We start from the raw sequence: 72089 nt of genomic DNA, 5'->3' as shown, positions 1-72089 counted from the left end.
AAATGCTGAAGAAAATAGCATGCTGAAAACCAGCTTAGGTCAAATGGATAAAACAGTTCAAAAAGTTATTGAGGAGAAGAATGCTTTAAAAAGCAAAATTGGCCAGATGGAAAAAGAGATAAGAAAACTCTCTGAGGAGAATAAATCCTTCAGACAAAGAATAGAATTCAGGGAGATTGATGAATTTAGCAGAAATCAGAAATCAATTCAAAACCAAAAAAATGAAAAATTAGAAGAAAATGTGAAATATCTCATTGAAAAAACAACTGATATGGAAAACAGACTTAGGAAAGATAATTTGAAAATTATTGGAATACCTGAAAGTCATGATCAGGAAAAGAGCCTTGACATCATTTTCAAAGAATTACTACAGGAAAATTGCCCTGATGTTCTAGAAGCAGAGGGCAAAATAGAAATGGAGAGAATCCACCGATCCCCCCGAGAAAGAGATCCCAAAAAACCAACCCCCAGGAATATTATAGCCAAGTTCCAGAACTCCCAAGTCAAAGAGAAAATATTACAAGCAGCCAGAAGGACACAGTTCAAATATCGTGGAGCTGCAGTCAGGATCACACAGGACTTAGCAGCTACATTGGAAGCTCGAAGGGCTTGGAATACAATATACCGGAAGGCAAAAGAGCTTAGAATGCAGCCAAGAATGAACTACCCAGCAAGGCTGAATGTCCTCTTCCAGGGAAAAAGATGGACTTTCAATGAACCAGGGGAATTTCAAATGTTCCTTTTGGAATGGCCAGAGCTGAACAGAAGGTTTGATCTTCAGATACAGGACTCAGGTGAAGCATGGAGATTGGAGGAGAGGGGGGAAATATGAGGGACTTAATGAGGATGAACTGCATGCATAGAAAAATGATACTGATAATATTCATATGAACCATCTCAGTTAATAGAGCAGGTAGAGGGAGCTTCTATAGTTGAAGCACAGGAGAAAGCTGAATTCGAAGATAAAATATGGTGTAAAAATGGAGTCAATAAGAAAAAAAGGGAAATGGAATGGGAGAAAGAAAAAGGAGAAGGGGAATAGTCCAAGCTATTTCACATAATAAGATTTTTTTTTATTACATTGAGCTATTGCAATGATATGGAAAGGGGGAGGCAAGGGGGAATGAGGGAACTTTTGCTCTCATCAGAGATGGCTAGGAGAGGAAACAGCAAATATACTCAATGGGGTATAGACAACTGGAGTAAGAAGGAGGGGGGAGCAGGGGGAAGGGGTGGGTATGTAAATAAAGGAGGAGAGGATGGACCATGGGGGGACAGTGGTCAGATATAACACATTTTCTATTTTTACTTCTTGCAAGGGGCTGGGATTGGATGGCCTGCCCAGGACCATAGGGCCAGGTGGATTCTGGGGTGGTATGGGGGCTCAGGGCTTCTTGGCCCCAGGAGCAGGGATCTGTCTGCTGCACCACTCAGCGACCCTACAGCAGAGTCAGAGTGAAAGGAGAGAGAAAATATAGTACATGGTAGTGGAGAAATAAGAAAGGAGGGAGTTGCGATCAGCAATGGCAACATTGGAAAAATATGGAAGTAACTTTTGTGATGGACTTATCATAAAGAATGTGATCCACTCACGACAGAGTTGATGGTGTTGGAACAAAGACTGAAACACATTTTTTGTTATTATTTGGGGGAGGGTGCAGGGCAAGTGGGGCTGGGTGGCCTGCCTGGGGCCACATAGCAGGGTGATCATTGGGTGTCTGAGGCCAGATTTGGACCCAGGTGCTCCTGGCTCAAGGGCCAATGCTCTGTCTGCCACCCAGCCACCCCTACTATTATTACTATTTTATTTTATTTGGGGTCTTTTTTTTCATCTTTTTGGTTTTTGCACCACCTGGCCATACCTACAATTATTACTATTATTTTTTTTATTTTAATTTTTTTCTCCCCCCTTTACTTTTTTGCCCAAGCAAGTCTATCTATATTCAATGGGGGGAGAGGTATTTTGTTTACTTGTAAACAAGTATATCTTATTAATGTAAAGAAAAACATTTGTACAAAATGAGAATAAAAAATAAAGTAAAAAAAAAAATTTAAAAAAGTAAGAGGGAATGGAAAAAAAAAGAATGTGTTTCTTGCCAAAAAAGAATAAAGTCATTGGAAATTTCAAAAAAAAAAAAAGAAGTGAATTGAATGCTTATCGCCTGGATTTCACTATACACTTGGAAGGAACCCAACATGAACTTGACCATCCATTTGTCTATCCTGGGCAGTTAATGCAGATGGATAAGTGGTGGAGTCTAGAGTTGATGAAGAGGGGAGTGGGCTGGACTGCCTTTGAGAATGGCAAAGTTCCTCTACTTTCTGTCAGCTTCTTGTGAAACAAATATTCTTCTATTTCCTGGGAATATCCTACCGATGTTTCTGTATGGTGAGGAGCCAAGGAGTGCAACCACACCAAATAATTCCCCAGATCAACGGAAAGACAAGTGATGAGTGTGAGCTGGGTAAACTGTTAAGGAACTTTGGAGAGTGAGAGTTTGAGATTCCATCAATGACATTATAATAGAAAATGGGTTCTTCATGTGACACTGATGAATAGTGACAGATTGACAACCACAATTCATGAGTGGTCCCCACTAGGCATCAGGAGAAAGGAAGAAAGACCTTGAGTACTTTGACTGAACTCCCAGGGGTGAACTCATGCTCTAGGGGAAGCATAGAAAAGAGTCTCACAAGATATGCAGGATTGGATGGATTTCACTGAGCATAACTTTACCTCTGTAGTAATGAGACTGTAAATCCATTAAAATCTTTGGATATATAGCAACATTAACAATTCTGTGGATTCATTTTTTTTACTAATGGTCTTAATTTCTTTGCTGATATTCTGCAGTTTCTTCAATAAATCTTAATGTCAAAAGCAAATAGTAATAATTGTTTCTTCTCTTGGACAGTGCATATGCCTGTGATTTCTTTTTCTTCAATTATTGCTTTTACTTGCATTTCTTTTTTTTAATTAAAGATTTTATTTATTTTGAGTTTTACAATTTTTCCCCTAATCTTACTTCCCTCTCCCCACCCCCCCACAGAAGGCAATTTGCCAGTCTTTACATTGTTTCCATGGTCTACATTGGTCCAAATTGAATGTGATGAGAGAAAAATCATATCCTTAAGGAAGAAACATAAAGTATAAAAGATAGCAAGATCAGACAATAAGATAGCAGGTTTTTCCCCTAAATTTATCACTTGCATTTCTAAAACTATGTCAGGTAATAGTGGGATCATCTTTGCTTTGCTTCTTTATTGCTTGGGAAAAGCTTCTAACATTTTCCATTGGAAATAATGTTACCTTTTGGTTTTAGATATTTTAAAACACATATTGTTATTAACAACATTAGTTATTCATTATGCTGCCACTGGTAGATTACATAACCAGAAGGAGAAGACTGCTGCTAGCCTTTCAAGATTCTAGGGTTATTCTTATTAGATGGTTATTCTTCTCATAGCTCTCAAGCTCCAATCAGCCCCCAGTGCACTTCCTCCTAGTAATCAGCTAGTAAATGTAACAAATTCTCTAGGAAAGACATTCATCTTGCAAACCCTAGTTACAAAGAATTTCTTCTAAAAACAGGGAAATCCTCTTCCATGAAAACAATCAAAGTCCAGGAGGAAGTAAGAGAGGAGAATAAATTAAAGAGGAAGGAGGTGAAGAGAAGATATATGGTCAATGAAAGCCAGAGATATAGAACACAGCATCTTGATGTCTTAGTTCTTTGTGAACAGTCCTCATGATTTTCACTTGAGAATGTGATAACCTAATGACTATTCAGTTGGGTTGTTTTGTTTTGTATATATATATATTTAGCATTTTGCAAGGCAAATGGGGTTAAGTGGCCTGCCCAAAGCCACACAGCTAGGTAATTATGAAGTGTCTGAGGCCATATTTGAACTCAGGTACTCCTGATTTCAGGGCTGGTGCTCTATCCACTGAGCCACCTAGCCGCCCCTTGTTTTGTATTTTTTAAGAAAGATTTTGAGTCTTACAATTTTCCCCCCATTCTTGCTTTCCTCCCCCCCACCCCCCACAGAAGGCATTCTGTTAGTCTTTACATTGTTTCTATGTTATACATTGATCTCAGCTGAATGTGATGACAGAGAAATCATATCCTTAAGGAAGAAAAATAAAGTATGAGATAATAAAATTACAAAATAATAGAACGGGCTTTTTAATTTTGTATTTTTTTAGGGTTTTTTTTTTTGCAAGGCAAATGGGGTTAAGTGGCTTGCCCAAGGCCACACAGCTAGGTAATTATTAAGTGTCTGAGACCAAATTTGAACCCAGGTACTCCTGACTCCAAGGCCAGTGCTTTATCCACTATGCCACCTAGCCGCCCTTATTTTGTATTTTTTTTTGCAATAAATTGCATCTCTACCAGATTCTTTGCTTAGTTGGGTTGTCTTGTTCTAGGAGTTATACCTTAGCTGACCAAGTCCAAGTGCTAATGACCCCTTCATGGCTGTCTATGATGGTTCATCCGGGGTTGTCCGGCCAGACTGGGCCAGGCAGTTTCTGGGTCAGATGTGTTGCTCAGGCCCAGTTAACCTACCCTGTTTCTAGGCAGCAGCTGTTGGCGGGTCAATAGTATGACTGCTGTACCAGCCCTGCCTGATGGGACTAGGGGCCACTCTTATTGTGGAGATCTTTTGCCAGTCAAGGCAGGGTGTATTGCTCAATGGCTGGACTCTTTTCAGAGCAGTGTCACTGACTCATGAGTTGACTTCATTATCCTATATGAAACTGCTGCCATTGATATGCCTGGCTGGTCCTGCACTCTCTTCAGCTGGGGTAACACAGTGCCCCCTTTCACTGTAATGCTACAGAGCTCTTTGAGTTGGGTTCTACCTTTAGCTTAGGATCAGATCTGAGACTATTTGTCACCTCATTTCAGAAGATGGAATAGGGCTTACTTTCCATTTTTCCAAATCTTTTCTGGCCCCTCAAACCATTGGTTTTTTTTCCCAATAACCAGCCCTTTCTTAATTTGAATTGAAATAGAAGCAGCTACAAATTCAGAGCAATGGACTTGGATAAGGAGACCTGAGATCAAATCTAGTTTCAGACACTTTCTAGCTGTGTGACCCTAAACAAGTGACCTCATTTGCCTTTTTTTTTCATTTGTAAAATGCAGAAAATAATAGTACCCTGACATATACTAAATGCTATATAATTGTTAGATATTGTTACTATTATTATTGTGATGATGATGATAATGATGATGATGATACAATGGGACAGTAATGATGATGATGATTAGATTTATAATGATGGCGATCGTGGTGGTGGTGATGGTCACGATGATGATGATGATGATGATGATGTTAATAATAATGATGGTGGCTGCATCGATAATGACATTGGTATTGGTATGTTGGTGGTTTTAATGATCCCTACATGCCTCTTTCTACAGGGGCCCTATAGAGGCTAGAGATAAGTCCATTTGTCTTCTTCCTGACTTATTCTATACAGTTGAGGCCTTCAAGTCTCTATTACCCCTTTCAAATTTTGTATCTTTAGGTCTCTGTTTTAAATTTCAGAATGTATTATATCCCTGCACCTTCATCTTTGGCTGAAATCTATTGGGTCACCTACTCGAAACCACTGCAAAACTGTCCTCTGATTACATGTTGTAGTTTTTAAAAGGTTTTTTTTTACATGCAAAAGTGTTATGCCTTTTCAAGGGCTTTTTTCATCCATTGATATAATCACACAGTGTTTTTTTTTGTTTGTTTGTATTTTGATTTGGTATTGAATGTGATTAATTCTGTTAATTTTTTTTCCAGTGTTGCTGGATTTTGTTTGAATATAATTGATTACATTAATTGTTTTTCCAATGTTGAATTATTCTCTTATCCTTGGTTTAAATGCCACTTGATCTTAATGAATAATGTTTGGGCTATACTGTTGCTGCCTTTTGAAAAGAGTTTTATTTAATATGTTTGGATTAATGTCCATTAGTGAGATTGTTCCTTTTCCTTGCTTTAGCCTTCACTAATTTATGTATTCGGGTTATATCTGTCTTATTAGTAAATTCAGAGAGGGCATTTTCTTTTTCATTATTTTCTAGAATAATGTCCATTCATGATAAAAAATTAATACAATTCCCTTTTAAATTTGGAACCAATGTTTCTTGTCTCTATTTCCACTATTTCCATTGTATGTAGTGAAATTTCATTTTTTGAGAGTGAGTTGTTTAAGATCTCTATTTCATGTTCCAGGGATTTAGGTATTTTATCTGAACTACTAATTGTCAAGTCTTATGGCCCATCCTCAGTCCTCATCCTTCTGTAATAACTGAAATTGTAGTCCAACCTCTGCTCTTAGGCCTTCAATGCTTTCTTCTCCAGGTTTTCATGGCAATGTCATCTCTTGTTCTTTTCTTACTTTCACGTGTCCTCCTTTTTGGTTGCTTTATCAGTCACTCATGCCAGAACTGAAGACTATAGGTTCAGACCAAGGAGCAGTCCGAGGGCTTCTTCAGAGGCTTCTTTGTCTCCGTTGTTACTTTGAGTGACTCCATCATCTCCACATTATCCTTGACTCCTCAGACCCCCATCAAAAACATTCATTTGCCAACCCTTGCCATTTCCCCCATAACATCTCTTGTATTTGCCTCTTCTTTACTCACACAGCTACCAACCTAGTTCATTGCCTTTTATTTAATCTCTTGCAATGGCTTCCCAGTTTCCCATCTGCATCAAGTGTCTCCACACTCCAGTTCAATTTTCAACACTGCTACTACTAAAAGAATATTCCTTAAGCACTGGTTTAGATCATTTTACTCTCCTACTCAACATATATATATATGTATATATATATATATATATATATATATATATATATATATATATATATATTCTTTTTTTTTTTAGGTTTTTGTAAGGCAAACGGGGTTAAGTGGCTTGCCCAAGGCCACACAGCTAGGTAATTATTAAGTGTCTGAGACCGGATTTGAACCCAGGTACTCCTGACTCCAGGGCCAGTACTTTATCCACTATGCCACCTAGCCACCCCTACTCAATATATTTCAATGGTTCCTTATTTTCTCTTGGACAAAATGTAAACTCCTTGGTTTGGATTGTAGGAATTCTCATCCCATCCTACAACTCAGGCCTTGTTCTGCATCATTTCCCTTTTCCATTCCCCTTCAATTTTCTTGCTGATCTTCATCCATGATACTCAATGTCCTATCAATGTACCTAAACCATGCTCCAACCTAGAATTCATTCTTCCCTTCTCTCCCTCTCTTAGAATATTTACTTTCCTTCAAGGTTTATTTTCTATATGAAATCATTTCTGGTTTCTCCTCTAGTTGCTAGGATCTCTCCCCCAACCAAATTTTTCCTTGTCAAGTTTAATTAAAATATGTATGTAACTAGCTAACTAGCTAACTAACTAATAGTTAAATAACTAAATTTGTGTTTATATATGTGTGTGTGTGTGTGTGTGTGTGTGTGTGTGTGTGTGTGTGTGTGCGTTCTGCTGACCATAATTGGCTTATGAACAGGGACTTTTTCACTTTTCTCTCTGTGTCCTGGGGATTTTCCCAAAGTTTCCAACAATAAATGTTTTTTGACTGATGAATTGATTGGGTTTTTAAAAAATAAATATTTATTTCTTTCATATTTAAAGAATTTTTTTGAAACAATATGTCAAGAATATCAAGGGAAACAATGAAAGAAAAATGAAGACTTGGAACCTATCAGTATCAGATCTCAAAGTATACCACATAGCAGGAATTATTGAAATATTTAAGTACTGAATAAGAAACAGAGTGATTGATTAATGGAATAGATTAGGTACACAAAACACAGAAGCTAATGAGCATAGTAATAATGTGTTTGATAAATCCAAAAATTCCAGATAATAGGACAAGAACTCAAAAATCTGATAAAAACTACAGGGAAAACAAGAAAATATTCTGACACAAACTCAGCCTATACCAACATATCTTTTCATTATTATGAAGTTGACCAATATCCAAAATTTTCCCTATCCAAAGAACATGAATAAGACTCTGTGAACTTTCAATATGTACCATTCTCTTTCAATTTCCATTTGAACATATCAGTGAGAAAATTTCCCTGCTTAAGCTGTTTTCATTTTAAAACTTCCATTCTCCTTGAATTTTTTTAGAGTCACTGCAGTTTTTTCTTTCTTCTTCCTTTATCTTAGTATCATTATTACTATCTTCTTCAATAACCCCCTAAACTCCCAAACTCTCAAACCACCAAAAAATCCCTTCCTTGTAACAAATAATGACAGTCAGACAAAATGAATCCACACATTGACTCCATCCAAAAATGCATGTCTAATACTATACACTAGGAGTCTCTGTGAAGAGGTTAGGAAGATATTTTGTTATCAGGCTTCTGATGCATTTATATTGATCACCTTTCTTGAGTTTTTCACAATATTTTAGTTCACAGTGTTGTAGTCATCATAGAATTTATCCTCAAGTTTTTTTATTACTTCATCCCACATTATTTTGAAAAAATCTATTGGATTTCTCTGAATCTTTTTCCTTTCATAATTTTTATAGCATAAAATGTTATATTACAATAATACATAATTTTTTCAAGCATTTTCCAACTATCAGTCATCTACTTTGTTTATAAATGTTTGCTTCAACAGAATGTGCTAGTGTAAATATTTTCTTTGGATTTTTGATTCTTTCCCCCTCTTTCCTAGTATGATGATAGTTTTGATATCTATTCAAATGAATCAACATTTATTCAGGTTATTATGATTTGACAGGTATCAATGATTGTATTAGTGACATAAGGAGAATAGGCTCAAGTTTAATTATGTATTGCTAACATGGTTAGGATCAAATAATCTCTCATGTATTATTGTTATAATGTTTATTATATAGCAGTGGAATTATTAGGGGTCATAGGATACATTTCTAGATTATAAGATAAAAGCACATTATATAAAGAGAACTATCAAATCTTTTTTCCAAGTCTTAATATTTTATTGACTTTTTTGCCCCTTTTTAAATAGGTTAAAATCTGGGATTATACAATTGGAAAATGCACAGTCTGAGGGTAAATTGCAACAGGTGGGCATGTAAGGGTAGAAAATAGTATGGTTTAAGTTAGCAGCTTTATATCCTCCAATAATCAATGAATTGTTTCTTGGAACATTCAAATTATGCAGCAAAACAAGTAAATAGAATTTTTATCGAATGGCAAAGATAGAATTTTCAGGGGCATCTGGTCCAAACCTCATAAACAAGAATGAATGAGATTAGAAGTGACTTTTGAGTTTTGCATCATTTTAGTCTTGTATCTAATAGTTTAATCATTTGAGTGTAAACACCTTTTTCAAGTAATTCAAGTACTCACATCAGTAATGAGAATTTTCCTCTCTGATAAAACATAATCATTACAATTTTTTAATGTTATTAAAAAAAAAGAAATGACTTTTGCCAGGATCAACTAGCTACTTAGTGGTAGAAATGGGACTTGAGATAGGGTCCTTTGGCTCCTAGTCCAGGGCATTTTCAACTTTATTTTTTGGCAGTGAGTTTGAGAAGTGGTGCATGTCTGCGCTTTCAGTCCGGATGGGAACTTGTTGGTTTCAAGGTCAGTGGATCACCAAATATTTGGAGAAGAAATTACAAATAACCAAGAGTTATCAGATAGGTCATTCAACCCCTCAGAAGTCAATTCTAAGCAACAGCCACATCAAGGCCACTGAAATACACAATCCAAATCTACAATACTTGGAACTGGGAGCCACAACAAAAACAAAACTAACAGCAGCACCATTTCCACCTCAGGAGGAGAAAAGTGAAAATTCTAAGACCCAAACCAAATGATGAGGAGTTTAAAATTAACAGCACTGAGTCATCAATCAACTATCAAGAGAAATTTAAATCTTATGAACCAAGTACCTTACATAGTAATCAATAATCAACAAATTCCAAACTCAGTTTCTTAAAAGTGACCAAGAGTCAGTACTACATAGGTTATAACAATTTATCTTTTTATTTATTAGCACCTTAACAAGTCATTCTTTAACAACAAATTTCTGAAGAGATTATAGCATTCCTTCCCCTTCTGTTTTTTGGTCTTTGAGCTTTCTCATGTTTTTTTGAGCCTGTGACACATAAGCACGGGTCTTCTTAAGCTGAAGGTGCAGGGACTTGTATTTCTTGCCCTTTTAGAATTTCCTGAAGTTCTCTTTTTATGTTCAGTTGATGACAGTTAGGATTCAGGCAATAGATTTTCAGATTACTGGGATCTTTGATGCATTGACCTTGACCACTGTCAATTGAGAAAGTTCCATCTTTAAATCATCTAATTGCTTAAGTAGCTCTTCCTTCCTCCTATGAAGATACCTGACCTTGATTTTTGCCATGATCACAGATATAACATACTACCACCTGCTCTGTGGAGGAGGAGGAAAAATGTTCAGTCAAATGCTTAAGAATGCAGGTCAATTTGATTAAGTTTGGGTTGAAGTATTCACCAAACAATGATTCCCAGGATTTAAAAAAAAGGCATGGTTATTTCCTTTAAAGGAATGGGCTGAATTTTCCATTGGAACTCTTGCTCTAGGGAGGAAGTGGGAAGTGACTTATTTAGGCAGGAGCCTTTCCAGAAGCAGCTCATTATGGCCAGGCTTAATTGAGAAATAGGGCACAAACAAAGATGATTAAGCTTTTTGAACATTTGGACTTCATCGATTTTTCTGATGGTAAATGATCAAAGGATATGAGCAGTTTTCAGATGAAGAAATCAAAGCTATCTATAGTCAAATGGGAAAATACTCTATAACTGCTGATTTAAAGGCATACACATTTAAACAGCTTTGAGTTAGTACCTCACACTTATCACATTGTTTAATATGAAAAAAAGGAAAATAAATATTGGAGGGGATATGGGAAAATTGCGATGCTAATGCACTATTGGTGGAGACATAAATTTGTCCATTCTGGAGAGCAATTTGGATCTATGACCAAAAGGCTCTAAAACGACATAGTCTTTGACTATGAATAGTTCATATTCCCCAAAAAATTTTTTAAAAAGAAAAAAGATCTGTTTGTATTAGGGTTTTTATAGTGGTTCTTTTTGCGGGTGACCAAAATTGGAAATAGAAGGGAACTCATTAGTTGGAGGTATGGCTGAACAAGTTGTGGTGAATGATTATAATGGAATACTATTGAGTATAAGGAATGATGACCTGAATGTCAGAAAAGCTTAGGCTTCTCTGCTAAAGGAAGTGAGCAGAATCAGGAGAATGCTGCATGTAAGAACAGCAATATTGTACAATGATCAACAGTGAATGACTTAGCTATTCTTAGCATAACAAAATACAAGACTTAAGGACTTAAGATGAAATCCAAAGGATTTAAGATGAAAATTTCTAATGACATCTAGAGAAAGAGCTGATGGATTTGGAATGCAGGTCAAAGCATACTATGTTTCACATTTTTGTGGATTTTCTGTTGACATTTCCTCTTGGCTAACACTTCCTTAAACTTCTAGATTCAACAAATACCAGATCTTTGGTTTCTCAAAACAATCACTGCTGAGATGGCAAATGGAATGACTTTTACCCAGAAACAATCTGAGAGTATTAGTGACTTAAAATTCTGCTGATACAGTGATTATTATTACTAATCCCTCAACCAATCATCAAGTTTTTTCCTCTTCTGACATGAACTGCCTCTTTCTCATTCTATAAATACTGGCCACCCTCAGGGAGTAAGGTTCCATGATTGTGATGCAGGTTTTGGACCTTAATTATTTAGAGAGCACCCATTACCCCAAACAAATCAAATATTCCCTTTGTTGCTGATTGGAACAGTTTTGGCCCACACTTGCCTAGTAGTGGTGTCACTAGATCACTAGATCAAAAGGTATGCTAAATTTCATTATTTTTGTAGATGGTACCAAATTACTCTCCATAAATATTGGACCAATTCTCAATTCTGTGAACTGTGCATTAGTGTCTCTGTCCTCTATGGCCTTTTCAACAATTCTCTCTCTCTCGCTCTCTCTGTCTCTCTCTCTGTCTCTCTCTCTCTCTCTCTCTCTCTCTCTCTCTCTGCTATGGAGGTAAGGTAGAATCTGAGTTGGTCATAGTTGCATATCTTATCATTAGTGATTTAAAGTATTTTTTCAAGCTATTATTGAAAGACAGAATTTTTCCTTTGAGAACTTCCTCTTCATTCCCTATATCTATAGGAGAATAGCATTGGTTTCTATACATTTACATCATTTTGATATATATGTATATATATATATTATATATATAATATATGTATGTCACACCTTTATCAGAGAAATTTCTTTTTTCTCAGATAATAGTTTTCCTTCTACTTCTGTGTGAATGTTTTTGTTTAAATTTGTGTAATAAAATTGTTAATTTCATTTTCTGTGAATCTCTTTATCCCTTCTTTGATCATGAATTCTTTCCATTCATAATTGTGAATTATATGAAAACTATGAATCCATTTGGAGTTTGTTCTGTTATATAGTATGAAATCTTGATCTAAAACTAATTTCTGCCTGACTACTAGCAAACTTTCCCAGTATTTTTTTAAGGATGAAATAATGAGTCATTACTCCAGTCGTTGGAACCCTTAACTTTAATGAACAATTGGGCATTGTTTTAGTTGTTTCTGAAATTTACTTACATTATAAGTCCCAGCAATTTACTATTTTTAAACTAGCGACAAAGAGTTTTGATGGTTCCTACTTTTTTATTTGGTTTATTTTTAAGCGTTTTTTTGCAAGGCAGTGGGGTTAAGTGGCTTGCCTGAGGCCACACAGCTAGGTAATTATTAAGTGTCTGAGACTGGATTTGAACCCAGGTACTCGTGACTCCAGGGCCAGTGCTCTATCCACTGTGCCACCTAGCTGCTCCAAATGGTTCCTACTTTTAAATATATTGCTGAGCTCCGTTTCCTTCTAACTTTTAAAAAAGTTTCTCTTGAGATCCTTTAGCTTTTTTTCTCTTCACATTAATTTTATGGTTTCCCCCTACTAGTTCTTTAAAATTAGCCTTTAGTCATTGGATTATAATGACACTGAATCCACAAATTCATTTAGATAACATTACCAGCTTGTAATTTAAGTAATTTGTACTTAAATAATAATCTTTCTCCTTTCTCCCTCCAAAATGGGAATGTTCGCCTAGAGCCACTCTAGTTTTTAGAGTCCAGGCTTGGTCTTATCTTGCTAAGGACTCTACTGAGCTACCTGAATACTTCCAGCAATGCTGCCCACTCCTATTGTTCCCCCCCCCCCCCCCCAGTAATCCCCTCAGCTCTCCTTTATCTATTCTCTTCCCCCATTGGAATTTAAGTCCCTTAAGTGCAGGGAGTAGTTTTGTTTGATTTTATTTGTATCATCAGTACTTATGGCAGGTAGGTGGTACAATGGACAGAGTACCAGTCCTGGAGTTAGAAGGACTAGAGTTCATATCTGACCTCAGACACATGACACTAACTTTGTGACTGGACAAATCACCTTACCCCAATTGCCTCACATCTAGGGTCATCTCCTCCTCCTGATCCATAGATGGCCACTGGACCCAGATTGTTTTGGAGAAAGTAAGCTTGGCACAGTATCCTCTCACTCAAATTCAATTCATGAGCATGGCATAGCATCACCTTCCTGATGTCTTGATGTTCTTTGAGAATAAAGGACAATTATCTTCACTTAGGACAGTGCTCAGCACTAAGTAAACACTTAAGATATATTTCATTTATCTGGTTGGTTGGACTTTCTAATATATTTATACATTTTTTAGTTATTTTGACTGGATGTTCCCTCCCCCCTTTCCTATTCTTATTTTGGATAAGGGAAAGGATATACAGAAAAATTTATAATGTATTTTATCAAAGTTATCAAAAGTTTTAATTAATTTTATTTATCTCTCTAAAGTCTTATAAGGAAACTATCATGTTATCTGTAAAAGGTAACATTTTGTTTCCTCTTTCTCTAATTCTTTAATTTCTTTTTCTTGTCTTATTGCAATAGCTAAAGTGTCTAGAACAAAAATCAGAGAATAGTGGTAACAATGGACAGTTTTGTTTTATCTTCAAAAGGGTTATCAGAAAATGTTCTAGCTTTTCTACATTACAAATAATCTTGGTTTTCAAGCAAAACTAATCATTTTATTAAGGAGCAGCCATTTGTTCCTTTTTTGCTTTAAACAGTTTTTTTTTTTTTTTGATTTTTTCAAAAGCTTTTTTCTTGGGTGTAAGCAGCAGGACTTCACTGGTACTGACTCTCCAGACAGATCCATTGGCATTTCCAGCCCTGGTAGCCAATCCCAGTGACTGGGTTGTGTGAGGACAGCCCAGATCCAGCTCCAGGCCTAGGGGGTATGTGGCTGACACCCCCAAAACAGACAATCCAGAGAAAACTTCTGTTGTTCTTTATTGCTTGGTTTGCTGAGTAATTCCCCTGGAGTTCCAAATCCCAGTAAGCAAAACCTCTAGAGTTCTCAATACTGATGGTCTGTGAACAAGCCCCTCCTCCAACACACACACACACACACACACACACACACACACACACACACACAGATACACAAAAGACTCTAGGAAAAACTGCCAACCCAAAATGAAAAACGGCCAGCATAAACAGTATCTATTGAACATCACCTTGGAGATATTGTTACTTTGCTCAGAAAAGGATGACAGAAAGAGCACTATATGTGAAACTTCAGCAGAGGCTATGAATTGGTCTCCAGTCCAGAAGGACTCCTTAGAAGAGATCAAAAGGGGCGGCTATGTGGTGCAGTGGATAGACCACTGGCCCTGGAGTCAGGAGTACCTGAGTTCAAATCTGGCCTCAGACACTTAATAATTACCTTGCTGTGTGGTCTTGGGCAAGACACTTAACCCCATTGCCTTGCAAAAAAAAACTAAAAAAAAAAGCTAGATTTGACCAAATGGAAAAGGAGATGCAAAATAAAATTCCTCCCTCAAAAATGGATTGGGATCTGTGGAAGCTAATGACTTCATGAGACACCAAGAATCTGTTAAACAAAAATTTAAAAAAAATGGAAAAATAGAAGAAAATGTAAAATACCTTATTGATAAAACAAATGACTTAGAAAATAGATTCAGGAGAGAAAAAGTAAGAATCATAGTATTACTTGAAAACCTTGATCAAAAAAAAGAACCTGGACTACATTCTTCAAGAAATAGTTAAGAAGAACTGCCCTGATATCCTAGAATCAGAGAACAAAATAGCCATTGAAAGAATCCATTGATCTCCTCCTGAAAGGAATCCTAAAATGAAAAGACCAAGGAATATTGAGACCAAACTCTAGAATTATTGTATCATGGAGAAAATCCTATAAGTCACTAGAAAGAAGCAATACAAATACAAAGGAACCACAGTCAGTATTACATAGGACTTGACTGCGTCAACATTTAGGGATCAAAGGTCCTGGAATATGATATTCAGGGTAGCAAGAGAGCTTGGATTACAACCAAGAATCAACTATCCAGGAAAGCTGAGCCTTCTCTTTCAGGGGAAAAGATGGACATTTAATGAAATAATTGACTTTCAAACTTTCCTGATGAAAAGACCAGAGGTGAACAGAAAATTTGATCCTCAAATTGGAGACCCAAGAGATACCTGAGAAAGTAAACAGGAGAAAAGGAAAAACTACTATTCAATAAGATTAAATTATTTACATCTCTATCTGGAAGATTTTCATTAAAAAAGTTATTTCCTTCTTATCTGTTGACATGAAAGTGATTTCTATTATTTTCTTATAAATATGTTCTATAATCTTGAAAGTTTTCCTAATATTGAGTCCACCCTTCATTCCTGCATTTAAATCAATATATTTGCATAAATATTCATTATAGATCTTCATCTCTAGCCTCTTTCTTTGATTTAACATTTCCATGGTTTAGATACCAGGATCATAGTTTTCTTAATGAATGAATTTAGGAGAAATCCTTTTTTCCTTTATGTAGAAAAAAGCAATTGTTTATGTGATATTGTTATTAATATGTTTGACAGAATTCACTGATTAAGTCCATTTGTAACCAGATCCTCTTCTTTTTTAAAAAATATTTTATTCATTTATTTTTCCAACCACATGCAAGAATAGTTTCCAATAATCTTTTTTGGTAAGGTTTTCGAATTTTACATTTTTCTCCCTCCTTCCTGTCCCTCCTCACTCCCAACAGAAAACAATCTAATATAGGTTATACATGTATAACCAAGCAAAGCATAAATCCATATTAATCATGTTGTGAAAGAAGAATCAAATTGAAATGGAAAAAAAATTAGAGAGAAAAAGAAAACATAATACCTAAGACAACTTTTAAAATTTGGAAATTGTAAACTTTGATCTGCATTTAACCTCCACAGTTCCTTCTCTGGATATGGATGATATTTTCCATCAAAAAGTCTTTTTGAATTGTCTTTGATTCATGTGCTGTTGAAATGAATAAATTCCTCTTGATCGATGATCGCCCAACACTATAGTTAGTATGTGTAATATTCTGTTTCTGCTCACTTCATTTGGCATTCATTCATACAAGTCTTTCCAGGTACTCCTGAAGTCCTATTCCTCACGATTTCTTATAGAACAATAGTGTTCCATATACCACAATTTCTTCAGTCATTACTGAATTAATGGGCATCTCCTTAATTTCCAATTCTTTGCCACTATGAAAAGAGTAGACCCCCCTTTTTTTTTTTTACTTTGGAGGAACCCTTTTTAGTTCTTCCATGGTTTATTTTATTTTTCTTTAAAGATTTTATGAGATTTTGAACTCACTCTGTTTATCTGAGTATTTTTATATTATTATAAATAAAATATTATAAATATTATAAATATTCACTCATTCCTTTTATGTTTATCAGTTTTATTGGCATATAATCGAACAAGACAATTTCTTCTTTATTTATGTGAAACATCTTTTTATTTTTATTTCTGATTTTTGACAATTTAGTTTTTCCCTCTTTTTCTTTTATCAGTTGAACTAATGATTTATATACTCTTTTAAAATCTACCTCTTAGTTTCAGTTTTCAATTCAATTCATTTATGTTGGGTGTCTGAATTTCCATTTTTATGTCTTCTCTAATGAATAGAATTTCTAATTTTGCTTTTACATTGGTCATTTATGTTTGTAGAGCTTTTTTCAGTCACATACCCCATTCATTGATCTATTCTTTCTTTTGTTGATCCTTTAAAAGGTGTTTAGATATATAACTATTCCCTAAAAAAACAACTTCTTTGACTGTCTCCCAAAATCTTTATTTGTGTTGTCTTGTAGTTATTTTCTTGGATGAATTTTCTGTTGTTCTGTTGATTTGTTGTTCTCTGACCTACAGGATTAAAGTATCTATATCTCACTTCAGTTGCAGTATATACCTGGGGGCTGCTATTTGTCTTTAGCTGCTTTCATTGCAGGATATATGGGGTCCTGTGTTTCTGTCCAGAGAAAACCCTGGGGCAGAAAACTGACTGGAAATGACTTTCCAGTCCCATTTCCTTCAGTCATGGACCTTTGGTTCTCATCCTCTCCCTTCTCTCCCACTTGGTTTCCATCTTCCCTAATTCAGACAGAGTCTCTGGTGGAATTGCCAGAACTGTCTCTGTAATGACACTCAGAGTTACTGTCCTGAGGATCTGGTTGAGCTACCTGTACCTCATGTGTGAAGGCAGATGCAAAGCTGGGTTAGTGAGAGGGAGTTTGGAGAAGTTAATTCCTTGACTGTCATCATATGATTTTTTCTGTTTGTTTCTCTATTTTGTGGCTTGAGCTGTGATTCATTCCTCTTTTTGAATATTTGAGGTATTTGCATCATTGTGGACATGTTGTCTGCTCCAGCAGAAAAGGAGTTCTATCTTTCTTAGATTTCTCAATGCTTAGAACTTACTAACATGGACATTTCCAGACAGATTCTAGTATTTTGTAACTGTTGTGACACAGTCTTGTTCATTGTGTCATATCCTCCATTTCCCATCTCTTGTCCTTTGGGCTGGCCTTTCTCTATCCTTGGAATGTACTCTTCCTCACTTCTACCAATAGAATAGCTCATTTCCTTCAAGAATTGATTCAGGATTCAATCTGAGTGAGATCCAGAGACCAAGAACTTGATGGACAAATTTCAAGGAGCCCATGAAATTGAATGGGAAAAAATGCTACCTTCCTTTTCATTGACTTGAAACTAAAATTTAATATTTACTGTAATTATTTTTAAAAAACCTTTTGAGAAGGGGCCATGGACTTCATCAGAATAATGCAATCAGTGTTAAAAGCCTTACTCTACTTGAAGGTTTTGATATGCCTCTGAATGCCTGAGATCTCTCTCCCTCACTCCCTGCTTAATGAGTTATTATTTTTACTTTATATTTCTTCATTCATGTGCACTTTTGTGACCACTCTTGTCCCCAGAAAGTCAAGACACTTGAGAGCAGAGTTTGCAGTTTGGTGTTGGAAATCTTAGGACTTAGCACAGTGATTAAGAACCATCGATAGATGTCTGATGGAGAGTGCATCAGAGTTCCATCCTGAAGGAAGGGGATGGGGATGTGGGAATGGAAAGGAAAGCAATGTGGCTGACTCAGAGTATGTGAAGTGTGATTGATATAAGACTGACAGGAAGGCTGCAGGTAGAATGTGGAGGGTCTTACAAAAAGAAGCACTCAACAAGTTTTTATTAAATGCCTACTCTAGTCTAAATGCTAATACTGCAAAAAACAAAATAAGGGGACAAAACATGGAGTTTACACTTCATCTGTGGCAGCACCACCTCCCCCCCCCCCCCCCCCCACACACACACACAGAGTCTATAAAAAGCAAGAACATTTTCTGGATGAGACAAAGCTGTAAGTCAGGAAAGGCCTTGCACAGAAGTCAGTGCTTAAAGCTGAATTTTAAAGGAAGCTAGGGATTCCAGCAATAGGGCATGGATTGGAAAGACCATTAGATTTGGTAATTAAGAGCTTACTGGCAACTTTGAAGAGCATAGTTTCAAAGGAGTGAGGAGATCAGAATCCAGATCGTAAAAGTTTAAGGAGTGAAAGAAGTTCTAGTACTTTGTTTATCAAGCAGAGGCAAGATATAAGATAATATTGCCAGGATATGATTTTGCTGTTCAGTCATTTCAATTTTTGTGACCCCACTTAGGGTTTCTTGGCAGAGATGCTGGAGTGGTTTGCCATTTCCTTCTCTAGCTCTTTTTATACATGAGGAAACTGAGGCAAATAGGAATAAGTGACTTGCCCAGCATCACACAACTAGTGTCTGAAACTGGATTTTAATTCAGGTCTTTCTGACACCAGATCTAGCTCTCTATCCACTGTACTACCTAGGTGCCCTTGGGTAATATTAATTGAAGGTTCAGGGCCCTCATGAGCATTGTGGTACAGTATTGAGTTAACCTGGGAAAAAGACTGAGACAGAATGATTACATCTAACTAGGCTGATCCTCAAAGCACAGATACAGAGGCTGAGCCAGATTTAGTTTCCTTGTATGTAAAAATGAGAAGATTTATAGCCTAGGTGTAAGCCTGCCCTGCTCTTTATCTTTCACCCCTATATCCAAGTAAATGCTAAGCTTTGTTGAATTCACCTCTGTACCATTTCCCCAAAATACAACCTTTTCTCCTTTGACATCCTGAACTCTAATACAGGTCCTTATCACTTCACACTTGAACTATTGCAATGGCCCTTGAGCTATCTGCCTGCCCCAAGTCTCTGCCCACTCCAGTCTATCCTCTATTCAGCCACAAAAAATGATTTTCCTAAAGCACAAGTTTGATCATGTTACCCCCTGCCCCCCATCAACTTTCCAGTGGCTCCCTATTACCTCCACGTGTAAAGGTATTCCCTCCCCCCTTACATTTCCATTCTTCCTACTTTCATTCCTGGACATGTTCTCTTCCATTCAGTGATGGCCTCCTGGCTCTTCCTCAAGCAGGACATTAATTTCTTAGTTCTCATCATTTTCTCTACCCATCCTCTACCCTTGGGACTTTCCATCTTCTCTGACTATTGACCTTTTTGGCTTTCTCTAAGTTCCAACTAAAATCTCATCCTTTACTGGGAGCCCTTCCCAATGCTTCTTAACTCTAATGCCTTCCTCTCAACATTACTTCCTATGTATCCAATTTAAATCCTGTTTGTACAGATTATTTCCATTAGATTCCATTAGATAGTCAGCCCCTTAAAAGGAGGGATTGTCTTTTGCTTTCATTTATATTCTCAGGGCTTGCCATAGTACCTGACCCATAAGGGGGTGCTTGATAAGTATTTACTTCTAGTTTAACTAGCTAACACTTGAGGTCCCTTCAAGCTCTTATCCTATGATGCTAGGAGTTGGACTGACTATTCTCTTCCTTGTTAAGCCTGGCTCATGTTCTATCCTCTGACATCTGTTCTCCCCTCTATTCAAGTACAAGAAAGCTCCCTATATGCCACATGAGTAAACAGATATTAAAGTGGTTGAGAAATCTCTGGGGAACATTCTTTATCTGGACAGAGGCTGGCCCACTCTTCTGCCCTCCTTGGTGTTCTGCCCTAGAGCATCAGAAGATACTGAGATCACCACATGGTGATGATAGACCTAGAGGACAGGTAGAAAAAAAACCCACTGAAATCCATGAGATTGTGTCCATTAGAAGCTCAGGTAAGGATCTTGAGACTCAGGCATCAAGAGTGGAGTCTCTTCCTCAAGTCTATTGACAATGAATACCAGTAAATTAAGCTTCTGGAGTCATCATCTAAGTTGGCAGAGAATTCAATGATCATCAAATCTTGCCCCCTCACTTTACAAACTGAAGCCAAGGATAAAGGGCCTGTCTAAGATGTTACATCAACTCCTAGAATGTTATCTCTAAAAGGAACCTAATTGACCATCTAGTTCAACTTTTGGGGCTAGATTTTGTACATGAGGATCATGATGTTCAGAGATATAAAGTCACTAGGTGAAGATCACACATAGAGTTAAGTGGCAGAGGCAGACTTCTAATCCAGATCCTGGGATCTGAGTCTAGAGTTCAAGGGAACAGAGTGGTCACCAAGGTCAACCTTCTTGGTTCTAAGAGGAAACAGGCCTGAACAATCAAGTCACATGCCTAAGGTCAAACAGATAGTCAGAATTAGTACTTGGGGCCTATGACTTCACACCTTTTTTTTTCCTAAGAGAACCCTATCAGATGGCTCCAGAGTGGAGTACCTAGAGAGCTTGAAGGTTAGGTACAAAGAAAGATTTCAAGTTCTACAGAAAGGGATGCTGATTTGTTGGGGCAGGGGTTTGGGGCAGAACAGAGCATTTGATTTGTAGTCCAAGTAATTGGTTGTAGATCCTGACTGTGCTGTCTACTGCTCTGGAGTCTTCAGTATTTCCCCCTGAGATAGGAAGACTTGATGATCCCAGAATATTTTTCTCCCTTCAGCTCCTGAGAACCTGTTAGAAAACCATTGCAGGCAAGATCATCTAGAAATTCCATTCAGTTGGATGCATTCAGGGTTCTTTGTGGATGCTGAGGGGATGCAATGAGCTAGTCCTTGCTGTTGGACAGCTTACAGTCACCAGAGAGTAAAATGTGTACAGATAATGGCACCCTAGAACATTTCTTCATTAAAGAACATATTGCTCCAGGAGGTCTGAAAATGAAGGGATTACTGATGGAAGTGGTGGTGGTGGTGGTGGGGCTTCTTGGATAAGATGGCTCTCCAGAAAAAAGGCAGAATATGAACAGTTGAAGAGGAAGATAAAGAATACTACTGATCTAGGAAACAACCCAGCCAAGTGTAATGAAATGAAGACTACATTTGATATTAATGGATCTGAGTCTAAATTCTACTCTGCTATTGTGATCTTGGTGAATCATTTAGCTTTCTTGGGCTTAAAGAATGATTTGTTGGATTCCCATCTTTAAGGTTCATTTTCAAGTGAATAGAGCTCCAAAGGGATAAGCAGATGTATACTGTATCCCTAATTCCCAATATTTAGCACAGTGTCTAGCCCAGAGTAAGCACTGAACAAATTCTTAATGACTCACTGACTAGTTCAGGGACACCATAACCCAGTTTGGCTGAAACAAAAAAGACATAAAAATATTACTGGATGAATGTGCACCTATATGGGCTACAATAGCCATTAAAAGAAGGAGTTTCCATATTGAGGAAATAATGGATACATTTAATTATTTAAGGAACCAATTTGAGGTATCATGCCATTAATTAGTAGTGCTAGAATCTATTTGATTTTAATATTTTTCCAAGGATCCTTGGCAGTTCAGGAGTAGAAATGGATTGTGGGGATTGTCTGGGTATACTTCAGGTCTCTGATACACTTGTGGTCTCATCAAGGTTTCTTTCTATTCTATTAACATTGCACAGATACCAACAGAGTGTGTGGGCTATCCAATTTTTGTCCCTTGCTCTTGAGAGGATATTCTTTCCTGGATACAAGCTCTTCAAGGTCAGGGACTCTTTTTTTTTAAAAAAATATTTATTTAAGGCAATGGGGTCAAGTGACTTGCCCAAAGCCACACAGGTAGGCACTTATTAAATGTCTGAGATCAAATTTGAACTCAGTCCTCCTGACTCCAGGGCCAGTATTCCAACTACTGCACCACCTAGCTGCCCCAGGGACTCTTTATTTTGATGAGCCAATTTCCCCAGAAACTTGCCAACTATCTAGAAATATATTTGCCAAATGACACCTAGAGAATTTCCATGGCCTTGAGTGCTGCCTTTGGAGGTGAGGTCAGATGTCAGAGTTGCAGAAATTAAGTAAGACTAAAATGGGAGAGAAAAGTCAGCCTAAGTCATGGCATCATAGACTTAGATTTGAAGGGGTCTCTGCCACTAGCTAGTTAAATTCTCAGTAAATATTATCAAGCACCTACTTAGGCACCAGTGTGATATATTTAATAATAAATACTTTTTCATTCACTCATTCACATGAGATTGGGCCATCTTTTCCTCTCATCTATCCTCCTGCTAAGGGATTGGGACTGACTAAAAAGACATAGAGGAAGGTCCTGTTGAGAGTTCCTTGAGGATAGAGTCTGTTGTTGCTTTTCTTTGTTATTTCAGTACTTACCAGAGTGCTTGATCCATTGCAAGTGTTCAATAAATGCTCCTGGTCTTACTGACATTGACTGACAAAGGTGGAAAATGAGATTCTCCATAGCTGGATTAGATATGAGTGTGGGAGTGCAGGAAATCAATGCTGGAGAGATGCACTGGAAAACTATGGATTGGTTAAGAGGCAGTGGTCAACACAGACTCCAAGCCAAGGAGCTCCAAAAGTCTTTGAGCAGCTTTGACAACTTGGGGCTCTCTGTGGTCTCCTTAATAGGAGAAGGACAGAAAAAGAGATGGAAGGGGAAATTGCCCATGATCTAGGAAACAACCTAGATTATGGTTTAGAGAAAAAGAATTAAGTGAGACAGTATGATATACTGGGTGGTGTAAAGCCAGGAAGGACTGTGATTTGAATGCTGCCTTAGACACCTTTAAGCTGTGTGACTATTTTTCTGTCCTATTCCATGAAGTGAAAGCATTGGACTTGATGTATTCCAAGATCCCTTCAAACCCTAAATCTATGAATTGTTGAATGAGAAACTTCAGATTATTGGGAATGAAGTCTTTAGAAAAGTTGTTGACCTCTTAGGAAACCACTTGTTTAGGTGGTCTATGTGGGATAAATAGTGAGAATATTGGTATTTAAGGTTTCTGGTATAGATCAGTCAAAAACGTTGTTAGTGAAGTCCCCAGGAATGATGGGAAAGGATGGACTGGAATGTAAACATTGAGCCATAAGCAAACCTATTGGACACATAAACTTGCTTTGGATATTTCTCCCTCCTAGCTTTAACCTTGCTTTAGGAATACCTAATAATATTATATTAAGTTACATTAACTAAGTGCAAGTTCAATGTGATTAGATGCATGGCAAAAGGTTACCTTATTTAGACTATAACTCCCCTTTCCAGTCTCCATGTTGGTAAAGAAACAATATTTACTTCACAAAGATGACACTGTGATTGTTTCCCCCTTAAATGGTATCAAAATCATCTTTCTCCATAAGTAGCCCAGGAGATTAAGGCTGAAACAATATTGAAGCTACTTGGTTTCCTAAGTACAAACATCAGCATAGGAGTCATTAGCTCCTAAAGCTTGTTACATGCTACCAACAGGCATGTTGCCATAGCAAAGGAACTATGAATCAATGCTGCATCCTTGCAGAGTATCCTTTCCACATTAAGTTAACTTTTGTTAACTCTGGATGGTCTATGAGTGTCTCATTTCATTTCAATCCCAAACCTCACCAGATGTGATCTCACATAAATTTCTACCTCTCCAGGCACAGCCAAATTTGTTAAGAGGTCAGTAAAACTTGTCAGGAAGTAGAGAAACAGTGAAGCATGTCAGTCATATGGAGAAAGTTTGGATGTCAGCATATTGCTAATGGATGTCTTGATATTTGGTGGAGCCCATAGCCTAAGGCAATAGCTAGGAGTAGAAAAACATTCTAGATTTGGAGCTTTGAAAGTATGGGCTTGGGTCCTTACTCTAACTCTGACAACTTGTATAGGTCTATACAAACCTCTCCTTCAGACTGGACCTTGGTTTCTAGGTCTTAGTAAGGACAGTTTTGAAATTGTCCTTGCAGGTTCTCAGTCCTATGAGTTCAGACATCTGTGCTAACAGTCATCGAAATTACTCCCTTTCAGACAAAAGTTTTGGGGTTTAAAAACTGGTGAATGAAATGTCGTCTAGAAAGTGAACCAGCTTGACCAGAAGATTTATATTGACTATTCCTGCCCCTCCATATCACCAGAGATCTTGTGAACCCCCTGTTTCTCATTGCCAGAAAAGGGATCTGAATGCAATTTTCTTTGAGAAATAGCAAGGCTTCTTTTTAATTCATCAACAAATGATTAGGGGAAGTGAAAGTAATGCACACAAAAACTGAACAACCAGGAACTTCATGACCACATATGAAAATAAGGCCTGACAGGAAACTGGCCAGAGTCAAGCTGACTGTTGATTTTTTGCCAAATCAAAGCTGATAGGGCTGGTGTACGGCATATGAAGGGATAACATTTTGACTTGGGACTTGTCTCCAAATTTCAGTTCCCAGAACTGACACTCCACACTGTCAAAGTTTTTTAAAAGTGCTCATTTCCTTAAGTGAGAGACATAAGAAATGGTCAAAAGACCTCGGGGGGGGGGGTTCTCTTCAGTTTCAATGTCTGAGGATATGGAATAAAAAAATTGGTTTTTAGTTCCCTCAAGGGCAATGGAGTAATATGATATGTGTAAAAAAAAAGATAACAACATATTTCCAACAATGACTTGGGGACAAAAAGGACAGGAATCGCTGGAGAAGGAGATAGGTGAGTAAGAATGGAGACAGATAAATAGGGACCCCAAGGGTTGTCCTGGAATCTGCCAACTGTTAGAAGATGTCAAGAATATCTCTGGAGTTCAAATTATGAGGGAAATGTTTCACAGGAGACAAAATAAGCCATTTGCCTTAAGTGGTTCTGGTAAAGGTCTCCCTTTTAAGATATACAGGGATTTGAATCAAATAGATAAAAGTAGGGGTCATTTGCCAATTGACAAAGGGTGAAAGTTTTTGAATGGGGGTTTTCAGAAAAAGAAGTGAAAGCTATTAATAGACATTAATAGACAAATAAATATTAAACAAGAGAAATTAGATCAACTCTGAAGTTCCACCTCACACCCATCAGCTTTGCAAAGATGACAACAAAAAATGGCGAATGTGGGAGATATGGTGGAGAAATAGATACCTCGATGTGCTCCCTGTTGGTGGAACTTGGAATGGGTCTGATCATTCTAGGAAGAAACATGGAACTGTGGCCAAATGTCTCTAAACTGTTCTTACTCTTTGACTGAGCAGTGACACTCCTAGGTCTAGATGTTTAGAGAGTTCAAGGAAAAAAGAACAGAACCCCTAAGCACACAATATTTATAACAAGTTTTTGTCTTGTTGTTACCTAGTAGCAAAGAATTAGGAACCAAGAAGATCGCCATAAAATGGGTAATGATTGAATAAATTAAGGTATAGGGATAGAGTGCAATGGTCATATGCAATCATAAAAGGGACAATTTCAGAGAAAGCTGGGAAGACTTTTATAGATGGCTGCAAAATAAAGAGAGCAGAACCAGGAGAACAATTTATAGAACAACAATATCATAAGATAAACAACAATGAAAGACATAGATACTGGTTTATAGTTAGTGTGAATTATTTATGAAGATTCTCATTAAATTTAATTATCTTGCTCTTCCTCAGGAAAGGGATGTAGCCATTTCTCTTTTTCAAATTTTTAGGGACTTCCTAACCTAAAAAATATATATTGCTGATCCTGATATTCAGGATCTGATATAAAATTCAAATGATCCTTCATATTCTAAGTCCAAGAGACTTTTCTTCATACAAGGTGGGGGGACCCAATCAGATAAGCATTTTGTTTTAAAATATCTGAGCTTTTATCAGGCTGGGATATTCCAGCTGTTAAGCAATTAGGACTTTTAGTTATATTAAGAAGGACATAGCTTCTAGAGATTGGTAGGTGAGAATGTCTATGTATTCCACTCTTCTCCCAGGTGCCTCTGAGATCTCTGTCCATCCAAACTGAAAGAGTGATCATTCATTCACCCACTGGACCCATAGGTGAAGGTATTTCCTCCTTCAAATATCTGGTAGCATTTTCTTTGAACTCTTCTTTTGTCTTTATAACAGACTTGCATCTCTCAGTGATTTTTCTTCTCACTCCCTATCAACCAATTATAAATTTCATAAAAACATCATTGTTCTTCCTTCCTTCCATGCAACTCAGCCTAGGACCTCCCATACATTAGGGACTTAATGAATGCTTGCTAAATGAATAAATGAATGAAAGAGTGAATGTATTGGGTCTTAATCCAAAGGATTGTTTTCCATTGTTGTTTTAAATCAATGGTTTAAAACTCAAATACAAACTGGGGCCACTAAGTCATACATAAGAATCCCTGAAAGCCACATATTAATTTAAAAAGTCATAAATTAATATTATCTATGTTTTATTTTAATTTTTTTGCTAAGAATTTCCCAGTTACATTTTCATCTGGTTCAGGCCACATTGGACTGAGTTGTTAGCTCTGTGTGTGTGTGTGTATGTGATTAATGTAACAAATATTAAAAATCTCTTCCTTGTAGCAAATAAGTCATTAAATAACAAATAGGAACCCCAAAGATATCTATTTGCCCAACCACCAAGAAATGGGTCAATATTCTGTATTACATTTTGGGACAATTATACTTCTTCCCACCCCCACTAAGGGATTGATGTGCCCATAAGAACATTATTTTACTACATTTTCTTTAATGTAGAAAAGAAAACTGCCCCATAAATAGAACTGTTGGCTTGGAGAATGAATATGCTTAATTCTAGCACATTAATTTTTAGATTTTACAACCCATTAAAGCTGAATCATAATTATAAATCATAATTTAGCATTTTATGCCAAAATAACTCCAAGGTGGCTTGCTCTGCAAACATTTTGCTCATGCTGCATATGGAAATACACTTTTCACTTTTTTTTCTTTTTTGGCAGTCATGGAAAAGTGGGATCGACTTCCCAATCATCAAGAGGAGAACTGTACTCTGGATCACTGTTCTGATTCAGTGAAGTTTGATGCTAGAACTATGACAGCAAAGCTTCCAGAAAGTGAGTCATCTTGATGACATTCACACCTCAAGCACTTCCACCTTCTATGACTGCTATAACAGGAGCCTCAGTTTCATCATCCTTGTCCCTCCCATTAGAAGCTCCCAATCCCCGCTTTGTGTTAAAGACCCAACCCTGGGTAGAATGGCAGAAACTCTCAGGCCTGTCAGAAGGGACTTGGAACTGACTTGCTTTGATTCTAGAATTGCCTTTGATTTAAGTTCTGTATTTGGAGAAAATGCAATTTGAAATTATTTTAAATAATTAATGTTAAAAATGTAAGTGTGATCTTTCTGGCCCATGTAACACATTTTTCTGTATTGTGCTTCTTTTTAAATAGATTCTCTCAGTATCTTTGGTTTGCAAGAAAAGCTGAAGTCATACAAACTTGCCTTAGTTTTGCTTTATCTCCTAGTGTTTGGGCTTCTGATTCCACTCACTGGCCTTGTTACAGGTAAAGTATTTATGAAAGCAATGATTAGCAAGACCTATTTCAGGAGGCCCAGCCCAATTGGCTTCTTCAGTTTTCTTGCCACTGTCTTTCTGGACTTAGGCATGTGTATGGTTAGATGCCACAGAGTAGGTGGCAATGCTATAGCCATATATGTGCTATAAAGGACATTAGGACCACTTCCATCCTTTTGAACGGATTGCTAACCTTCTCTCCTATAAAGCCTTGTCCTTGAAGTCAGAAGGACTGGAGTTCAAATCTGGCCTCAGGCACTTGACACTTACTAGCTGTGTGACCTTGGGCAAGTCACTTAACCCTGATTGCTTGACATCCAGGGCCATCTCTAGTCATCCTGATTCCTATCTGGCTACTGGACCCAGATGGCTCTGGCGGAGAAAGTGAGACTGGTGACTTAGCTCAGCACTCCTCTCTCAAATCCAATTCATATGCATGTTGTGTCATCATCTTCCATTATGTCATGGTCTTCTATGAGAATGAAGGACACACATCATTTCATGTATATGTACATGTGTATGAATGTATATGTGTGTATGTGTGTGTGAACCCCTCGGTCCATAGGAATCATGGGAGCTGGGTCACTTCAATTGCCTTTTGGCCACAACTAGCCAAGATGTCTTTAGTACCTAGTTATTTTCAAACTTCTCCTTCTCCTCTCTCTCTCAGAAATATAAATAGGAAGGAAGAGAGGGAGAATGGAGAACATGCCTTCATACTAACATACTAATTCTGCCTCTTTGGTGGGGGAGAAAACCAGACTCCATTGGATCCCCAATGAATGAAAGACCTTGACAAATTTCTCTCTCTCTCTCTCTTTCTCTCTGTCTTCCTTTGTCTCTGTCTGTCTCTATGTCTGTCTCTATCTGCCTGTTTGTCTGTCTCTCTTTGTTTCTATGTCCCCTCTCTCTGTTTTTGTCTCTTTCTCCCTCTTCTCAATCTCTCCTCGCTCCTCTATCTCTCTGTCTCTATTTCTTTGTCTTTGTCTCTATGTCTATCTCCTCTCTTCTCTTCCTTTTGACTCTGTTTCTATTTCTCCTGCCTCTCTCTTTTCTATCTGTGTCTGTCTCTGGTTCTATCTCCTTTCTGCCTCTCTATCTCTTTCCCTCCCTCCTTCTTCTCTCAGAATATCACTCTAGTATCTGGGCCTTACAGTTGCTCACTACCTGCTAAACCAAACCAAAACAAACAGTCACCAAGTGACTGCCTGTTGTTTATAGGAAATCAAATTAAAGGCACTCTGTTTGGTATTTCAAGGTCTTCCTATTCTAGCCCCAAGACACTTATCTAGGTTTGTTGTTGGTCCCTATCTAGATAAGGAGAGAAACTGAAGATAGAAAACCCATTTAGGAAGTTATTGTAAGGAGAGATTAGGTGAGAGGTGATGAGGACTAGAAATAGGTGGTGACCCCCAGAGAGGAGAGAAGTCTAGATAGTTAAGAGATTTTATGCAGATTGAATCAGTCAGATTTGTAAGAGTTTGGATGAGGGAAACAAGGAGAAATGAAAAAAAGTGAAGAGTATAGAATTACCCCCCACCATGGCAAAAATGAATTACTTGATGGTGATAGTAAGCAAGGGAAGATGAGTGCTTAATATTCAGACAATTCAAAGGACTTGTCTGAATATACCCAGGGAAGTGAATCTTCCATCCATCCATCCATCCATCCATCCATCCACCCACCCTCCCATACATTATTCTACCCATCCATCCTTCCATCTTTCCATCTAGTCTTCCACCCATTCAACCATCCTTTTATCTATCCACCCATAAACATTTTACAAATGCTTTCCATGATCCAGGTTTTATGTGGGTGAAACTTAGTCTCCTTCCCTTCTATCCATCAGGGTTCCTTCTTCTTTTCTCAAACTTGTGGCTTTGCTCCTGATACTTTTTTTATATACTTTTTTTTTTTTGCACGGCAAATGGGGTTAAATGGCTTGCCCAAGGCCACACAGCTAGGTAATTATTAAGTGTCTGAAACTGGATTTGAACCCAGGTACTCCTGATTCCAGGGCCAGCGCTTTATCCACTGCACCACCTAACCACTCCTCCTGATACTTTTTTGATTTGAAATGTCTTTATTATGAATATCTGTGTCACAGATTCCTATATCCAGTTTTCAAGGGACAATATCATCATTCTATATTTCCCTCGTGGTTCCAGATCTTATGTCCAGGCCTTTTCATCTGAACCAAATATTTCAGTTTAAAATAGGGAATGCTTTTTTCTCCTTTTCACAAGCAGTGCATCAAATATGGCAAATGGATTGTTTTCATTGGCCAATATTTGTGTCATTTGTTAAAACCTTCCAAACAAAAATCTGCATTTAGAGCAAAGGCTGGCAGCACCTGAGTCAGGAAGGAACAATGAGTATAAACTGAAACATTCAATTTCCTCTAGAGAAATGTGAGAGGAAGGAAGTGAAAAAAAGAGAGAAAAAAAGAGAAGGAGAGAGAAGAAGGAGGGATAAAAATAGAGGAAGGGAGGGAAAGAGAGAGGTGGGGGAGAGGAGACACTAAGAGAGGGAGGAGAAGGAGAGAGAGATGTGAGAGATTAGAGATGAGGGAGGAGATAGAGAGAGGAGAGAAGCAGACATCAAGGGGGAGAGAGGGCAGCAGATGGGGCAAGAGAAACAAAAAGAAAGAGACAGACAGGCAAAGAGTGAAAGAGAAGATATAGATATAGAGATAGATACAAGACAGAGACAAAGAGAGACAAATATATATTTGCATATGTACATGTGTGTGTGGGAGACAGAAAGATACATAGAGACAGACAGAAACAGAGAGACAGAAGACAAAGACAGAGAGACCAAGAAAGACAAGGACACAGAGAGGGAGGAAGCGATAGAGAGAAAAGATGTGAAGAGAGAGAGGGAAAGAGAGATAGAAACAAAGTGAGACAGAGGAGGGAGACATAAAAGAATGAACACAGTCAGAGAAAGAGAGGGAGGGAGGAAGAGACAGAGACTGGGAGGAAGGGAAGGAAGAGGGATAGAGAAACTAAAATGGAGTCATAGGGGCAGAGGGAGAGACAGACAGAGAAAGTGGTGTGTGAGTGTGTGTGCTTGTGTGTGTGAAAAAAATCTGTGCCTACTCTAAATTCATTTTTGGTGTATACAAAGGCTTTTTCCTTTTGTCTGCTTGTCTGGTTTCCTGGTCTTCTGCCTACAAAGACTTTAGGACAAGTGAGGAGGGACCCACAGCTGCTGAGTGTGGGTGCTGGTCATCTAGTGACTTAGTCTCTCTGCTTCCTTCAGGGCTGGTCAAAGGCAGTTTATGTCCTTCTTTATTAGCATGTTGTTTCTTCCCTCTTACCAAGTGACCTCTTTCAGGTCTAGAACCATTCTAGTTTGGTATTTGCCATCCTGGTACATCCTGATCTAAAGGAAATGTCCACTGATTCTGAACATCTGCAGTTCAGGACCTGTAACTGACTTCTTCTACCCATACACTTAATGGTATGAAAAGTAATAGTTGTCACTTTCCTGGACTCCACAGCTCAAACCCTGAGATTGAAATTCCTGAGAAAAGAAAATGACCAAGAAGATTTGGCAGGATTCAAGAAAATGATGTTTAATTCCAATGGCACTTTAGAAAAGGAGATTCAGCGGATCTCTGATTTAAAAGGAAATCTGTATTCACATATTTTCAAGAACCTCAGCCTGAGGACTGAGCAGGAAATTGAGGACCTCCTTCTGCAGGTCAGCTCCATCAGTTCTACTGTCCATACTCAAAGAGGAGTCATTGTTGCCATCACCAACTCTTTAGCAAACCTGAATACCACATTACTTGAAATTCAACTTGACATAGAGAAGTGGAAAGGCACCTGTCAAGGGGACATCCAGAAACAGCTGGAAGTAAGTGTTTATCAATTAAAGGTCCCCTAGAGGAATCCCAGGTTAGGTTAGCCACAAAAAGTTCAACCAATCGATGGTTTGAAAGCTATTTTCCTCCATTTCAATTCTGCTCACTAAGCCACCTCCTTTGATGCTTGAAGGGTTTGCTCACACTGCCCAAAGAAGGCAAGTGAGAAAAGAGAATGACACAAACACAACCAAACTGGTTCAAATCTCATAGCCTTTCAGAATTAGATCATCCAGGTCTGTCTCTTTCTTCATCTTTAAAGACTAGTATTGCAGATGTTTCCTTCACAAGCAATGCCTCATCATGACCTAGAAATGACTCGTGATGTACATACCTTTGAGTAAGGAGTTCCTCCCCAGTTTTGTCATAAGGATAGTTGTTTCACCTTTCCATCTTGCTCTACAACCGTTAGCTAAGTTAGAGAAGTTTTGGGCTGATTCAACCATGGAGGGATTGCCCAATGTTGAGAAATCACAGCTTGCTGAAGGATAGGAACATGCTCTTTGTTGAAAGGACAGGTTGTGTGGCAGTATATTACATTATACTAGGGGCAGTTGATATGGAGGGAATAAAGGGCCAGTCCTGGAATCAGAAAGACTCATCATCCTGGCCTCAAATCTGGCCTCAGATTGTGTGACCCTGGGCAAGTTACTTAGCTCTGTTTGCTTCTGTTTCTTCATCTGTAAAATGAGCTAGAGAAGGAAATAGCAAACTACCCCATTATCGTTGTCAAGAAAACTTCAAAGGAATATTTTTGATTGTTTCTATAATTTATTCTTGACTCACTCATTCTTGAGGATTAGATTATTTAAATTCCAATTATTTTTAATTTATGCTTCCACTCTTTATTGAATGTAATTTTTATTGCATTATGGTCTAGAAAGGATACATTTAATATTTCTGCTTTTCTGCATTTGTTTATGAGGATCATGCCCTAATATATGATCAGTTTTTGTGAAAATGCCATAGACAGCTGAGCAAAAGGTATAGTATTCTTTTCTGTTCCAGTTCAATTTTTTCTAGTCATGTGAGGGGAGAAACAGAGGTGCTCAACTCAATTTAGTTGAGTTTTCCTGTTTCCTCATGTAACTCATTTAACTTTTACTTTAAGAATCTGGATATTCACCATTTGGTGCACGTCTGGTATTGATATTACTTCATTATCTATGATACCTTTCAGCAAAATGTAGTTTCCCTGATTATTCCCTTTAATTAGATATATTTTGGGTTTTTGCTTTTTCTGAGATGTTTGCTATCTCTGCCTTTTTCACTTCAGATGAAACATAATAGATTCTGCTACATCTCCTTGTTATAACTGTAGTTTTCTTTGTATTTCAAATGTGTTTTTTGTAAACAACATGATTTTTAATTCATTCCGCTATTCACTTCTGGTTTATATATGAGTTCATCCCATTCCATTCAAAGTTGATTACTAATTGTATTTTCTTGTATTTATCCTTCACTCTTTTTTTGCTTTTGTTCACTGATGGCATTAACCTGCCCTCTCTTTTAGGACTTCCACCCCCTTTTTTAGATTCCCTTCCCTCTCCTATTTCCAGGTAAGGTAAGAAAGATTTCTATATTCATTTGAGTGTGTGTGTGTGTGTGTGTGTGTGTGTGTGTGTGTATTTTTCCCTCTTTGAACCAATTTCTATATGTGAGGTTCATACATTGCCCAAGTTCCCATTCCCCCCTCTATTTTAAAAGCTCTTCCTTGAACCCCTCTCTTTTATGTGAGCTAATGTTCTCCTTTCTTGCACTTTCCCTCCTTCTTCCACTGTATCTCTGTTTATCATCTTTTCATTTTTTTGAGATAATCCTAACATAATCAGCTCAAAGTTTAATCTCTATCTATCTATCTATCTATCTATCTATCGATCTATCTATCTATCTATCCTGTTTCTACTTAACCTAATAATGATAAAGTTCCTAGAATTATGGGTATCATCTGCTCATGGAGGAATGTAAACAGTTTAACCTTATTGAATCCTTTATGATTTTTCCTGTTTACCTGTTAATGATTTCTTGAATCTTGAATTAGAAAGTCAAATTTTCTGTTTAGTTCTTTTCATTAGAAATCCTTGAAATTTCTCTATTTAAATATAGACTTTTCCCCCTGAAGGATTATAATCAGTTTTGCTGGGTTATTCTTGGTTGCTATCCTGTAATCTTTTTCTTCTGAAATATATTTCAAACCCTCTACTACTTTAAAGTGGAAGCTCCTAAATCTGCTGCCACACTGACTGTGGCTTCATGATAACTGAATTGCTTTATTCTGGCTGCTTGCAATATTTTCTCCTGGACTTAGGAGCTCCACAATTTGATAACATTCTTGGGAATTTAAATTTTGGCATCTCTTTTGAGAGGTGATCAGTAGAATATTTTAAATCCTGTTTTTATCTTGAAATGTGATATATAGGCTCTTTTATTCTTTTAGTTCAATAATTCTTAAATTATCTCTCAATATAATTTCTATATCAGTTTCTTTATTTTTACAATGAACTATTTCACATTTCCTTCTATTTTTCATTCTTTTGATTTTTTTTCTAGTTTATTGATGTCTAATGGAGACATTACCATCAACAGAGTGAATTCTAATTTTTAAGCAATAGCTTTCCTTAGTGAGTTCTTTTTTCCCATTTGACTAGTTTTGATTTCTTGAAAGGGATTAGAAGGAATTTAAAAAGAGTTCTTTAATTAATTTTTATGTTCCTTCACTCTTTGACCAATTTTAAAAAATGTGTTGTTTTCTGTAGTAATATTGCTGTACCTCTTTTGCCAAGATGTTAATTATTTTTTTCATATTTTTCTTACATCACTCTCTTGGCTTTTCCTAATATTTCCTCTACCATTCTTATAGCTTTCTTTAACTTTTTCAAGAATTCTTGGGCTTGTATTAAACTTTTATTTTTATTTGAGGCTTTGCTTGTAACTTTTTTTATAGTTTTCTTCCTAGTTTGTGTCTTGATCTTTCCCGTCATTATAAGGAGTTTTATGTTCAGGTTCTTTTTCTTTAATTGGATTTTTTTCCCCAGCCTACATCTCAATTTTGTACTTCATGTCAAAGTTGGGCTCTGATCATCTGAAAGTAAGGATGTACTATTCCAAACTTCAGATTTTTCCACCACTGTCTTCAGAACTAGTTCTAGGGCATGTATAATTTTCATGTTTCCAAGGTGATATGATCTAGGAAAAGATTATGGTTACTTTTGTTCTAGTTTGCATACTAGTTGTTCCTGGAGTAACAAGTACTGGTTGTTCCTCCCTGTCCTAGAATTTGGATTATAACATAGCTGGCAAGTGGTTATCCAGCCCTTGTCTCTTGAAATAATTTATTGCATTTTGGAATAAGTCTACTTGTTATGAAGTTTTTCCTAAAGTGCCTTCTTTACAATTTTAGCCATTGCTTTTAATTCCTGAATCAGTCAGTCAATCAATAAACATTTATTGAGTGGAAAATAGGAGCCAGACACTGTGCCAAGGTAATAACAAAAAACAGTGAAAGGTGAGTCCCTCCCCTAAAAAAGTTCATAATATAATGACTATGAGGCATTTTAGTAAAAGATTTAATGAAATTAAAACTAAATATACAGCATTCCATTCATTATCTATGTCCTTAAATTGTCAAAAAAAAAGGCAAAGAGGTGAATGGAATGATCTGTTATTGGTAGAATCATGCTGACTCTATGTAACAACTTCTTATCCTTCTTGATATTCATCGACTATCTCTTTAATCACCTATTTGAGAATTATCCAAAGAATTCTACCAAATTCTCTGTTCTATAGTTTTTGTTTACTCTTCTCTTTTTTTGAAAATTGATGGAACACAGAAACTTGGCATTTTGTGATTCCTTTCTGGAGTTCTACCATCTTTCGAATTCCCTAGCAGTTGATCAGTAGTCACAGCTATCATTCTTTCACATTCTGAGGTTATAGTACAAGGCTACTTGAATTAATCAAGGGCAGCAAAGAGCCCTCAACATTCCTCCTTTATTATCTTAGGCATCAACTACTTGGTAATTACTTTTGTTCTAACATTTTCCCATGGAAGGGTCACTGTATTTTGATACAGAAGACAAATGAAAAGTTCTGCTTTATCTTCCTTGTTGCCTGTTATCATTACCCCATCCATGCCAACCAAGAGCCCTAGACTTTTTTTTGTATTCCCCTTCCTATTCCACTCTATATGCCTTTGTTGACATAGTTTCCGTAAAGAATGATTTGCCAAAAGAGGTGATGAATTGCCCCTTCACTGAATGGCTTCAAGAAGACTCTCTAACTACTTCTAAAATGGATTGTAAAGGAAACTCCCATTCTGGTAGTACTTCAACTAAGGGTCTTCCAAGATCTCATTTTACCCAAGTTTCTCAAGATCTAGGATTCTCAGGAGAGGGAGTGCCTTCACTGACATTATCAACAATCACTCTACTTATTAAAAGGCTTTATAGAAAAAACAGAGGAAGGGGGAAGATTCAAAATATTTTGAATCTTTTTTTCAAAGGGACGCTGTGGTATTATTTCATTTTCCACCATCTCTCATCATTCTTTTTATCCTTTTTCTTTCCTCAGTAGAACATGAATTATTGCAGAAAAAACATTTTAGACACTAACTACATATAAGTGTTCCAGAGACAAATAAGGAATGTAAGTTAGACCTTGGTTTAAGGAAGTTCTTATTATAATAGGGGAAATGACAAAAATAAATTTCCACCACAAGTCAAGACCACTGGGAGTGGCAGGGGGAGAAGGGAGAACGGTAAATAAAGTGTTGCTTTTCTCAGGAAGCTCTGCTTTCAAATACCACTTTAAGCACTTACTAGCTCTATGATTGCTGCACAACTTCAGCCTCAGTTTCCTCATATGCAAAGTTAGGATAATAATAGTACTTACCTCCCAGGGATATTGTGAGGATTATATGAGATAATTTTATACACAAAAGTACTTTGGAAAGAGTCAAGAATATGGAGCTGCTGTTGCTGCTATTGAAGATGAAGTCAGATGGAAAGACCTAGCAGTCTTTAGGGTTCAAAATATGCTTTTAATCTTCTCTGGCAACCTTTCTATTAATAAACTCATATTTTAAACATTTCTGCTGTGTGTAAAGAAAGTACTGGAATCAACACAGGGCTGGTAGGTAGTAGGTACCTGATAGATACTTATTGACTAATAGCCTGGTCGAATATAGGAGTGTAGAGTATAAGCTTTATAAAAAGTTCTAGCTATATATATATAGTATTACATAGCTTGCATATTTATATAGCATATATAATATAAAACTTAAAGAAAAATCCCCAATAAACAAATTGTTCATTTTTTTCATCTGACAAAACCATTTTGCTGATTCCTCCATGATGCTTTTCAGGAGACTGAGAAGCTGGAGGAGCATGTGTTCAATACATCGGCAGAAATTATAATCTTGAAAGAGCAACTGAACCATATAAAGCAGGAAATCAAAGAAGAAATGAAACTTTTGTCGAACATCACAAATGACCTTAGACTAAAGGATTGGGAACATTCAATGACATTGAAAAACATAACATTAATTGAAGGTAATATTAAGTTGTTTTATTTTCTCAATAGGCTTCTAGAGATGCCTGAGTCTGGAGTCATTTATATCCCCAAAAGGGTTGCCTAGTTCCAATGGAACTGTTTGTCAATGGGATGGAATGGTGTCATCTAAATCCTTGGGGATGTCCTGATATAAGAAGCAATCTATTAAAGGGGAACTGAATTTTTGAGCAGTTCTGGTTAGTACTTACCAAAACTGAAATCTGAATAGGGCAAAAATCTGACACAATCCAAAGATAGACAGAGTTTCTGCTGTCATATGACATAGCAGAGAGAGATTCAATAGATCCCAGCAGGTTGGTTAATATGCATAATGACAATTGACTATGGGTGACATTGAATGATTTTGAATCAGGAGAAGAGAGGGTTGAATAACTCTCCTTTCCCTCCCTCAGCTGAAGATAGTACAATAATTCTTATGAATGAGTGATTCTCCAAAACCAATGTATTAAAAAAGCAACTTTCTTTCCTTAATGGAGAACCTCTTGGAAAAGAGGGGAGACCTGCCACTGTTCCACCCCACCCCCACCCTATAGTTGGCAAAGCTTGGAATGGCAGGGGAAAGGAGGTTGCTTGTTTTAGAGCAGTCCTAAAAGGGGAATTGACCTTGTTCTGCTTGGTCCCTGAGGGCATAAGCAGGAGTGACTTTGGGAAGGGACACTAGACCAGTATTGATCAAATTCTGGCATATCTCAGATGCTTTTCAACTTGAAGATTCTTCCATTAATTCTCAGCAGGAGGTGGGAAGTGCAAGAAAAAGGGGAACTTTTTCTAATGGCTTTTGAAAAGATGAGGAAGGTTAAGAATTGAACCAAGCTTACTATGCGAGAAGTTTTTGACAAATATGATCTCCTTTTTTCCAACAGTTCTGGAAGAGAAAGTGCTATTATTAACTTCCTTTTACACTTGAGGAACTGGTGGTAAATAGAGGCAAGATGACTTGCTCAGGGTCCAACAGATTGAAAATGTCTGAAGCTGGATTTAAACTTATGTCTTTTTGATTGAAGGATGTTGGCCGGAAGATAGACTACCAGAATGAGAATGGTGGGGTTTGTAGGAGTAGGAAATAATGACCTTAGACTAAAGGATTGGTAACATTCAATGACTTTGAAAAACATTAATTGAAGGTAATAGCAAGTTGTTTTATTTTCTCAATAGGTTTCTAGAGATGACTGAGTTTGGAGTCATTTATATCCCAAAAAAGGGTTGCCTAGTTCCAATGGAACTGTTTGTCAGTGGGCTGTTGGAACCAGTTAGTGGAAGCCCTCAGATGCTTGCATGAGTTAATTACAGCCACAACAATAATATCATATGATAATAACAATAATAAATATTCTGTAGAGCTTTAAGATTGAAAATACTTCATATATGTTTTCTTATCTGAGCATTTGAACAACCATGACAGATAGGAGCTATTACTCTCTTCATTTTACAGAAAGAAACTTAGGTAGGAAATAATGATAAATGACTGAAGCAAGATTTGAACTTGGTTCTTCCTAACTCTAACCAATCTCTAGCCTCAATGCCACCCAGTCTCAACCTTACATTCAGTGAGTGAAAGGTAGATAAAAAATAGGATCTGGAAAGTTTCTGACATATTCCAAGAGGGAGCAATGCCTCTTAATTGGGAGGAGGACTGCCATTTTCCATCAGTTCTAGGGCTGTGTATATGTGTCTGATTACCAATCATGACTAGTAATTATCACCCCTTTCTTTTAAGGCCCTCCTGGACCAAAAGGTGAACAAGGGGAGAGAGGTCCTCAAGGAGTGGGTATTCCTGGTTTACCTGGTCCACCAGGTAGGTGAATGTCAACTGCATGTGAAAAAACCCTGTCTAGATGTTCTCAATAAAGCAGAGTAGGTGGGACTCTGTTGAGAAGTGTGTCCAGGGATCCACTTATACCTGCATCATCCAAGAAGGATGAAGATTCCCTAAGATGAGTTGGGTGTGAAGGATTTATGCCCTGGGGATTTAAAGAGAAAAAGGAGACCAGTCTTGCACTCAGGGAGCATCCACTCTTGTTTGAGAGAGAAAAAAACTGAAGGAAATACAATTTGGAGAGGTAAGATGGTATTTGATTTATGGCTGGGGAAGGAAAGAAAATATACATTGAACAAGGACTTGCTGGATGGCAGACTCTGTGACAAGGGCTTTCAAAGTTTTATATCAGATTATAAGAACTGAAGGACCTTGGAAAACTGAGGGGACATATGGGTCTGCCTCCAGTTGAGAGCAAGTGTCTAATACCTGGAAGGAACACTGAGAAATGGCTTCATGCTTCCTAGTGTCCAATTTGGTTTGGGTGCATTGGTAGACTAGGCCAGAGAAAGGGTAGCTTATGGACAACTTCAGTATCTCCCTGAAGTCTTGGTGTCATAGAGTCTCAAACTTAAAGGAATTTTAGGTACTATCAAAAAAAATTTTGAATTTTCCAAGAGAGCTGAAATTATTTTTGAAACTCATATGGAGCAGAAGTGAGATTCAAATGCAAATGCTATAACTAGATTTCTTGCTATTTCATTGACCCTAAACTGATGTCAATTTGGAAGAGATTTGGTAAAGTTTTGAGTATATATATATATATATATATATATATATATATATACACACAGGTATATGTGAGCAAATGTTTACATTATATGGGAAGAACCCAAACTCTTATGAGTAAATAATAATAAATCAATATTTTCAATATTTACACTCAAAAGAGAAACTCAGGATTCAATTTGATGTACATTTTTTTCAACATCTCCTGAATTCAAGGAAGGCACTGGGTCAGTTATTAGAGATACAAGATAACAGTAACAGATTCCCTTAGAAATAATGAGCAAGATGTTCTCTGGGGTCACAAAAGCCCCATCAGAGAACTAGAACTGATTTTACATGCTCCTTTGCCAAAAGTCCAGTGCTGGGGGTGGAGCCAAGATGGCAGCATGAAGACAGGAATTCCCAGAAACTTGTTCCCCCCAAAACTCCAAAAGTCATTAAATTATGACTCTAGCCAAAATTTAGAGGGGCAGAACCCACAGAAAGACTGAGTGATACAATTTCCTAGTCCAAGACAACTTAGACGTTCCATAGGAAAGGTCTGTTTCATTGGGACCAGGGACTGGAAAAAGTCATAGCTGCAGCATAGTGCAGCCCAGGGATCACCAGGAACAGCTTGAAGGGGAGGTGAGAGAACTCTGTCACACCAGAGTAAGTGAGGAACTAGTGCTGGCCTCAGAGCAGCCTTTTGGTGAGAACTTACAGTGGGAATTGGGGAAGCCAGTCTTTACCTCCAGAATGCAGCCCACAGATGGTAAGAGGGTCTGGGGAGATTGCAGAGGTCTTTCTTCTCTCCCTGAGGCAGGACTTTGTTGTGTGCCCACACTCAGATCCAGGTTGAAGTGTGCAGTGTGGGTTTCCATACTACCGTAGCTGAGCAGGGACCATTCCCACAGCTCCAGGGCAGAGGGGAGCACATGTGGTCATCCACATATCAAAACATAGGCAAGAGCTTCTCATAAAACTTTAGAGGAATTAAGGTCCCAGTGGGGTGTCCCAAAAATCCCCCAAAGCTTGAAAGTGTCATAAATCAATCATAGGCTGAAGAAATAAGCAAACAAAAGAAAAAGAACAATCTGACCATAGAAAATTACTTTGGTCCCATGGAAGATTTAGAAGATGGCAAAAATTGAAGCTTCTGTATCCAAAACCTCTAAAAGAAATTAAAAATGGGTTCAGGCTATGGATGTGCTCAAAAAAAGACTTTGAAAAGCAATTAAAGGAGGTAGAGGAAAAAAATGGGAGGAGAAATGAGAGTGATGTAGATAAATCATGAAAACCAAATAAGCAGTTTGGTGAAAGAAATACAAAACATACTGAAGAAAATAATATGTTCAAAATCAGTTTAGGCCAAATAGAAATGGCAACACAAAAGGCAAATGAGGAGAAGAAGGCCTTAAAAAGCAGAACTGGCCAGTTGGAAATGGAGATAAAAAAGCTCTCTGAAAAAAAAATCTTTCAAATGCAGAATGGAACTAAAAGAAGCTGATGACTTTGCAAGAAATTAGGAAGAAACAAAATCATTCCCTCCAAAATTACAAAAAAATGTGAAATATTTTATTGGACAACCAACCAACCAATCTTGGAAACAGATCCAGAAGTGATAACTTAAAAATTATTGGGCTACCTGAAAATCATGATCAGGAAAAAAGCCTAGGCTTCATTTTGCAAGAAATAATACAGCAAAATTGCACTGAGATCCCTAGGAGTAGAGTGTGAAAAAGAAATTGAGGGAATTCACTGATCACCTCCTGAAAAAGATCCCCAAAGAAAATCTTCCAGGAATATTATAGCAAATTCAAAAACTCCCAGGTCAAAGAGAAAATATTAAAAGTTGCCAGAAACAAACAATTGAACTGCTGTGACTCTACATTCAGGACTACACAGGATCTGGCAGCATCTACATTAAGGGCTCACAGGGCTTGGAATATGATATTCCAGAAGGCAAAAGATCTTGGCCTATAACCAAGAATCAAGTACCCAGCAAAACTGAACATCCTTTTTAAGGGGGAAAGATGGATTTTCAATGAAACAAGGGATTTTCAAACTTTCCTATTGAAACAACCAGAGTGGAACAGAGAGTTTGATTTCCAAGTACAGGACTTAGGTGAACCAAAGTGGGGGGTGGACGAGAAGGATTAGCTATTAGGAACTTAATGCTGCTGAACTGTTTGAAGTCCTGCATGGGAAGAAGATACTGATAACTCATATGAACTTTCTCATTTATAAGAGCTGTTAGAAGGAGCATATATAGACAGGGCACAGGAAGGAGCTGAATATAATGGTATAATATAGTAAAATGATGGAGTCAATGAGTTGTAAAAAAAAGTACTGGGAGGAAGAGAAAGGAGAGGAAGAAGGTGCTAAAATATTTCACATAAGAGTGAAGAAGTGAAGAAAAAGCTTTTTTTCCCCAATGGAGTGGAACAGGGGAAGGCAAAGGCAAATCAGTGAGCCTTCATTCTCATCAGAAATGGCTCAGAGAGGAAATAACATACACACTTAATAGGGTATAGAAATCTATCTTACCCTAGAGAAAAATGAAAAGAAAAGAATGGGATAAGGGGGAGTAGGTGATAGAAGAGAGGGAAAATCATGGGAAAGAGTAGTCAGATACAACACACTTTCGAACAAGGACAGGGTGAAAGGACAGAGAGAATAGAATAAATGAGAGTGGGTAGGAATAAAGTGGAGGGAAATACAGCTAGTGATAGCAACTGTGGGAAAAGTATTGAAGTAGATTCTTTTGTGGACTTATGATCAAGAAGGCAACTCATCCCAGAGACAGAGCCATTGGAATCTGAACACAGACTGAAGTACATTTTTTTCTCTCAATATTCTTAAGGTTTCTCATCTTCTTGGGTCTGGGGGGGTGGTGGTATGTTTACTCTCATAAGATTATTATTATAATATAAAATAATTAAATAAATAAAACCTTGAGAGTTTAAGCAATCCATTAACCCCAGGTTTTCTAGTAGCAGGGATTACTGGCACATATTTTCATTTTAATAGGAACCTCAAATGAGAACTAATAAGTAAATGTTCTAAAGAAGTCTAATGGAAAAAATTCAACTTGATTTGGGAGATAATTTTCCACAGATGGAACTTTTTTCATCTCTAAAATCTTATTAAGTAAATAGCCTTCAAGAAACCAGTACTTCTTTAACTTTTCCTATTTAGTCTGAACTGAATTTAAAAGAAAATGTATAAAATAAACAGAGGAAGAATAACAAAAAAAATTCCAGTGCTAGATCACTGGGAACAATCCATCTGAGGGAAAAGGCCATTCAGGTTGCCCCAGGTCAGCTCTTTCACTTCTTAACTCAGTATAGTTCAAGTCAGGAGGGGGAAGGTTATTTGCTGCCTCAGTGGCAGTCTCATATCTCTGAGTGACTGTTGGACAGTTCCACTGGGATGTCTCTTAGGTATCTCAAACTCAACCTTATTATCTTTACCCTTACAACCACCCTTGCTCCTATCTTTCTTGTTTCTGTTAAGGGATCTACTTTGCATAGGTCTTGCTTCTGGGAACATCCACAATTCTTCACTCTTTCACTTTCCATATCCAGTTAACTACCAAGTGTATTAATTCTGCCTCCTCCATACCTCCATTTCCTTTTCTCCTCTCACGGAGGCTCCATCTTGAGTCAGATCACCAATATTCTTTCACCTGGGCTATGGCAATTGCCCTCTAACTTTTCCCCCCTCTCTCTGCTGTCTCCCTTTTCCACTGAACCCTACAAATCTTTGGCAATTTAAAATTCCTAAAGCACAGGTATAACCACATCAACTTTCTACTCAAGTGATTCCTTACTATTTAAAACTTGGAAAAAGCCAATGTCTCCCACTGTATCTGGGGCCAACTCTAGTCATCCTGATCTATATCTGGCCATTGGACTCCAAGGATGCTGGAGGACAGAGTAAATAAGGCTGTTGACTGCAGTCCTGTCTCTCTTAAATCCAATTGACTTGCAAGTCAAGACATCACATTCCTGATGTCATGGCCCTCTATGAGAATGAGGTACAAATAATAATAATAACAACAATAAAGAGATGCATCTGTGTCTAACATTAAAATCCTATCAGCATCTGGCTCCAACAGATCTTCCCAGACTAATTAAAAATTCTTCTATATGCATCTATATTTAAGCCAAACTGGTTTCTTTAGACACCCACTGCCTCTATCAAGCCTTGTTCCAGAGTTAGTTCTGGCACAAGGCTGCACTGAAGGGAGGCAAGACCTTCCATCTGAGTTCTTCTTCAGGGTAGTCAAGGTATCCTCACTTCCTAACCAGGCTCCTATGCAGAGTTTTGCCTGCTCCTACCTCCTGTATTGTAGACCTCCTCAGTTCTCCCAGCCCCCAAAGCCACTACCACATTGATGGAGGATGGAGTATTCATCTCCCTCCCTCACTGAACCTCTTTATTCACTCATACTCTGCCTGGAGTCATTCTTCAGTCATTAGTATGTTCCCATACCCTGATATTCACCTTACTCCAGAGATTCTGAACCCTCTAGTTATGAATTTTATAAATCCCGTTTCCCATCCCCAACTGCCTACTCACTTATTTTTATTCATCTCAACCTTATACCCACCTCAATCCCTGGTAATGTTCCACTGCATGTATTCCTTTGCACTGTGACCTTTGGAATGCCTGCTACATAATAGATAAGTTTCCTTTCAACTTAAAACTTTTTCTTTCAGACTTTTTTTCATCTAACCCTCACTGAAACATACCCATGACATGCCATTCTTTACCACCCTTGCCTTTACTGAATACACCTCTCTCATAACCTCTGACTCCCTAGTCACTGTAGAAGAATCAGAATACCTCATTGCCCTCTGTTAATACTTCTTCTACCTCTTTCACTAAACATCCTATCCTCCTTTTAAAGACATATATTATTACCAATCCAAGTGTTGGTGGCTGTTATCTCCCCACCCTCAAAATATTCTTCTTCCTTCCCAAATTAGTTAAAGGTCAGATTCATAGCCATTGTACAAATTGTTCTGCTATTTCGGTTCATTTCACTCTGTTCATAGGAATCCCCAAAGATCATTCAGGATTCATCCTTTTTGTCATTTCTTATGGTGCAAGAAAAAACCCCATTATATTCATTTACTATTATTTGTTCAGTTCTTCCCCAATCCAGGGACACCCACTTTAGTTCTTTTCTATAACAAAATGACTGTTTGTATTTTTGATATATAGGTAGTTTCCTTATAGTCTTGATTTCAGAGAATCACCTTAATAGTGGGAATATTGAGGGATACACAGTTAGCCAAATTTTGAATATAGTTCCAAATTACTTACCTAGAATGATTCTGTCACTTCTCAGTTCCAGTGATAATGTTGTATCTGTATACATATTTTCCTACACCTCCTCCAACAATTGTCTTTTTTTGTTATCTTTGTCAATCTGTCAATAAATATTCTTTATTATTATTACTAGCTAATATCTATTAATCACCTATTCTGTAAAATGCTAGGGATTCAAAAAAGGACAAAAACCAATTCTTGTCCTGGAGGAAATCACAAACTAATGGAAGAAGGTAGCATATAAAAAGAAGCTGCAAAGGAGGAAGGAGGAAAATGAGGGAGGCATATGTGGTGTAGCAGCATGATGAAGTCCAGAGGAATTCACCTGGATGGGAAAAGGCTATGAGTTAGAACTACATAATTGTTTTAATTTCCATTTCTCTAATAATTAGTCATTTGGAAAATCATTTCATATTATGGTTGAGAGCTTGCCTTTCTTATTTTGAGAACTACTGTTCCTATGTTTTGGTGGATTTTTTCCTATTGAAGATGACTCCTCTTACAAATTTGTACTAATTTATTATTTGTTTTGGATATTAGACTTTTATCAAAAATAAATACTGAAAGAATTTTTCCCAGTTAACTTCCCCTTATAATTTTAACCACATTGATTTTGTTTGTGCAAAATTTTTCAACTTTTTGTAACCAAAATTGTCTGGTTAATCTCCTGGGATTCTCTCTGATCTTGTCTTTTCCCCCGCCAAGGCTTTCTCCCTTAATCAATGTATTGATCAGCTGAGGTTTCATCAGAAAAGGAACAAATTTTTTTCAAATGAAAAGCATGAGTATAGCACCTACCTGACCTTGCTAGCAATTCAGCTTGAAAAGCCAGTGAATTCAGTTATTATGTTTAGAAATCTCATCAGGGATCTGGAGGGCCAGAGATCTTAGCTATGTTTTCAACTAAAAAGATTGTTCAGAAAAGTCTTTCTTTTAATTCTTCATTCTCCAGATCCCCAAGGAAGCCCCTTACAATTCTGGATATCTCTTAATATTTAGGATATTTTTCCTTATCTTGGACTGAAATCTCCCTTTCTGACAAGTGTGAGCCAAGCACAGCATGGTTTACTTGACTCATTGAAACCCTGTCCACAGAATCTGGAAGGATGGTTGGGTCCAGGGGTTATGTGTTTGACTTCTTTCTATTTGTTCTCATGGTTTATCATATGTTGGTCAACCTTTCTATCTGTGTGATTTGCTAACCAAGGTGTCACCCTTCCCACCTCAGGTAGATGAGTTGCCATGGCCTACTTTGGTCCCTACAGGATAAATTACTAACCCTGGGTCACTTTCTTTTCCTTCCTTGGTTTCCTCAGGTCCTCCAGGTTTTTCAGGTCCTAAAGGTCTAAAGGGTGACAGGGGATTTTCAGGCCCCCAAGGGATGAGAGGAAATCCTGGTATTCCGGGGAGCTTTGGAAGACAAGGTACTGTGATTGGCAGTCACTCCATAGGAACAAATGGGATTTAATGTGGGAGCTATGGGGGGCGGGGGAGTAATGAGGGAAGGAGAAGGAAGGAAAGTGTTGGTTTGGATAGGGTTATTAGTCAGGAATCCTGGTGAGAGCTGTGTTCTAAAGTACTTGAAAGTTTCTAAGGCTTTTCCTTACCATATTCCTCTGAGAGATTTGGGGGGGGGGTGGAGGTAGTGAGGATTATTATTCTCATTTTCTAGAGGGGTATACTTAGGCTGTAAATGGCAAAAGGAGATCCCAGAGTTATGTCAATAAAGTCTAAGATCATCTTAGGAGGCAACTAGATAGTTCAGTGGATAGAGTGCTAGACCTGAAATCATGGAAATATGAGCTCAAAACCAACCTCACATACTTAGTAGTGTGACCCTGGGCAAACCCCTTAACTTCTTCATCTTAATCCCCACTGGAGAGGGAAATGACAAACCACTCCAGTGTCTTTACCAAGAAACACCTGTGAACAATAGCAATATGAATTCCCTATTGAAACTGAAGTTATCTTCCAGGCCCAGGAGGCTAGGGAATAATATAATAAAGAGTTGGATTAGACTGAGCAGCAAGATTTCCTTTCATTTGGGAGTGTCTGTCTCATTTCCATTGAAATGCACAGAATTCGAAATTCCTAGATGAGTGATTCTCTAACCCTGTTTTCTACTACTTGAATTTATAAACTGATCTTTAAAACAATAACAGCCACCCAGTCTTCCCTTATTTTTCTCAACCTTCACTTTTTCCTCTGTTAATCCTTATTGAACCCTGAGAATGAATATCAGTTGATTTTCTCTCCCAGTCTTGAGTCCATAATCATCAGAGCCAGCATGAACTTTGTACTTTAAGGTCCACAAAGCACTTTCCATGTATGCCCACCCTTGCTTCTCCTCACAGCACCCTTGGAAGCTTACACCATGATTATCATTCCCATGTAGAATTGAGAAAACTGAGATTCACAGAGTTTAAGGGACTTGCCCAGGGTCACATCACAAGGAAGTATCTGAGGTAGGATTTGAACTCAGACTTTCCTAACTCTATCCACCCTCCTTCCCCCTTACTGTTCTCATCATTTGCCTATCAATCAAACTATCTATGTCTTTCCTCAAGTGACTGACATGAATATTCTAAGAGCCAGGGCTGAGGAAATGCCACCCAAGATTTCTGGTCAAGCTGGCATACTTAGCACTCTGAATTGCGACTTGGCTAGATCATTCCACTGATCTCTTCTGCCCACATTCCCTTCTTATATCCACTGAGATACTGTGGAAAGGAATAGATGAATTCTTCTGAAAGTCCATCCTTGGTATGAAACACCTCTCCATGAACGGTAAAACCTGTTTTCCCTGGGGCCTCTTACATCAGATCATTAAACTCTGAGCCATTCCACCCCCTAGAATATCTAGAGAAGTTAAATGATTACCCCAAGGTCACACAGAAGTAGGAAGTCAAGCCAGGATTCAAAGTGTAGATGCTTTTAGGTAGCTTAGGGTGCAGAATGGACCCCATTAGAATCAGGAAGACCTGAGTTAAGACAGTGCTGTGACCCAGGGCAATTAGTCACTTAACCTCTCAGCCTCAGTTTTCTCATCTGCAAAAGGAGGAGGTTGGACCTAATGGCTTCTGAGGCTGACTCAAAAATCTATATCCCTTTCACCATTCTATCCAGACCCTCTGGCCTGTGGTTAACTGAAGAAAGCAAAAAGAAATCTTCAACTTCAATGGTCCTTACCCCAGTATTCCTTTGCTCTGCCCAGTACTAATAAAGGGGGTGATTCCCTACTAAAATGGAAGTTGTCTTTTAGGCCCAGGAGGCTGGGGAACTGGAGACTAGGGAGTGCTTTAAAAGTGAAGATGATAATGATAATAATAGCATTTATTTATATAATGTTTTGAAATTTGCAAAGCTCTTTATATTGATTATCTCCTTTGATTTGCTTAACAGCCCCCATCTGTATTTAACTGATGAGGAAACAAAGGTGAAGTGACTTGTCCAGGGTCCCTCAGCTAAAAAATATCTGTGCTTTGATTTGAACTCAGATCTCCTTGAATTCTGGACCAATGTTCTACGCATTGCCTTATTTTGCAGCATAACCCATAAAATAATGGCAAACATTCATGCAGAACATTTAAGGTTTATGAAGTCTTTTATAAGCATGAAGGGGACAACCCTGGGAGCTCACTATCACAGTTATTAGCCCTATTTTAGAGATAGGGAACTGAGGTCCAGGGTGTTAAGTAACTTGTTTGGGGTCACTCAGCTTCCTCCAAATCCAGACCTTGGAGGTCATAGTATTAATCATGTCTAAGGGTAGAGCATTTGAATAGCAGAAGACAGGGGATAGACTTGGGTTCTGGGTCCCATATGCAACCAGGATGAAGGAAGGGTGGCCCTGTGGAACAGAAACCCACTTTGTCTGGCTCCTTAGTTGGGCCCACACTCTGAGGGACTCTAAGAGTCTGCCCTTGATGAAGGTCTCTCTCCCCCACCCCGTCATTTCTCTGAAGCAAATATAAATTTATTTTGAAGGTCCTCCTGGGCAGAAAGGGCAGAAAGGAGAAAAGGGAAGTCGAATGTTCTGTAAGTATCTCTAAGTGTCTCGGAATTGGGTTTGCTTTCTGCAATCATATTTGGCACTGGCTTAGCCCAGATGGGGACTTAAGGGAAATCCTCCTTGAACTCTGTCATAAACCTCAGCTTCCTCAGCTATACCCAAGCCTACCTTGTCAACCAGTATTTTCTAAATCAAAATGAGAGACAGGAAGAAATTCTAGGTCTGAGGGAGCAGGACCTAGGTTGAATGGAAATTGTCCATTAGCACTTTAATTTGAAATTCAGTTCCTAGAAATATTTCCATGAATTTCCTTCCAGAAGGATGAAGAAACACAATTGATTCTTTCCTGGTCAAGGAGGGGAGTGTTATCTCCCCAAGGTCCCCTTGAGTTTCAGTTCAATCCACGCCCCCCCCCCTTCAGCTCCCATCTTCCCATGAATACTGACCAATCAAAAGTAGCAAGATTGAGCTTTTCTAGCCTGTCCCAGGTCAAGAGTCCTGGTCCACAGGAAAGGGGGGTTTCATTCGGTCAGAAGACACTCTTTGGCTTAGCCTTTGGACATGAAAGCCTGGAGGAATTCCTCCTTGGGAACTGTGTCATGGCCCCTTGTGCACACTAGACACTCAAAGTCTTTGTTACCTGATTCTCCAATGCCTTCTGCCCTAGGATATTCTGTGAATGTGAGGAGAGGTTGAAGAAAAAGGAAGTAATGACTGACCTTCAATCATATTAACAACAATAATATACCTACTATGTGCCAGGCATTGTGTGATGAACTTTACAATTATTATCTCATTGACCTCACAGCTACCCTGGGAGATAGGACCTATTACTATTCCCATTTTACAAATGAAAAAAACTGAAGCAGACAGATGTGAAATGATTTGCCTAGGATCCCATAGCCAGTAAGTGTCTGAGGCTGCATTTGAACTCAGGGCTTGTTGACTCCAGGCCAAGCACTCTAACCATAATGTTCCCTCACTCCCTATATAGACCTAGAGCCATAGAAATGGAAGGTGCTACTCCCCCCCTCAAGAATGAGCATTGAGTACAGACTGCTTACTTTGCAGTTAAGGAGAGGGAGACCCATTCCATTGAGAGAGTTGGCCATTGAGAAAGTTGGTCATTGGCTGAAATTCCCCAAGGACTAGATTCCAAGCCCAGTCCCTTCCCTCTGCACATCCTGTCCAACAGGCTGGAAGGATGCCCTCAAGATGTCCCTCAGAGAGGAGGGTGGTTGTGTTGGCAAAATGGGCTACCTTTTAGTTTCACTTTGGAGCCTGGAGGATACTTGACACATTCTACAATGTATATTTTTTCCCTAACCTCAGGAGACTGGGCCGTGACAACTAGCAGCCACTTCTCTGATCCTCAAACAGACCTGCTTCTCATGGCTCTGGGTTCAAGATGCCTCTCCCTGCTGCCAAATTGAGTCCATTGGTCAGATGAACCAAACCAGGGTTTGTGCTCACTTCTGCCTCATGTGATGCTTGACATTGGACCCTGCCTCTGCAGGGTCAATTCCTAGCCTCCCTGACCCTCAACGTGTGTGACCTTGGTTTATTAATGACTGATTCCCAGGGTCTCTCCTCTCTTGCCTCTGCCATGCCAGCTTTAATCATTGGTCCTCTGACTCAGCTCTATTAATCCCCCGGGGCCAATCTGAGCTGGATTTGTCTGCTGGTAATTGCTACCTCCGTCTTATTCTAACATGAAAAGATAAACCTACTGCTGTACCAACACATTTTGAAAACAATAAAAATACCATGTCATTAAATTAATTGCATTTTCTAAAATCATGTCAATTTGATAGTTTTTTAAGATGGCCCAAAAAGGAAAGAGCTTGAAAACAATTATCATGGAAAGAAAAGGAATATTTGACTCCAAATTGTGGGTTCTATTTCAAAGTTTTTGGAATGGATGGTAATATATCCATTTCAGATTTTTAAAGTTAGCAACTGATATCCATTTTCTGATATAGGCATGATGCAAGAGATACCGAAATTTTCTTCATTAGAGATGCTTTTCACTTTGAGGGGTTTAATTACATAATTACCCATTAATCTTCTGAGAACAAAAAAAGGGGATTTGTATATATTAAAGGGAGGGAAGATGAATGGCATTGGAGTCTTTTTGGCTGGGTTGATAATAACAGCAGGAGGAGCTTACTGTCTTTTCACTATATGTATCTATGAGATGGCATACCCCCCCCAGCGTTGGGCAAATTGTAAATGCAAGTCCAATGATTGCTATGGGCATAAGTAATGTGACCAAAAACAACTGCAGAATAGTTTTGGAATATAGCAAAGTCTTGGGCAAGAAACTGGCAACCTTAGCTAGTATTTTCTTCAGTGTTGGTATTGCTGGCTCAGGGAGCAAGTCCGGTGTCAGCAAAGGCAATGTATTAACACAATTAACCAGTTCATTTAGAGAGAGCAAAAATCTTTTTAGATTGTCCAAATACCACATGCAAAAGCAAAGATGACCAAAATTGAGTTGATTATTCTCTTTATGATGTTTCTTTTTGTCAAAATCAGAGCTAGCTGAGAGTAAGATGCAAATTAGAGGTGTTGAGTATATAGGAAGAAGTAGGGGGAGAAAGAGAGGGAAGTCCTAGAGATAGAGAGTCAGAGTCAAAGAGAGAAATGAAGAGGAGGAAGGAAGAAGGAAGGAAGGAAGGAAGGAAGGAAGGAAGGAAGGGAGGGAGGAATGAAAGGAGGGAGAAGGAAAGGAGGGAGAAAGGAAGGTAGAAAGGAGTGAAAAGGGATGGAAGAATGAAGGGAATAAGGAAAGAAGAAAGGAAGTGAGAGGAGGGAAGGAGAGGGGGAAAGAGGGGGAGGGAAAGGGAGGGGGAAGAGAAAAGGGGAAAGGAGAAAAGGAAGGAGAAAGAAAGGAAAGGAAAAAAGCAAAGCAAGAAAAAGCAATTGAAAAATTGGTAAGAGCCTGGGAGATTTGTTGGCATACATATTTACAAGTTAAAGGCATACATTTACAAAAAAAAAAAAAAGAAAATTCTTTCTTTATTCTGTTGCTCATTGTATAAATAGATACATAGATTTGAGGGGGGTAGGGTGTTGAGAGAAGATGGGATGCTTTAGCATCACATAACCTTAATTCTCAGTTTCTGAAATGGAATTCTTGTTCTTATGTCTAATTGTTTGAGGAAGGATTCTAAAATGAGTCAAAGGAGATTTTCTAACCCTAAGTCAAATATCAATCAACACTCCAGATTGCTGCTAGCAAGGGAGAATGGTCAAAATATTTGAAAGACCTAAATAGAGCATTTGGTTTGTGTTCAAAGAGATTAAGATTGGTGCTAAGACTCTGAGAACAGACAGATCTTTCTTTTCTAGGAAGTCTCTTTTCTCTACCCCAGTGCCTGGGTACATGAGGGCTTTCCCTTCAAGAGCTGATGCTGAGCTTCTGTGCTAGGCCACCAAGAGAATTCCTTCCCTTATGGCAATCTTCAGCTGAAGATTAAAAGCTATAGCAAAAAAGAATCCAGGAGAAAGGGAGAAGCATCATGGAACAGCTGAAGCCCATCAGTCATCAGGAAGCAGTTGAGGCCCCTTTCCACATCCATAAAAAAGATGTGATGACATCTGATGTCAGGTGATGACAACCAGAAGACATTAATGGCCCAACCATGTCAGAAGTGACAGATACTCTTCTCTGTGCATGCACACACATGTTTGTGTGCTAACTACAGTCAAACACCACTTTGATCTTTCTCTCTCTCTCTCTCTCTCTCTCTCTCTCTGTTGTGCTGGCCACATATATTTTTTTTCACTATCCTAAATTCCTATTCATTTCTATTCATTTTACTAGTTTTATACAGATTGTAGGAAAGAACATGCCACATTTATGTTCAGAATATTCTGACATTTTTTGTCATGCTATTTCATTAAATCCCTTTGCTTTGAATTGATTACATCCTTTGTCTGACTAATAAAAATGAACACACTGATAGGGCTCACCACTTGGAGTTTTGAAAGGATGAAAATCTACATAGCATCTTGAACCTTGGAAAGCGTTTTTCTTTTTTTTGCAAGGCAGTAGGGTTAAGTGAGTTGCCCAAGGTCACACAGTTAAGTAATTATTAAGTATCTGAGGTCATATTTGAACTCAGGTTCTCCTAGACTCCAGGGCTGGTGCTCTGTCCACTGTGCCACCTAGCTACCCCTCCTTGGGAAGCTTTTTAAAGAGGAATGAGGGAAGTGCAAAAGAGGATGCCCTTTGTTCTATAAATAGAATGAAGATAAAGAATAATTGGATTTTTTTTCTTCAAACATAGGCTATGAGACTAACATTATCCTGACTAGAACCCCCATTGACTGCACTTACTCAGTAATCTTTTGCCTTGACAATACAACATCAGCAAAGCACCCAAATCTTTCATTTGGGTTTGAGAGAGAAGCTTCAGTGAGAAGTCTTTTAATCTATTTGAACTCTGGCCCCTATTTCACCAATAGAATATTTTGATATTAAATTTTGTCATTATTTTGATCATAAAACCAGGCTAAAAATGGAAAACAAATAAATTACTTTAAGAGAAACCAAACAAAATGCACAGAAGATAAAAGAGAGATTCAAGAGAATAAGCCAAGAGTCTGCAATAGATAAGGTAATGCAAGTGTGACCAGATCACAAATCACAGAGCTAGTTTAAGTGCAGCTGTTGAGTATAAGACATAAATCAATGAAGAGACTAAACAAAGTACACCTCAGAGGGCAGAAGCCATCAACAGAGGTCAGCGCAAAATGTCAGACTCATAAAATGTGTGTCAGGGGAGCTGAAGGACAAATAATGCTCAAGAAGTTGCTGGGGAGAAAGTTGAAGAAAAAAAGTTAAATATGGCTGCAAGGGTGGTGTTTAGGCTACAGAGCAGGAGTCAAGAGACCTGAGCTTAATCTGCCCTGTGACCTTGTAATCAGATTATTATGGACCTTTCTGAACCTCATTTTCCTCATCTGCAAAATGAAGATAATAAAGTTTGAACTCCTTTTTTCCTACCAGTTAATTGCAAGAGAAACCCTTTATAAATGTGAAAATTCAATAGAAATAAGAGTTTATCATCATATGTTATCAGAATCATCAGTATGCTCATCATCATCATTTGGAGGAAAAGAGAAGGAACAAACAACTGTCTAGAGATATTTCAACATCTGGATACATTAAAAAAAAATCCCAGAGAGCATTTGTTTTGTTTATCCTTCATTTTTGAAGAGGAACAAAGGCACCACAGATGATATCATGACTTGCATGTGAATTGTATTTAAGTGAGGCAGAGTTGCAAAATGGCCCCAGCTTCACTCTCTCTCCCAGAATTACTGAAGTGAAGTGGTAAGACAAAAGTCAGGATGATTGGCAGTGACCCAAGGTGCAGTGGATGACCTTGGAATCTTCATTATCTGACCAAGCTCTGAGCGCCATGGCCAATAAAACAAATTGTTCTCATCTATTCATTTCACTGCAGAAAGTCTTCACATGTTTGGAGAAGACATCCCTCTAACTCACCAATGGATTTGAAGTTCACTGATTGCCCTCAACCAGATTTGGTCTATCTGCTGAGACAATTTTACTGGGTTAAAATTGGATGAATTGAATACCAAAGGAGAAGAGCCTGAAACGGCAAGCCCTACCATCAGAGGAGCTAGTCCTTCTGAATATCCTCTATTCTCCAGAGAATAGAGCCAACCTCTCATCAGAACTTGATATGCCCAGGATCTTTCAGGTGGTCTTGTTCTTTGTATGTTGAATATATATCAATTGTCACCATCACTGACAGCCAGACCAGGACTGGAGTAGCCCCAGTCCTAGATATTTTGGCAAGTAAATTTCTTCATATTTCCTTAGGTCCGCAATGACTTTAAAAATCTGAGCCCTCTGTGTGTTGAAGATGACATTTTATAGATAATGACACTGAGGTACAGAAGACAAAAATGAGAAAGAAGAGGATGAATTAAGAAGGGAACTGAAAAATAAAGGTATCCATCCCCTCAATTTCTAGGAACTTGGAAGTCAGTGAAAGGGAAGTAATCTCCCCTTGGTCACATAATAGTTGTCCTTCATTCTCGGAGAAGACTGTAACATCCAGGAGGTGATGCCATGATCATGAATTGGAGTTGAGTGAGGAGGTGTTGTGCTAAGTCACAAGCCTCACTTTCCCCTTCAGAGCCATAGGAATCACGGCAACTGGAGATGACTTTAGATGTGAAGCATTCAGGATTAAGTGACTTGCCCAAGGTCACACAGTTAGTCATTGTCTGTGTTTGGATTCAAACTCCCATCTTCCTGTCTTCTCAGTGCTCTATCCACAGTGTCACCTAGCTGCCCTCTTTGGTAACATAGATAGGAAAGAGTTGAGTTGCCATGATCCCTATTCTAGTCAAACCCACAGGCAAAGGATACTCCCTCTCATTCAGTAAACAGATCTAATTACTCATTTTGGGACAGGACAAGTCCTAGGCAGCAGGCATAGAAAGACAACAAAAAACCATCCTGTCCTCAAGAAACTTGCATTCTTGGGACGAATAGGTGACACAGTGGACAGAGCACTGGCCCTGGGGTCAGGAGGACCTAAGTTCAAATCTGGCCTCAGACACTTAATAATTACCTAGCTGTGTGGCCTTGGGCAAGCTACTTAACCCCATTTGCCTTGCAAAAACCTCAAAAAAAAAAAAGAAACTTGCATTCTAATATAGTGAGTTAAAACATTCCCAGTATTGTGATTCCATTCCACAAGCAGTGAGTGAATGTTTGCTAAGCAAACCTTTGAGCAGAATGAGTTCTGGGCTAGGTCAACAAACGAGAGGCTCTCCTTTCTCACCCTGTTAAGATTTGTAAACCACTTTCCTCATTAAAAAAAAAACAGGGGGTGGTTAGGTGGTGCAGTGGATAAAGCACCAGCCCTGGAGTCAGGAGTACCTGGGTTCAAAACCGGTCTCAGACACTTAATAATTACCTAGTTGTGTGGCCTTGGGCAAGCCACTTAACTCCATTGCCTTGCAGAAACCTAAAAAAAAAGCTAAGAAGATGGAAGAGTTATCCTTGCCATTTTACAGATTGGGTACACGGAGCATTTCACAATGGACACCAGATTACCTTTCCCAAGTCTACTACCCCTTTCTTCCTTGAGGCAGCCTTGGTTTTAGTCAAACTAGCCTACCTTTGTTTCCCTAAACATAGCATCCCATCAGTTGGGTCTCCAATGGCACCATGTTGTACACCTCACATGTCGTACTGAGAGCTTAATCTTTGGAATTTGACTTTATCCTCATACTTCACTTCATGTCCAGTCTTGATAAGGGTCTTTTCCAGGAGATGTGCCTCAGCTCAAGCCAGCTATTAACACGTTGAATTATGAAATCTGTAATTCAGAGCCTCAAAGATTTAAAACTCAAGGTCATTAAGACCACCCTCTTTATTAGACAGAGAATGAGAGTAAGGTAGGATCGGAGGCACAATTTGAAGTCAGATCTTCCTGACTGCAAGTTCAATGCTCTGATCATTCTAAGGCCAATAATGAGGTGCCCCTGAAGGGATACCTCTCTTGGGACAGAGTCTAAGAAGATATGTTGTATCAGTTTCCCTTTGAATTTGTATTTGTCTGATAACTTAGCTTTTTACTTGCAGACTTTTTTGTACATTTACCAGAAAACTACTTATGCTGAAAGGCTCCGTGATAGTCTAAGAGAATTACTACTCTGCTTGCAAATCTTCTAAAATGGAATGAGGAGGATGGGAGGTACTTCTATTCTGTGTATGCTAGGGAGCATTTTCACTTGGGATTTTGTAATCTATATGATCTCTTCTCTCTCTTCATTATCTCTCTCTTTCCCTTTCTCTTGGCTGCCTAACATATCATTGCATAACATATCTATTTCTCAGGATCACCTGCACTTGGAGAATGAGACAAAATGGAAAATCTCATGCTTTCCTAAGCAAGTACATGTTCCTGCTTCAATGTTAATGTGGTTGCCACTGGACAGGGGTGGAGGGGATGGGGAAGGTAAAAGTAAAGAAATCCCCTTCCCGCTCTCCTTAGAAGTCTAAGAGAAAAAAAAACTGTGATTGACTGAGATCTACAGAGACTAGGTCCTTGAAAGTGGAAGTTCTCACAGCATCTTTAAAATCCAGAGAGTCAATGGCTCTGTTAGATTGAGTAGCCAGTCATCTTGGCACTGTCTTCAATGACAGGGATATGCTAGAGTCAAATGAGTCCCAGCAGTCTTCAGTTTCATTTAGTAAGGGACCAGAACATGAATCCACTACTTGGATTCAAGGTACTTATTTCCAGCTCCATGGGAGTAGCCCCAGGGTCTTCTCTCACCACTCTCATTACATAAAAATTAATATTTGAAATAAACCTAAGCTTCATTTAAGTGGCATGCATGAATACCTTTAAAAAGATGGCAGCATTACTATGTCTAGACCCTATTTGACTGATAGCATAGTTCTTCATGTTAAGCTGAGACCCCACTCAAGAATTCTGGGCCTGTGATTAGAGAGAAATTCATACAAAGATAATGAGGTTGTTGGGCCTGTCAGAAAATATAATAAGCAAGGATCAGAGACTCAGAGTGGGATGGGAAATAGGAAAAAGGACATAAACTTTAGGGTTTGCTCGGACTTTGCCCTCACAGAGCTGTAATCTAAATAGGATAAGATATCTAAACACCAAAATAAAAAAAAAATATCACAAAATCCTAGTGGTTGAGAGCAGCAATGAGGTCCCCCCAGCTGGGCCATGAACTAACTGTGGGACCTTAGACAAATCATTTCATTTCTCAGACTGTGAACTTGGCTTGACAGAACAGAGATAGTGATGCTGGGGTCAAGTTCCACTTTTGGTATTTGGCAAGCATCAAAGGGAACCATATTTGTGGAAACATTTTTGTCTCGTGTCATAGAAATCAAACCATGCGTTCCAACATGTTCTTTCAACAAATCCTTTTTTGTTATTGTTTACTTCCCCATCTGAATCACTCACAGAATTGGAGGCAGTTGATCAGAAATTTTTAGCATTTTTGCCATTTTGACCTCATTTCCTTATTTTTCTTGGGGGAGGCAAATCCCATATCTCCCCTTTATGGGGAGATTTATGAACATTTAGGTATAGATTAAGAACTGTCCTTTCCCTCAATTGTTCCCCCCCCATGTGACTTCACAAAGCTGATTTTTCATTTATGCAATATTTAGCAAATATTATTTATTATTATCATCATCTTTGTTTGCATCTTATTCTGCTAGATTATAAGCTTCAGGAAGTTAAAGGCTAGGGCTTATTCCCAGTTCCCAAAGCCAAAAACTGAATCCCTAGTATATACAAAAGGAAGCTCAAAGGCAGCTAGGCAAGCTTGTGCCACACATGTAGAAGCTACCAAGGATAGCATTTGGAACAAAGACTTGAGATAGAATGAAATGTTTCAAACTCCTTTATTTGTATGGGAGACTCAACGAATTTAAAAGGGCACATGAATATGTGGGAATGTGTGATTTCTTGAAAGGAGTCTCTTTATGGGACACAGTTTAGCCATAAAGAATTGAGGGAATTTAAAGAGGCCCTTCTAACTCCAAGTCAGATTGGATTTTGGTTCAGAGAAGCTGCCCTTGAGATGCAGGTAGAAACAGTTCAAGGACAAGTATTTATGCCTATAGGTCTACTTAGCTAGTTCATCTGACCCAAAAGATCTTGTTGCAGGAGCAGCTAGGTGGTGGAGTGGATAGAGCATCAGCCCTGGAATCAGGAGGACCTGAGTTCAAATCCAGTCTTAGACATTTAATAATTACCTAGCTGAGTGACCTTGGGCCCATTGCCTTTAATTTTTTTAAAAAAAAGAAAGCCTGGGGGAAGCTACCTAGTCAAATGACCTGCCTTGTCCAATTGAATTATGTTCAAAACAAAAGTTCTTGTTGTCTAAAGACTAAGATTTCTCTTTAGGAGAGAAAAGTAGCATATAGCCAGAGTACTGGAGGCTGAAAGAATATTCTCATTAAAGAGAAGAGAAGAGAAGGTAAAAATAAGTAAATGTTTCTTTTTTTTCCCCAGTCTGTAGTCTGAGATTGTAAAATACCTCCCACCCTCACTGAAAAAAATAAATTTTAAATTTTTAGGCTTTAAACTATATAGGAAAGGAATAGCACCTCTTCTTTTTAGGGAGAAAGGATAGCACCTCAATCAAAAGTTCTAGCTGGAAAGTTCTCTAGAAGGAGAAAGATAAAAAGTTTAGAGAAGACACTGTTTTCCAACCTGACCTAAGTGAGTTCAAAAAGATGAATGGGAGAGTTGGAGAGTTAGTTGATCATTCTCTCCTGTACAATCCCCTAAGATTTTAAGAGCAAATGCCTTGTAGATTGGAGGGGTTTGAAATGTCGAACAACACTCCCATTTATATATCCAAGAGCTTTATTGAGGTGTGTATCAGTCTACTGGTTCATGATGATATGGGAGAGCCTTAGAATGTGCCTGCCTTCAATTTTCCTACCAAGTCTGCAATGAATCCATGGACAGGTTGATAAGCACATGAGATGATAAGGATTCTGGGTCTTTACAATTTAGGATATCATATTTGTGAAGTTAGCAGCTACTTTCCAAATTTATAATCCTGCTTTATATTTGGGAATAAGGGACCTATCACTAGTAAAACTTATACCAATCCCAGCTACTTCCTTATTGGAGAGACTAAGAATTTTCTGTTGCCTCCATTCTAAAATATAAGTTTTGGGATCTTTGGGCTTTCTATCTAGATGAGATGGTAAAAGAAAAAAGGGAAAATCTGGAGTAACTAGATGGCATAGAATTCATGAATGTACTTATGGATGGGTCTCTTATCTGATACAAAAAGATGTTTAGTAGTTAGAACTCACAGCTCAAGAATGGAAGAAAAAGTAAATAACAGAAATAATAAAACAGAAATTAAGAATACCATTTACCTTTTCCTTGTATACATGCCTTAGCTCCTACCTTTGTCTTATCCCTCTTATTTGAAGGTCAATTTGTCCAATTAGGATTGTTTAAAATGTTTCATTAGACCAGACATGCTCATAATGAAAGACTTTTGTAACACTATTCATCTAGAGAATTCTCTTGTTTCTTTGTATCCCTAGCTTGATGTGATTTCCATATAGAAAAAGCTAGATAAGCATTTGCTAAATTGCACTTAATTCCACCAAACAGTCCTTCAAATACATGAAGACAAGTATCCTAAGCATAGGCCTGGCTCCATATCTTCTCTTCTTCACGCTAGACAATCCCAGTTTGTTCCCCTAAACCTCATATGGGATTGTCTCTGTGGCTTTCACTGACTTGTTTGCCCTCTTCTCCACCTGGTCCAGGTTTCAAAATCTATCTAAAAATGTGCCTTGATAATTGTTCCTTGCTGACCTAGTGTTTGTAGTTGTAGCTAATTCTCTAAAGTGGCTCTATTAAAGGCCCTTGGGAATAAGGGGCCTTATCAGTAACAAAACTTATACCAATCCCAGTGGCTTCCTTAGTCCTCCTATTAATACTCCACTGAAATGATCTGATTTCTTTTATGTGTTTCATTTAAATTCAAAAAGCATTTATTAATCACATAGGATGGACCAGAACTGTCTTAGGGGCTGGAAATACAAAGCTAAAACTCAACAGTAGTCTCTCCCCTTGAAGAATTTATATTCTTCTGGCAGAAAACAGCATTTCCCAGGTAGGGTATTTACAAATGTATAGTAAATGAGTGATTTCAGTGGAAGGGAACCAATAGGAGGGGAAATGAGGAAGGCCTTGTATAAGAGATACATTTTGAACTCAGACTTGAAGAGATTTCAAGAGATTCTGAAAGGAAAATCTAAAAAGATCGAGAGCAACAGGGGAGTTAGAAGGAAAATGGGCCACACATTGAAGGAGTAGCAAAATCCAGTGGGCAAATGGTGATGTGGGAATAAATCTTATGAGAGATCTGAGGGCTAGATATGCTATCAGACAGTCACTTACAGAGAAAAGGAAGCTGAACTCATGGGATCAGAAAGGATTAAAGGATAAGAAAGGACAAAGAGAAATGATAAAGAGGAAAAAAAGAGAAGAGGACTGAGGATAAGGCCTGACTTTTATCATCCTACGGTATATCTAGACATTAGATGCATCCATCCATTGAGGATCCTTGTAATAAGATAGGTCTATTATCCATCTTTCTTTTCTCCTAGTTTCATGAAATGCACTTTCTCCCTATCTCCTTTCCCTGTGAATCAATCTTTAGCTTCCTGCAAGGCTCAACTCAGATAGTACTTCCTTGAAGAAAACTTTCCTAACCTCCTATAATCTTTTTAGTCTTCTTTCCTCAAACTGTTTCTAGACCTTCCTCCCCAGGAAAGGATGAGTTACTTAAAGACAGAGGGCATCATCACTCACTGGGAAAACCTGCAATTTGAGTCAGAGAACCTGTCTTCATAAGTGGTAGAGACCATTTAACACCTATCAAAATTTGTGATTCTACTATGTTGTGGCAGGAAGCCACAGTGCATTCTCTTTACTGCCCCCAAATGGTGAACATTAATCCCACTTCTCAAATTAAGTTATGAAAGAAAACTCATTTTTGTCTGGATAACTCATTTATCTTTGAAGAGATATATTGGGACAACAAAGGACAATAAAGATAGGGAGGGGAGGGAGAACTGATTTGGGCCTCAGAACTCTGTCATAATGCAAATATTGAATCAAAATCATTTGTCTTTCTCTTTGTTCCTGACCTGTCATATAGAGGAGTTTATCAAGAAATTGAGATAAATGAAAAGTTGAGAGATGGAGTTTCTGAGTAATTACAACCAATTTATGAATTAGGTTAATTGATAATCAATAAATTGATGTTCTCTTAGTAACCAAAGATAAAACCTTGAATGTTTAAATACTTTTGGAAAAAGACATCTTCCAGACAAATAAAAATTAATCCAAATGGTAATGTGGGTAATCTTGTCTTTCAGCAGTTTCCTTCAGAAACTGCCTGACTGGCCAACAGGAACTGGTCCTTGAATGAGGAAATAAAGGGAAAAATCTTAATCTTCATTTTAATAATTGATTTCTAATATATTAAAAAAATAAAACTGTCTCTCAAGGTAGTGCCTGTAAATTTGGGTTTCATTTCAACTCCAACATTACCTTGATAAGGACCCTTATAAATCTATACTTCACTTCCAGAAGTGATCAGATAATATGTATCATGTTTTTCTAAGAATATTTATACACTTGAAATGAGATGACCAGATGTCCTGCTCCTTCCCTTGAAGGAGGTAGAGAATTACTTGGTCCAGCCAATAGTGTGGATAACTAGTGGCTCTCAGGCAATGGTTCCTCACTCTACATTTATTTAGGCTCTCCTGCATCATCTCTAAAATGAGAACATCAATACTTACACTTCCTACCTCTTAGGATTTTTGTAAGGAAAATGCCTTATAAACCTGAAGTCATAATGTAAAAATTTTATCCGCCTACACAAATTACCTCCAGTCAACTATTTTCAGATTCTTTGATTCTTCAAGTTCCAACAAAGACTCAATTATGAATTACCTATAGAAACAGAATGAGTGAAGAGCACAGCTCTGGATTCAGAAATCCTTCCTTGGATACATATGACCTGGATGACCTCAGGCAAGACACTAAACTTCCCTACATCTCAATTTCTTCCTCTGTAAAATGAGAGGGATTAGACTAAATGGTTTCTGGGGATGTTTGGAGCTACAGAGCTAGAATCCAAGTATGATTCTTACTTGATCCAACTGAAATTCAATTTTTCACATATCCAGTCATTTATTCACTCATTATAATGATCTCCCAAACTTACAGAGCTCTTTAAAGATTATAAAGCATGCTACATATGATTTTCCTCATTTGATACTCATAACAACCCTGAAAGAGGTATCATTATTTCCATTTATGAATGAGCATACTGAGACTCTGGGAGGTTAAATGATTTGCTCAGTGTCACCTAACTTGGAGACATCTGAAGCAAGACTTGAACTCTGGTCTTTGTGACCACAAAGTCAAACCTCTAGACACCATGCCAACTTCCTCTTGAGAACTAAACACAGAGTTCTTTCCATGCGCAGAACTAAATGCTAGGAATTGGAAGAAAACAGAGTTTATATGAGAATCAGTCTTTGCTCACATGGAGTGCTGTAGAAAAAATATCAACACAGATAATTGCAATGAACAGTAATCATTCTTGATCTTCACCGTCCCTCACCTCTTACATCTAATCAACTTCCACATTTTGTAGATTTGTCCTTCCAAAATGTCTCTACTGACTGTCCTCTTCTTGCCATTTCAAATGCCACACCCCAGACTATTGTAAAAAAACTCCTAATTGGTTTTTCTCACTTCAGCCTCCCACTCCTCCCACCCCATCTGATCCTCCCATTTTATCAGACTGTCCTCTAAACAACTGCAGAATTGGTATTCCTGAAGCATAGATCTGACTATATCACTCTCCTGCTCAAGAAGCTTCTCTTTCCTTTAGTATAAAATACAATCTAAAATTTTCAACATTAAGAATTCAAGGGGTAGCTAGGTGGCACAGTGGATAGAGCACCAGCCCTGGAGTCAGGAGTACCTGAGTTCAAATCCGGCCTCAGACACTTAATAATTACCTAGCTGTGTGGCCTTGGGCAAGCCACTTAACCTCATTGCCTTGCAAAAAACCTAAAAAAATAAAATAAAACAAAAAAAAAAGTTCAAACAGGGGCAGCTAGGTGGCACAGTAGATAGAGCACCAGCCCTGGAGTCAGGAGGACCTGAGTTCAAATGTGACCTCAGACACCTAAGAATTACCTAGCTGTGTGACCTTGGGCAAGTCACTTTACCCCATTGCTTTGCCAAAAAATAAGAATTCAAACTATTTTTCTATTCACTGTCACTTATCTCCTTCTAGTATACCCTATTTCCAACTTGAGGTATTTCATATTCCCCTTATATAACATTCCATATCCTACCTGGATGCCTTTGCATAGCATCCCTAGTACCCAGAAAGTACTTCCTGCTTACTTTAAAAATTAAAAAAAAATTTTTTTTTGCTCATTTTTATCTTATAGAGTTCTCTAGATACCCTTAAAGAACTCAGGTGACCATTCCTACAAATGGAATTTCTTGATCCCTCCAGTTGTAACTGTTCCCCCAGCACATTACTTTTCACTGATTCTCTATGTACATATCATATCCTTTTCATATGTTGAACATTAAAACATTAACAGTGTTTCGTGTGTAAAGAAAAAGTTATATAGACTAGTACAGATCATAAGATATTGTTTTTGTCACAGTTACCTGAAAGGAATAGGAAAAGACCTTTGGTTTAATAAAATTTATTAAAATATTTGTATGAAGAAACATAGTGGTCAGATGAACCATAAGCAGTTTGAGACAAAATAAACTGGGGCATAAACATAGAGACATAAATCACCTTATGTAAGATGTAGGGAGATCACGCAAATGTATGGAAAGATTTTATGGCTTAAAGGGGCAGAGAATGAACTATTATTAAAACTGGAAAACAATGGGAGCATGAAGAAGCAGTTTCAAAGGTCCAGAATGAAATTATGTAGTATAGTGAGAACATAAGAGTTAAGAACAGAATGGTCCCCTGGCTCATTTGCATATAGTTATTTTAAGACTGGATAGTAAAATTCACAAAGTGAAAAAAATCATGTAAATCTTTGGAGACTAAGAGCTATTCAAATGAGGATTATTAATTTCATATGGGAGATAAGATGAGCTGTTAGATTTAAAGATAGGTGAGTCAATGAGTTCCAAGAGACTGATTTAAAGTCCTTCTGAGATTAGGAGAGAAGCATCTGAATTTCCAAAATCCTAAAGCATACCCACAGTTTTAAGGGGCAGGATATGAACTATGACCCAGGAAAGGAGATTGAAGAGAAGTCAGAGGTAAGAGAGATTGGAAACAGGATAACTTCTGCATCTGTCAAGCAATCAACAAATATCTATTAAGTGAGAGTGAGAAAGAAGATAAAGAGAGGGGAGAGATGGTGTCAATGTGGGAAACAATGAAGAGCTGGAGAGATCTCCATGAATCAGAAGCAAAGTCCTTTGCTAAGATAATAGAAGCAGGGATGGGGTGAGGACCTTGATGAAAAAACAGGTTGACATGGCCACTGTTACGAGTGCACTAGAGAGTTCATAGGGAAAGAGCAATAAAAAAAATACATATGACAGTCAGAAACCTACTTTGTAGTGACCCCATTCAGTTCCTCTATGTGATCTCTCCAGGACAATTAAGCAATCTGTACTTAGGAACAGAGAAGACAGATGGAAAATGGTCTAGGAATGGGGTTTGATAACTTTTGAGTGACCATAGGGCGAGGGAGTCAAGGATTTGAGGCTAGAAGACAGTGCAACTTGAGCCTTTTAAGAATACTTTAAAGATAGGGTTTTATGGTCCGGTTGTTTCAATGATGACTGACTCTTTTTGACCTGATCTGGAGTTTCCTTGGTAAAGAAACTGGAGCGGTTTGCCATTTCCTTCTCCAACTCATTTAAGGATGAGAAAACTGAAGTTAAATATGGTTAAGTGACTAGACCAAAGTTTCATAGCTAGTTAGTGTCTAAAAGTAGATTTGAACTTCTTGATTCCAGGTCTGGCACTCTATGCACTGATAGAGTTACGACCTGGAAGTAATGGTGAAGCCAAAGAATTGAGATAAGAGGAAAAAGATTTGAGGAGAGATAGAATGAGTAGAGACTTGATAAAAATAATATACAAAAAAGTAAAGAAATTTCAGAATTCTTGAAATGGAAATGGAACATTTGAGAGTGATTGAGTGGATGACCCTTCTTGGTGAGGCAGATGGTCATTCTAAGAGTTGGGGCAGGGGGGGACTAGTGTGCAAGATGGGACACCAGCATGTACATTGAAACCCCCTGGGATAAGGAAAGATTTTGAAAGAGAGGGGAAGCCTGTGAACCAGATACAGAATTCCTTAAGAAAAGAGGAAGAAGAAACATCTGGAAGAGGAGATAGAGCTGTGTATTTCAAAGGAGGAAAGGTTGGCAGAAGGAGGGTATGGAAGTCATCATGGAAAGCAGGAACATGCCAAGCCTGTGGATCAGATAAGAAGAAGGAAGGTGCCTCTGAGAGTAGTCAAGGCAGGGGAGTTAGGGAAGTGCTATCTTCAGCGGGGGAAGGCAGACCTCTGTGAATGTCAAGAGAGGGAAGGAACGTGGCATAGAGAGACCTAAGAAGTGTCTCATCCAAGTAATAAGGATTCCAAAGGCACATGCAATAAACTTCATGTATGCTTGCTGAATTACATCAAGCATATTGAAATGAGTTCATTTAAAATGTGCATGGCAAAACTCTGTAGACAAATCCTATATTTTAGAAAACTAAAATCCAAACTATCAGATATATATGTGTAGCGAGGCATAGGAGACTTCAAAATTAAGAAACAAAAGTTGTCTCTGGGTTACTTCAGTTCTTTTCAGGATGTCACAAATCTATCTACCCTGAGTCAGCAACAGAAGAAAACCACAAGGGTTCATGGGGATTAAAGTTGGAGAGGATTTTAAAGGGTATCAATGCTATAGAGGAGGAAAGTGAGGTCAAGAGATGAGAAGATCCTTAGATAAAGAAAAATAATTAATGGCACATTTGGGATTTGAACCCTGGTAGTCCATCTCCAGTTCCCTCAGAGTTCTTTCCATTGCCCACTGTAGTGTCTGATACCCTCAGGTTAAACTGAAAAAGACTCAGGCTGCCCCAGATCCTGAGTCTAGTGATCTTTTCCGTGTGTGTGTGTGTGTGTGTGTGTGTGTGTGTGTGTGTGTGTATGCTAAGAAACTGCCCATGAGGAAATTCCCTTGCCCTCACATCAGCCTACATTTACCCACTGGTGTTTTGCAGACATAGAAAATGACTAAGCAAGACAAGCCCCTGTTTAGTGGGTAGTTTTTATTCCTTTTTTTCAGGAGGACCCCAGAATGGTTTCACATTTCTCTGCTCGGAGCTCAATGACTATTCCCAGGCTATGTGTCATTTCTTCATATCATGTCTGATGCTGGCATGGATTTTAGAATTTGTCAGTCCAACCCCATCGTTATATTCAGGAGAAAAATGGGGTCCAGGGACTTGACCAAGGTCTCATTTGTCATAAAGTCACAGAAAAGAATGTTAGCCTAGATCCTCTGGCTCCATCTCTTAATATTCTCCTCTTCCACACTGGCTTTCTCCCTGCAGCTTATATCTCTAGATAGCAGAGGAAGAATGAAGGGTGGAGGCCTGGTTGGGGAGGACTGGGCTTCTTCCCTTCAGGGAAAGCTTAAAGTTGGGAAGGTTTTGAATAAGGGAAGATGGTTTCCAGTGCTCTCTCATGCTCCTTTTGAACTCTTCCTCCTCCTGGTGTTATATCTCCCTCCCCCACTCCAACTTCTTCCATTCCATCTTCATCCTAAATTTGCCACCATATCCTTCCCTTCTATGCTCCAGTCATTTTCTCTCTCCAAATATAAAAATTGGAAAAAATTGATTCCTTCTAATCCACTGACCACAGATATTAGAAAAGGTTAGCGATTGGACTAATTCAGTCTAGGGTGTGAATGAATAATATCCCTGTCTTTTGTTCATAAATATTGGCCACCTGACTCCTATGTGGAAGACATTGATTATTCTTGGTGCTGAGGACATGATTCATGGTCCTGGGAGAGTTCAGAGTGTTACTCGATAGCACACATACAATTACCAAACAGTATCAGAGGGAAGGGGCTAGCACCTGAGGGAGTCAGAAGCAGCTTAAACTGGCAGGAAAGCATTCTTGGGGGGCAAGATGGAGGCAAGTTCTGTAAATAAGGCCCTGCTCCATGTGCATTCAACCTTGGAAGGCGAATTGATAGGAGAAAGGGGGAGCAGCACTTGAACCAAATTAGTCACTGCTTGATTCCATTGCATGCCATCTGAGAAAGCTATCTGGGGCCAGAGAACTTCTCTGGGGTCCCTTAGTACAAAGCAGACATCAGCTCCATCTTTTTGATGGGTCAGTCTGGGGAGGGAGAAGTACAAAGATATTGTGTCCTCAACCTCAACACCTTCCTCTGTCAGTCATGGCTGCTCTGCTTCCCTCTGCACCCCCCTCCCCATCTTCCAACTCAGAGCCCGACTTCCTGGTTATTCCATATTTCCCCTTTATAGTGAAGTGATGGAGTAATTCCTTATGCCTCACCTCTCCCTCTTCCCCAACCCCCAGTCCAGTATCATCTGAGCAGTCCTATTTCCTAGCACTGGGAGGTATCAGCAGCCAGCTTCTGAATCTAGGTTATGGAGATCCCCTTCTGAAAAAAGCTAAGAGTGGCCCCCCCACCCTCATTCCAAGCTGGGCCTCCCTGGATAATGGATCCAGAAGTTTACTGAGAAATCTTCTTGCCTCTAGGAGTGAAGGGTCTCCAATGTCTGGGAATACCTGCTCTATGAATTTCCCATTCTAGGGAGTTTTGTGACTGGCCGAGTCTGTGCCCAAAGCTAGGCCAGTTGGTATAAAGGACAGCTTTCATGTTCAGAATTCTTCTTTATCTGACCTTTGAAAATCTATTGGGGAAGCTATATTGATTCCCTTTACATACTGCTTCATTCTCAGGGCAGGTAGATATATTCTGGGCAAGATGGTACCTGAACCCTAGGAGGTTGAACTGATTCCTTTCCCCATTGACTGATGCCATTCCAGAAATGTTTTGATTTGGATTCAAATTCCTATCCATTTCCAACCAACCGATCTTACTCTCAACTTCCCTTTCTTCCTCTACCACTGGAATGGGGTTGGCCTAATTGATTGCTCAGGAGCTCTTCAGCTCTGGTGTAATAAATTAAAGATTTGGAAGTCATGAAGACTTGTATTCAAATCCCATCCTAGAAGGTAAATGTAAGTCCTTGAAAAATCGCCAATGTCTCTGTGCCTCATTTTCCTCATTTGTCAAAGGAACATGATACACTTAGGAACCTCTATGAATCTTTCAGCCCTAGATCTATGGTTCTCCATTTGATCAACTTCCAGTGAGTATGGATGCAGTGTTTCTTGGCTTCCCAGTCACGGATCCAGAGGCCAGTAGAGCACCTTTCATGCTTTGGGTTAACTACTTTTGGGAAACAGAAGTCCTCACTAGTCAGAACAAAACTGTGATTGAGGGCTCCAGAAATCTCTGCTAGTGGAAAAAACATTCTATTTTTGCTGGTCTGGCCACAGTGGAGTCCTCAAGGATCTGCTCTGGTCAGATGATAGCGTGGTGGTGTCTGAGGACCCCAAAAGGGCTGTCAGCTAAAGACCATTATTGTCTCAGCCACAGCTACTCATAGGAAGCATCTGTCTAACAAGGAAGAGCACAGGGACCATCATCTAAGCCAACGGAGACATTGAAGACCTCAGTTCCTGAAAGAATCAGTATTATTTCTATTCATGGAATGTTTAATTCTGCAGACTGAGACAATTACAAATCTTATGTGAAAAGCCAAGATCCTTCCCCCCAGAAGACTTCTGGATTGAATTCAATTGGAATTTATAATGATAGCCCCTTGTGTTGAGATTTTTAAAAATATTCAAAGGAATTTCCTTGTTATAATAGTAAATGAAACGATCTTCAAGAAAGACACTTGAGAGAAAGCTATCCTAGTGCTATATCCAGGATAGCCTGCTTCTCTGGAGTGATCCAATTTAATTCAATTATTTAAGAAGCATTGACTCAATCTCCAGTTGCCCTGTTCCAGCCCTCCAACCTCTACCATTGACAGAGAGCTCAAGCTTTCTGCTGACCTTCAGTGAATGAACAACCTTATTATTAATAGCTAGCTTTTAATAGAGGGCTTAAAGGTTTGCAAAGTGTCTTATATACATTATTTAATTTTATTCTCACAACAGCCCTAGAAGATAGGTGCCTTATTACCTCTACTTTAAAGATGAGAAAGCCGAGTCAAACAGAGCTTGTGACTTGCCTAGGGACACACAACTAGCTCCTTTCTGAGATTGAATTTGAACTCAGGTCTTCTTTACTAGTTTTGTGACTCTGAGCAAGTCATTTGACCACTACTTGCCTTATCCCATTGGAGAAGGAAATGGCAAACCACAAAAAATCAGACGTTACTGAATGACTGAACAGCAACAACTTAGAAATTAAGGGTCTCAAGTGAGAAGGAACAGTACTCAGAGCATGTCTTGAGACTCAATTCACTCAATGATGTGATGGTGGGGATGATTCATGACAAAGGGTGTGGAATCAAGGAATGACCAATTAGTCAATAGGAAAGCTTTGAGGAAATGAAATTAGAAAATCAGAGAATTAAGTGAACCACACCAACTCCACCCTATGTCTCAACCTGGAGTTAACTTAGTTTCAATTCAATTTAATTAGTGGTCTAGTCCTGTTTCTGTCCTGTGAGAGAATGGTATTCTGCATATAAATGTGAGAGCTGGGAGAAAACTTTGGTGCATTGTTTGTACCCAGGCCTACATGGGTCAGAAGCTGAACCATCTCTGTTAAAAAACAGAAGGAAATTAGTTGACAACTGAACATTATCTAATCAATCAGTTTGCAGTTCGAAATTTGATCAGAATGATAACATTGGGGAGGCTAGGTGGTGCAGTGGATAGAGCACTGGCCCTGGAGTCAGGAGTACCTGAGTTCAAATCCTACCTCAGACACTTTATAATTACCTAGCTGTGTGGCCTTGGGCAAGCCACTTAACCCCACTGCCTTGCAAAAAAACTTAAAAAAGAAAAAAAGAATGATAACATGTGCAGATTCCACACCCATCCCCAAACAGGAAATCAATGAATTTACTACAAACCAAGTTGCATATATCTGAAGGTGATTTTCTTTCTCATAGCTACAGCTCCAATCAAAACTATCTGACTGGTGGTTGGCAGCCACTGAAAGAGGGCCAAGTAGAGATTCTCCATAATGACCCCGGGGCAATGTCTGTGATGATCACTGGGAATTGCAAAATGGACTGGTTGTCTGTGAGAGTCTGGAATATCCTAGGGTTGAAAAGGTTAATAAGCTTTTCTATTTCAGAAGTGGTAAGACATCTGCAAATCTGTGTTAACTAAGTAAGACAGACAGACAGACAGACAGACAGATAGATAGATAGATAGATAGACAGATAGACAGACAGTGGGTACATAAGTAATTGAGGAATGAGTATAACAGCTGATTGTCTAGGGGGAAAAACAGAAAATAGGACATGCTTTTCTGTCGAATCTGTATTAGTGCCTTTTTCTCCATCACTCTCAAGTCTAAACAATCAACAAAACAATAAAACATACCCTAAATTGCGATGTTGGTCAATTTCCAAGGTGTAAATGCTCACCATAAAAATTGAATAATCCACTTTCTGGCTTCAGTCTATCTTTGATTCCAACCAGCTCCATCTTATAAGAAAATAGTTTTTAATGACTAACAGAAGCCAGGGAAGAAGGAAGGATGAATCTCCATCTATTGCCTTAAAAAAAAATACTGTTGAATGTTTTCTGACTGGTTCTTTTGCCTCTCCATAACTAAGAAGTAAGTGCATTTAATTCTATTTAATGAGAGATTTTCTATCAAGTGAGTGCTCCATGTGAT

The 72089-nt window shown here is 38.4% G+C and overlaps 1 protein-coding gene and 1 non-coding gene across 4 annotated transcripts; one reads left to right on the top strand and one right to left on the bottom strand.

The window, feature by feature from the left end:
- The first annotated feature begins 11754 nt into the window (after positions 1–11754).
- Positions 11755–51307, top strand: MSR1 (macrophage scavenger receptor 1). 3 transcript variants are annotated; one of them, XM_074228175.1, is made up of 10 exons: positions 11755–11891; positions 26620–26686; positions 27610–27723; positions 28064–28177; positions 31694–32052; positions 37422–37608; positions 39348–39425; positions 46814–46921; positions 49485–49535; positions 50842–51307. In XM_074228175.1, coding segments are annotated over exons 3-10 (1011 nt in total). In that variant the 5' UTR covers positions 11755–11891; positions 26620–26686; positions 27610–27611; the 3' UTR covers positions 50844–51307. The 3 variants fall into 3 exon arrangements, with proteins under 3 accessions (XP_074084276.1, XP_074084274.1, XP_074084275.1); XM_074228173.1 differs by having other exon boundaries at positions 26620–26692; XM_074228174.1 differs by lacking the exon at positions 26620–26686.
- Positions 28277–28398, bottom strand: LOC141519789 (U6atac minor spliceosomal RNA). The gene has a single exon (XR_012477430.1). It is a non-coding gene; the product is annotated as a U6atac minor spliceosomal RNA (small nuclear RNA).
- Positions 51308–72089: the final 20782 nt, after the last annotated feature.

This window comes from Macrotis lagotis, chromosome 3 (assembly GCF_037893015.1).
Source record: "Macrotis lagotis isolate mMagLag1 chromosome 3, bilby.v1.9.chrom.fasta, whole genome shotgun sequence".
Lineage (NCBI taxonomy): Eukaryota > Metazoa > Chordata > Mammalia > Peramelemorphia > Peramelidae > Macrotis > Macrotis lagotis.
Note: the sequence above shows the minus strand (reverse complement) of the source record. Positions and strands in the feature narration are given on the sequence as shown.

Coding starts and splice junctions, on each gene's coding strand:
- MSR1 (XM_074228174.1), top strand. CDS start 27,612: ATGGAAAAGTGGGATCGACTTCCCAATCATCAAGAGGAGAACTGTACT. Junction 27,724..28,063: donor GACAGCAAAGCTTCCAGAAA/GTGAGTCATCTT, acceptor CTTTTTAAATAG/ATTCTCTCAGTATCTTTGGT. Junction 32,053..37,421: donor ACATCCAGAAACAGCTGGAA/GTAAGTGTTTAT, acceptor GATGCTTTTCAG/GAGACTGAGAAGCTGGAGGA.